Source organism: Ambystoma mexicanum, chromosome 1q (assembly GCF_040938575.1).
Source record: "Ambystoma mexicanum isolate Mex_15411 chromosome 1q, UKY_AmexF1_1, whole genome shotgun sequence".
NCBI classification, from domain to species: Eukaryota; Metazoa; Chordata; class Amphibia; order Caudata; family Ambystomatidae; genus Ambystoma; species Ambystoma mexicanum.
Window position 1 is genome coordinate 1,530,055,275 of NC_090922.1, and position 70,801 is coordinate 1,530,126,075.

A 70,801-nucleotide genomic window follows, 5' to 3' on the forward strand; every position below is an offset into this window, starting at 1 on the left:
TTCTAATATTTCTTGTTTCGTAGGTGTCAGTTCTTTTGGTCATAGAGGGGTCTGTATCGCTGCTGGTTATTGTGAAGTTAATGATAAGGTGGTCAGACCAATCAAGAGGTAGAATGGAATCAATGGATGATTGTGAGTTGAGGGTGAGGATCCTGTCGAGTGTTCTGCCTTTATTGTGGGTGGGGCATTTACTAATTGTGTGAAATTCATATCTTTGAGAGCTGCATAGAAGGCTGCAGCTTTGTGATCATGGTGATTATTTATGTCACCGAGTATGATACATTTGATGTTCGGCTTGATGTGAGGGGTGAGTAGGAGGCGGATGTCTAGATCAGGGTGAGTATTTTTATTGGGTGATCTGTATACGAACAAAAAGTTGGGTGTGTTTTTAGGGTTGGAGGTGAATTTGGCTATGAGGAATTCTTATCCATCTGTTTCTTCAAGGGGGCATGCCCTAATTTGCAGGATTGATTTGGCTATTATAGCAACTCCGCCTACTTGTGCACTAGATCTATCAGTCCTGAGAATGTTGAACCCAGGTGGTATGGTGAGGGATAGCAGTGGGCCTGATGCTGGGTGTAGCCAGGTTTCTGTAACAACTAGGATATCTAGTTGTTGGTCAATAATGAGATCATGGATCTCAATGGCATGGGATCCAAGTGAGCGTGTGTTGATGAGCGCACCTTTAAGATTAGGTGTGAGATCTGATGGGGGCATAGAGACTGTAGTTGAGGTTTGTGGGGCTTCGGTGTCTCTGGTTTGTTTAGCTATGGTTTTGGGGGTTGGCTTGAGTTGACGGGTCATGGGCATAAAATTAATTTTATGTTGTTTGGGAATGGTTGGCAATGTGCTGGTACCTGGATGGAAATATTTGGTGCGTGACCTTAGTCTGCTGCGTTTGATGTTTCCCTGAATAGGGATTCTGATGCTGGGAGTCGCTATAGTTGGAGTATGCTTGGAGGGCGTCAGGAGAGTCCCGAGGGTAGGCTCTGGGTTGGTATTAGCTGCATGGTGGTAGTTAGTTCCTGTTCCTGGAGGGAAGGAAATGGTGAGGTAGTCGGTAGGAAGGGACCGGGAATAGGGCGATGTGAGTGGCAACCAATTCTGAAGAGACCTTTGTCCTGCGAGATGAAAGCACCTCCTGTGCAGGGTACAGCATTATGTATTACACAAAAATGGTACATGATGGCTAGTAGGGGGCCTAACCTGGTTTGCTATTAGCGAAGGAGGAAGTTATAGGTTCTGTGTGAGGGCACTGTGATAATACGCAGTTGTACTTGGTGAGATGAGGTTGAGGGAAGGTCTAAACAATGCACACGATATATATTGGTAGTAGAAAAATACTAAAAGTAATCATTTGGTGTATACAAACTCGAACCATATTGGGATTGCAAGATTACAATATCAAATACGTTAGCCTACTAGCATGCATATCAGAAGTAAATTGACATAGAACAAATTGGGCAGAACATGTTTCTAGTAGACAGTATGGCAATAGGAATCCGGCCTTGGTCAATGTTCGTTGCAGGCCTTTGATTGCATTGTTCGATACAGAGTGCGCAGCCTATATTTCTAGGCAATGGGAGCAATATTGCGAGGTAACAACTGTGATACTACGTGCATTCTTTGAACAGCAGACCTTGTGCTGTGTAGCCAAAGGGCAACACCTATAATTGCCTAGATTGGCACGTGGGGATGTGTGCTTTAACTGTTATCCAGAACTGTATTCACTGCGTTATGCATTATGTCCTGCAAGGTATGGGTCACTGTGGTAGATGTTGGGCCGGTATAGTTCGTGCTGGTTGGCGTGCTGCAGAGTGCTGGGCAGATCAGTGTGCGTTAAAAAACTAGTGCATGCAGCTCCTCGTAAATCGACCCACTCAATATGTCGATGTCGCAGCTGTGGTGTTTAGGTGGCACGCTTCATACCGGATCGCGTTGTGCAGAGTCAGGATAATTGGTACAGGCAGAATGTCTCATGCCCAGCTAACAAATGTACGTGGATTAGAGGAATTATTTTCAAGGGTACTCACAGTTGTGTTGTAAAGTTAAATGGTCACGCCTTGCGTCCTGCCGCGGACAGACGCAGAGAGGCCCTTTAGAATGCACCCCTTCGGAGATGGGGCCGGCTTCCGCCTCTGGTCAAGGGTTTGTTGGTAAATAAGGTTAAAGAGCCGAAAGTCCAAGGTTGGGTGAGCATGCCAACCAATCGGTGGGTCTATGTGGTAACCTGCTGTACAATGTTGCATAGACCAATATGCTGCTATTTTGTCTGCTAAAATCAGTATTATACGTATTTAGAGGTAGTTCGAGGCATGCCTTACAGACAAGAGGTAACCACTGGTGTACTAACCCCTATGTATTCTATAAGTATATATGTTCCCCTAACCAATCCCTCCTGTCAAAAGGTTTTACAGTTTGCCACGTAGGATGACGTCATAGATGACGCAGATTGGGGTAGTAAACCTCTGTGTAATCAAGTTTGTGTGTGAGTGTGCAAGCATCAGTCCGATGTCTACCAGTTTGCCCTGCTTTATTAAATTGAGAATAATGTATGTTTTCTGTATCGGACTCAGAATGTTTAAGTGTAAAATAGATATGATTTGTGTTTGGTAAAAGTTTGTAACAAAACTATACACCAATAAATAAATAAAAAATAAAATAAAAAAGAATAATCTGGTACTTTGCCATATTCGTGGAGCCTGTCCCGTTATTTGGTCTGAGATCTTTATTGGTAATTCTATCTAGCACATGAGATGCTTCAAGGTGCTCAACTCCATGGGGCTCACAGATGCCACCTTCTAGTAGAATTCCTCCCTAGGGACTCACAGATGCCACCTTCTAGTAGAATTCCTCCCTAGGGACTCACAGATGCCACCTTCTAGTAGAATTCCTGCCTGGGTGCTCACAGGTCCCACCTTCTAGTGGCATTCCTCCATTGATGCTCATGGATACCACCTCCTACTGGAATTCCTCCCTGGGGGCTAACAGATCCCACCTTCTAGTGGAATTCCTCCCTAGGGACTCACAGATGCCACCTTCTAGTAGAATTCCTGCCTGGGGGCTCACAGATCCCACCTTCTAGTAGAATTCCTCCCTAGGGACTCACAGATGCCACTTTCTAGTAGAATTCCTCCCTAGGGACTCACAGATGCCACTTTCTAGTAGAATTCCTGCCTGGGGGCTCACAGATGCCACCTTCTAGTAGAATTCCACCATAGGGGCTCACATATCCCACCTTCTAGTGGAATTCCCCCCTGGGTGCTCACAGGTCCCACCTTCTAGTGGCATTCCTCCATTGATGCTCATGGATACCACCTCCTAGTGGAATTCCTCCCTGGGGGCTAACAGATCCCACCTTCTAGTGGAATTCCTCCATTGATGCTCAGAGATCCCACCTCCTAGTGGATTTCCTCCAATGATGCTTACAGATCCCATATCCCAGTGGAATTCCTCCCTGGGTGCTCACAGATCCCACCTCCTAGTGGAATTCCTCCAATGATGCTTACAGATCCCACCTCCTAGTGGAATTCCTCCCTGGGGGCTCACGGATCCCACCACCCAGTGGAATTCCTCCATTGGGACTCACAGATAACACCTTCTAGTGGAATTTCTCCATTGGTGCTCACAGATCCCACCTCCTACTGGAATTTCTCCATTGATGCTCACAGATCCCACGTTCTAGTGGATTTCCAACATGGATGCTCACAGATCCCACCTCCCAGTGGAATTCCTCCATTGATGCTCACAGATCCCACCTTCTAGTGGATTTCCTACATGGATGCTCACAGATCCCACCTTTTAGTGGAATTCCTCTATTGATCCTCACAGGTCCAGCCTTATAGTTGATTTCCTCCATGGGAGGTCACAGATCCAACCTTCCATTGGAATTCCTCCATGGACGGGGGTCACAGACCCCACCTTCTACTGGATTTTCTTCTAGGAGGGTCTGTCACAGGTCACCCCCTATATTGAATTTCCCTTTGTTGGGGTTCTGTCTGCCTGTGTCCTGGATGGTCACCCCATGCAGCCCTATGTATTCTAACATGCAAATGTTACTCACTTCCCCAAAACATTAGGTACTCACAGGTTTAGGTACAGCTTTTTATTTTTTCACCAGAGACATCCAAAAGCACAGAATTTACCACAGAGGCTGTGACGCCCCGCTTTCAGATGATGTCCTAGACCTTGTGCTGTGACGTCAGCTCCCTGTAACCTCCCCCTGCCCTCTCCATGTGCTGTGACGTCAGCTCCCTGTATGACGTCAGCTCCCTGTAATCTCCCCCTCTTCTTGAACCCTGCATTCTCCATCTGCTGTGACGTCAGGTTCCTGTAATCTCCGCCTGTACTTGAACCCTGAACTCTCCATGTGATGTGACGTCAGGTTTTCTCTGATTTCACTGTAGACACTCGGAGCAGGGGCTGATCAGCTTGGCTTCTTTCTTGAGGTTCTCCTCAGATTCAACTGTAGACACCCGGATCAGTGGTTGGTCAGCCTGCCTTCTTTCCTGAGGTTTCCTCAGATTCCACTATAGACACTCTCAGCAGGCACTGGTGAGCGTTCCTTCTTTCCTGAGGTTTCCTCAGATTCCAGTGCAGACACCCGAAGCAGGGGCTGGACCGCTTGCCGTCTTACCTGAGGTTTCCTCAGATTCCATTATAGGCACTATCAACAGGGGCTGGGGAGCCTGCCTTCTTTCAAAAGGTCCTCCTCAGATTCAACTCTGAACAACCGGAGCAGTGTCCGTGAGCGTGTTCCGCTGCAGACAGCACAAGGGTTGAGCCTTGTCGTGGAATCGCCATGTCTAGTGTCTCCCCAAAGAATCCACTTAGATGCTTTTCTCTGAGAAGCAGGAATTTGGGGTGCTGAGGGAGTAGGTGACTATCTCAAAGTGTTCCTCCTCTCTCTGCTGCCTGCTGAAGCCTGGTCTCATCTGAGATGGCGCCGCGCTTGGCTTGTCCGGGATGACGGTGCAAAGCATGGCCTTGGTCTGCTGAGGAGTTGCTGAGGGGCTGTTCTCAAACTCTGCTGGGTTGTCCAAGGGGAAGCGGAAGGGATGGCAGTTGGCTCCCTGGTCCTCCTGGTCCCAAGTCTGGGCCTTGGTGAAGTCTGTGAAGGACTTGGTCCTCGTGTGGCCCTGTGGCCGCACCTCATTGATCTCCTCCCGGGCGCGCAGGGATGCGTAGCTGGTGGTGAGGCTGTTGGCGAAGGATGGGGGGCTGTGCTGCCCACTGGCCCAGCCCACCCTGTGGGTGCGTCCCTCCTTCGCCATGCCCACCGTCCTCTTGACTCTCTCGCAGCCCTTCACCAGAAGGTTCTTCCGGCACAGGATGTACACCCAGGGGTCAAGGATGGGGTTAAACGATGCAAAGCGGATGGCAAGGAGGTCCTTCCGAATATCTGGGGGTTCCCCGGCCAAGATATGGATCGTCTCATGCAGCTGATTGACAAAGATCTGCACCTGTAAGAAAAGGAAACAAGGGATCACTTTCTGAGAGCACCAGTGGGTGAAGAGGCGGCTATTCAGACACGAACTAGACGACAGACTCATGTCAGGCCTTGCGCGGCGCAGCCCGGAGGGGGCACTGCTGGCGGTGAGAGAGAGTGAGAGAGATAGGGGGAGAGTGTAAGAGAGACAGAGAGATGCAGAGATAGCGAGACAGAAAGAAGAGAGAGAGAGCTAGAGAGAGAGATGTGCAGAGGTAGCGAGACAGAAATAAGAGAGTCAGAGAGATGCAGAGATAGCGAGACAGAAAGAAGAGAGAGATGAGACAGAAAGAGTGTGAGAGAGACAGAGAGATGCAGATAGAGTGAGGAAGAAAGAAGAGAGAGACATAGAGATGCAGAGATAGCAAGACAGAAAGAAGACAGAGACAGAGAAAGGCAGAGGTAGCTGGACAGAAAGAAGAGAGACAGAGAGATGCAGAGATAGCGAGACAGAAAGAAGAGAGAGATGAGACAGAGAGGGTGTGAGAGAGACAGATGCAGAGATTGCAAGACAGAAAGAAGAGAGAGAGACTGATGCAGAGATAGAGAGACAGAAAGTAGAGAGAGATGAGACAGAAAGAGTGTGAGAGAGACAGAGAGGTGCAGAGAGAGCGAGACAGAAAGAAGAGAGAAACAGAGAGATGCAGAGATAGTGAGACAGAAAGAAGACAGAGACAGAGAGAGGCTGAGGTAGTGAGACAGAAAGAAGAGAGACATGAGACAGAAAGAGTCTGTGAGAGGCCGAGAGATGCAGAGATTGCAAGACAGAAAGAAGAGAGAGACAGCGAGATGCAGAGATAGCGAGACAGAAAGAAGAGGAGAGACAGAGCGATGCAGCGGTAGCAAGACAGAAAGAAGAGAGACAGAGAGATGCAGAGATAGCAAGACAGAAAGAGAGAGATGAGACAAAAAGAGTCTGAGAGAGTCAGAGAGATGCAGAGATAGTGAGACATAGAGAAGAGTGAGATGAGACAGAAAGAGTCTGAGAGAGACAGAGAGATGCAGAGAGAGCGAGACAGAAAGAAGAGAGAGACAGAAGGATGCAGAGATAGCGAGACAGAAAGAAGAGAGACATATGAGACAGGAAGAGTGTGAGAGAGACAGCGATGCAGAGATAGCAAGACAGAAAGAAGTGAGAGACAGCGAGATGGAGAGATAGCAAGACAGAAAGAAGAGAGAGACAGATGCAAAGGTAGCAAGACAGAAAGAAGAGAGAGATCAGACAGAAAAAGTGTGAGAGAGACAGAGATATGCAGCGATAGCGAGACAGAAAGAAGAGAGATGAGACAGAAAGAGTGTGAGAGAGACAGAGCGATGCAGACATAGTGAGACAGAAAGAAGAGAGAAAGAGACAGATGCAGAGATAGCGATATAGAAAGAAGAGAGTCAGACAGAAAGAGTGTGAGACAGAAAGAAGAGAGACAGAGATGCAGAGATAGCAAGACAGAAAGAAGGGAGAGAGACAGGTGCAGAGATAGCGAGACAGATATTAGAGAGAGAGAGAGACAGAGAGATGCAGAGATAACGAGACAGAAAGAAGAGAGAGACAGAGAGATGCAGAGATAGCAAGACAGAAAGAAGAGAGAGAAATAAATGCAGCGATAGCGAGAAAGAAACAAGAGAGATGAGACAGAAAGAGTGTGAGAGAGAGATGCAGAGATAGCGAGATAGAAAGAAGAGAGAGACAGAAAGAGTGCGAGACAGAAAGGAGAGAGACAGAGGGATGCAGAGATGGCAAGACAGAAAGAAGAGAGACAGAGATGCAGAGATAGCAAGACAGAAGGAAGTGAGAGATGAGACAGAAAGACTGTGAGAGAGACAGAGAGATGCAGAGATAGCAATACAGAAAGAAGAGAGGGATGAGGCAGAAAGAGTATGAGAGAGACAGAGAGATGCAGCAATAGTGAGACAGAAAGAAGAGAGAGAGACAGAGAGAGGCAGATATAGCGAGACAGAAAGAAGAGAGAGACAGATGCAGAGATAGCGAGACAGAAAGAAGAGTGAGATCAGACAGAAAGAGTGTGAGAGAGAGATGCAGAGATAGTGAGACAGAATGAAGACAGAAAGAGTGTGAGAGAGAGAGAGGATTAAAGAGAGAGAGAAGGAGAGTGCGAGTCAGAAGGAGTGAAAAAGAGGCAGGTAGAGAGAGTGAGAGTGTGAGAGAGACAGAGATGCAGAGATAGCGAGATGGAAAGAAGAGAGAGATGAGACAGAAAGAGTGTGAGAGAGACAGAGGGATACAGAAATAGCAAGACAGAAAGAAGCGAGTAATGAGACAGAAAGAGTGTGAGAGAGACAGTGAGATGCAGATATAGCGATACAGAAAGAAGAGAGGGATGAGGCAGAAAGAGTATGAGAGAGACAGAGAAATGCAGCAATAGTGAGACAGAAAGAAGAGAGAGAGACAGAGAGAGTGTGAGAGAGACAGAGAGATGCAGAGATAGTGAGACAGAAAGAAGAGAGAGAGACAGAGAGAGGCAGATATAGCGAGACAGAAAGAAGAGAGAGACAGATGCAGAGATAGCGAGACAGAAAGAAGAGTGAGATCAGACAGAAAGAGTGTGAGAGAGAGATGCAGAGATAGTGAGACAGAAAGAGAGACACAAAGAGTGTGAGAGAGAGAGAGGATTAAAGAGAGAGAAGGAGAGTGCGAGTCAGAAAGAGTGAAAAAGAGGCAGGTAGAGAGAGTGAGAGTGTGAGAGAGACAGAGAGATGCAGAGATAGCGAGATGGAAAGAAGAGAGAGATGAGACAGAAAGAGTGTGAGAGAGACAGAGGGATACAGAAATAGCAAGACAGAAAGAAGCGAGTGATGAGACAGAAAGAGTGTGAGAGAGACAGCGAGATGCAGAGATAGCGAGACAGAAAGAAGAGAGAGAGACAGTAAGAGTGCGAGACAGAAAGCAGAGAGACATAGAGATGCAGAGATAGCAAGAGAGAAAGAAGAGAGAGAGACAGGTGCAGAGATAGCGAGACAGATAGAAGAGAGAGAGACAGATGCAGAGGTAGCGAGACAGATAGAAGAGAGATAGACAGATGCAGAGATAGTGAGACAGAAAGAAGAGAGAGATGAGACATAATGAGTGTGAGAGAGATGCAGAGATAGCGAGACAGAAAGAAGAGAGATGAGACAGAAAGAGTGTGAGAGACAGAGAGATGCAGAGATAGTGAGACAGAAAGAAGAGAGAGATGATGCAGAAAGAGTGTGAGAGAGACAGAGAGATAGAGAGATGGTGAGACAGAAAGGAGAGAGAGACCGAGAGATGCAGAGATAGCAAGACAGAAAGAAGAGAGACCGAGAGATGTAGAGATTGCGAGACAGAAAGGAGAGAGAGAAAGAGATGCAGAGATAGCAAGACAGAAAGAAGAGAGACCGAGAGATGAAGAGATTGCGAGACAGAAAGGAGAGAGACAAAGAGATGCAGAGATCATGAGACAGAAAGAGTGTGAGAGAGGCAGAGGGATGCAGAGATAGCAAGACAGAAGGAAGAGAGAGAGACAGATGCAGAGATGGCGAGACAGATAGAATAGTGAGATGAGACAGAAAGAGTGTGAGAGAGACAGAGAGATGCAGAGATACCGAGACAGAAAGAGAGACATAAAGAGTGTGAGAGAGAGAGAGGATGAAAGAGAGAGAGAGAATGAGTGAGCGAGTGAGAAATAGTGAAAAAGAGGCCGGTAGAGAGAGTGAGAATATGAGAGAGACAGAGAGATGCAGAGATAGCAAGAGGGAAAGAAGAGAGAGATGAGACAGAAAGAGTGTGAGCGAGACATAGAGATGCAGAGATAGTGAGACAGAAGGAAGAGACTGAGAGATGCAGAGATAGCGACACAGAAAGAAGAGAGACCGCGAGATGCAGAGATAGCGAGACAGAAAGAAGAGAGAGACAGAGAGATGCAGAGATAGCGAGACAGAAAGAAGGGACAGAGAGACAGAGAGATAGCGAGACAGAAAGACGAGAGAGACAGATGTAGATATAGCGAGACAGAAAGAAGAGAGATGAGAAAGAAAGAGTGTGAGACAGAAAGAAGAGAGAGAGAAAGATGCAGAGATCACGAGACAGAAAGAAGAGAGAGAGACAAAGAGTGTGTGAGAGAGAGAGGGGATGAAAGAGTGAGCGAGTGAGAAAGAGTGAAAAAGAGGCAGGTAGAGAAAGAACAAGGAGAGAGCGAGAGAGAGAGAAGGGGAGAGCAGGAGAGAGAAGGAGAGAGAAGGAGGGAGAGCAGGTGAACAAAACTGGGGAGAGAGCGACTGAGAGAGAGTGAGAAACAGGTAGGTGGAGAGAGCGAACGAGGAGAGAGATAGAGAGAACGAGTGAAAAGAGAAAAAATGAGGCAGGTAGAGTGAGAAAAAGAGTGAGCGAGTGAACGAGTGAGAAAGAGAGTGAAAAGAAACAGGTAGAGACAGCGAACGAGTGAGCAAGTGAAAAAGAGAGAGAACCAGTGAGCAAGTGTGAAAGAGAGTGAAAAGCAGACAGGTGGAGGGAGAGAACGAGTGAGTGGAAAGAGAGTGAAAAAGATGCAGGTAGAACCGAACACAGAGAGAGCGAGTGAGAAAGGTGGTGAAAATGGGGCAGATAGAGAGAGCGAACGGGGAGGGAGATGGCGAGACGAGTGAAAAGAGAGTTAAAAAGAGGCAACGGTGGAGAGAGACTGGGGAGGGAGAGAGAGAGAGTGTGAAAGCGACCGAACAAGAAAAAAAGAGATAGCGTGAGAAAGCGGGAGATAGACATACTCGGACAGAGAGAGTGTGTGTGAGAGAGATGCAGAAATAGAGGGAGAGAGGCAGGCCCATCTCCGACTTTCAGGAAAATCTTATCCTTTCATTGTCTGTCAACCTCAAAAGGTCCTCCCAAGTCCTGCTCCTGGGCGACCTTAACCTAGGGCTTAATGACCCTAAAGATTCCGATGCTAATACCGTCAACAAAGCCCTACTATCCAAGTAACTGCTAACACGCCCATCCCATGGTCTGACCATCATTATATTCAACTTAAGCTCCAATCTAAAAAAGGCTCTTTAAAGCCTACCATTCCATGCCCAGCTGCCTTCGCCAGGAGCTCTAGGCAGCTCACTGCAGAAAATATTGCACCTTTCCTAGCGGTTCCCGCAATCCAAGCCGCCTCAAAAAAGCTAAAAAAGCCAAACATTCAAATTCATGGTTCTCAAAGGACCTACTTGACCAACGAGCCAAAAAAAGGATAGCACTCTCTGCCTAGAAAGCCAGCCCTACTGAGGCCACCAGGAGTGCCTTTAAGGCCATCTCTAAAAACTACAAAACCAACATTATCCAAGCTAAAGCCACCTCGTTTAACTCCAGGATCAACGATGCAAAATCAGGATCCAAAGAAATATTCACTATCTTCCGTGAGCTTGAGAAGCCTTCCACTCCTCCTCCCACTCTCCTCAAGGACAAAAACTGGTGTAACAACATTCAGTCCGCTATGCTGGACAAATTGAATACCCTCCAAACCAAAATCTGAGGCCATCAAAAAGCCCTGAACCTTCTTATAGCAGACTTGCACGACAACTCGCCTGCCGGCCCCAACTCTAACCCATCCACCCCTTTTGATTTCAAAGAATGACAGAACTGGAAGTCATTGCTTTGCTCAAAACCATCAAACCTACGAACTGTAAGGCCTACGCCTAACTCATGAAAGACTCTGCACACCTCCTCGCCCCTTTCTTAACGGCCTTTATTAACTCTTCATTTAAAACTGGCCTTGTCCCTAAGGACCTCAAGGAAGCCTGGGTTTGTCCGCTCCTTAAAAAACCATCCCTGGGCCCAACGGTCCTAGGGAACTATAGGCCTATTACCACCGTCCCTTTCCTCCTAAAAATCGTGGACAAAGCAGCCTACCTGCAAGTTCAGAAATTTCTCGAAGACAACCGTCTTCTAGGCCTGCGGCAATCTGGCTTCGGCCCATGGCATGGCACTGAAATGGCCGTTCTTGACCCAAAGAATTAAATGTACGATCACAGAGACTCCGACAAACCTGCGCTCCTATTGCTCCTTGACCTATCAGCGGCTTTTGATCTGGTAAAGCATAACACCCTCTGCCGCCATCTTGCCACTGCCGCCAACTTCTCCCCCAAAGCCTGTACTTGGATCTCCTCCTTTCTCCAAGAAAGGGCTATGAAAGTCTTCTCTGACTCAGCCTCTGCCACCCCCAGCATCATCAAATGTGGATTCCCTCAATGCTCTTGCATTGCGCCCACCCTCTACAACCTCGTCACGAGGCCTCTATTCAGCATCCTGGACTCTCTTTGCATCTCGTACACCAACTATGCGGATGACACACAGGGGCTTATTCCACTCACCAGCAATTACAAAGAGGACATGATCACCCTTGCCACCATATACTCCACGATCCAGTCCTGAATGGCGGATAACTGGCTGTGCCTTAATAGTGAGAAAACTGAAATCATCTTAATAGGCTCCCCCACTACCCTGGGCAACCTGGATCAGCAGTACTTGTCCTTCACTATTGACAAGATTCCCATCAAGGTATCTAATAATGTCAAGACACGTGGGGTCTACCTAGACTCGGACCTGACCATGGACAGACAGGTTAACGCTGGGGTCTCCTCATCCACCTACTATTCCAAAGTGCTCGATGCAGCCAGGCCTTTCTTATCCCGTCAGAACTGTCGCACCATCGCTAGGGCGATACTTGGATCAAGGTTGGACTGCTGCAATACCCTCCTCGTGGGGACCTCGTGTAAGAACCTTGCTAAACTCCAACTGGTGCAAAACAACGCCCTCAGAGCAGCCTCGGGCACATCAAGGAAAGACCATATCTCCGAGGTATGGAGACAGGCCCACTGGCTCCCAGTCAAAGAACAAATCATCTTTAAGACTCTCTCGCTTACTCATAAATGCCTTCATGATCTGGCACCACCCTACCTTGCCCAAAGAATCCCTAAGCACACCTCCACAAGGCCCCTCAGAAAGGGCTATGCCAACACTATCATCACTCCTAAATCGCTGAAAGTTTGCGCTGGGGGGTCCAGCTTTCCCACACTGGCCGCTTCTCACTGGAATGCTCTTCCCTTTCACCTAAGGATGATCGAGTCCCATCAAGCCTACCGTAAAGCCATCAAAACTAAGCTCTTTGTGCTCTAGCACACTAAAATTGCACTGTGCTAATTTGCTTGTACCTGAACCACTAAAATTGCACTGTGAAACCTAGGCCTTTTCTCCCTCTTTAGGACTGTCAAAATGTAGGTATGTCTTCTCCCCTGTCTTAGAATGTCCTGTGCTTTTCTGTGCCTGCATCCTGTGTGCCGTCGTCTTGTCCCGTAGCTCTACTCACTTGCCTCTCACTGTCTTGTTCTGTCTACCCCTGGCACCCCTCCTCTCCCACCTACTTTATGGTGCTCTCTGTCTCCCCTATCTTTTCTAATTGCTTCTCTATTGACTATCCTGCTCTCCTCACTAAGTCTGATAGGAAGAAGTTTAAAAAGGACATCCTGGTCTCCAACCCAGGCCTCCCTATCACTGACACCTACACCAGTGCCTCCTCCAAGGAAACTCTCACCGACATCCTCTTTGTCGTTCCTTCACCAGATCTATGGACCCCTCATATGGTCTCTGTGCTCTCTCCTTTCTCCTCTTCTCCCATTCATGGTGGCACCCGTTCGGACGCCCTCCTGGCCTCCTTACTATCATCTAAGGTAATCATTAATGTCTACTCTAATGGGAACTTCTTGGTCCAAGGCACTCAGGCCAACCTCCATCTCTTTGATAGATGCTTTCCACGCCTCATCACTTCCTTTCTTCTCCTGCTGTCCCCTCTCCACTTTCCTTGGCTACCTTGCCTTCCCTCTCTGCCCCCTCTCGGGCTCTCTCTATACTTCCGCAGGGTGCACCTTTGATCTGTACCCCTCCCAGGAAGTCCTTCAAGCATGGCAACCTTCTCCACATTGCCACTCTTAACTCCCGCTCTGCTGTCAAACATTCCTCTGATATCTGCTGCCTTCTTGAAGAACTTGACCTCGATGTCCTCAGCCTCACCGAGACATGGTCCACGGCCAGCTCTGTCACCAGCTTTGACACGCTCCTACCAGATGGCTACAAGATCCTCTCCGCGCCCAGGCCCAACTGCTCTGGTGGGGGTGTAGCCCTTATCTTCCCTGAGTGGATTCCTGCCTCTGTCACTCCTACGCAGGCCTACTCCTCTTTTGAATGCCTCGTCTGCAGGCTCTCTCTCTCCCCTAGCCATTCCCTTACTGTGGCTACTATCTATCGACCACCTGGTCAGATTTCTTCCTTCCTCTCTGAGTGGGCGGACCTCTCCTCCTCACTCCTGGCCTCAGCCACTCATCTCCTCCTTCTTGGAGACTTCAACATCCACCTGGATGCCTCCTGTCCCCCCTCTGGACTCTTTCGCGACCTCTGCGACTCTCTCTCACTCTCCATTCTCCCCTCTGGCCAGACTCGTTCTGCAGGGCACACTCTCGATGTTCTGATCTCCTCAGACCTTCCCCTCTCTGTCCCTCTCTCCACTCCTCTCTCCTGGAGTGATCACTTTCTCCTCTCCTCCCACCTCACCCTCCCTACCCCGCAGGCCAAGCCACCTCCGTCATTGCCACCCACCTTCTCGGTCATCCGACCCATGAAGCGCATGTCAGCTGCGTCTTTCGCCGCCACCTTCTCACCCCCTCTTCCCCCTCTGGCTGACTCTCACCCTGACACAGCCCTCTCCACGCTCCACTCTTCTATATCTGATACTCTTGATATCCTTACCCCTGTCATGAGAATCCACCTGAAGCCCAAAGTCAAGTGTAACTCCTGGTATGACTCAGGCCTCGTCACCCTAAAACGCAAGTGTAGGGTGGCCGAGAGTAAATGGCGTGCTTCAAGCTCATCCTCTGACAAACTGACCTGCCGCCTGCTGCAAAGGCAATACCGGCTCTCCGTCCTCTCCAAGAAGAGAGCTTATATCCAAGCCCGGGTCTCTGCTGTATCTAACAACTCGGCCGAACTCTTTAAAATCTGCAAGGTACTGGCCAATCCTGCTGCAGTCTCCACCTCTCCTGTCCCTTCCCAGGCCCTCTGCACGGCACTGGCTTCTCACTTCATTTCTAAAACTCAGGACATCCTGTCCTCACTCTCCTCCTTTCCCCTCCCTCCTGCTTTTCCCTGCTCTTCCTCTGGCCCTTCTGCAACCACCCCTCCTCCCTCCTTCTCTACCTTTCCCCTTTTCTCTCCAGACGAGGTTTCTAGACAAGTCTGATCTATGAAAGTCTCGTCGAAACAGGTTCACCCCTGTTCCTCCAAAACTATCAAGGACTATATCGACTCCCTGGCTCCTGCCCTGGCGGATTTCTACAATCACTCCTTCGCCAATGGAGTCTTCCCTTCCCCACTGAAGCACTCCTTTGTGCACCCTCTTCTTAAGAAACCCTCTGCCGACCCCTCCTGCCCGGCTAACTATTGCCCAATCTCCATCACTCCCTTCCTGGGCAAGCTCCTGGAGAAACTAGCCATCTCCCAGCTCAATCTCCACACTGAATATGTTGGTTCTCTTCATGACCATCAGTCTAGCTTCAGAGCTGACAGAAGCACGGAAACTGCTCTCCTGAACATTCGTGAAGACCTGCTCACCAACCTTGACTCAAACACCCCTTGCGCTCTCATTTTGCTTGATCTCTCTTCTGCCTTTGACACTGTCAACCATGCCATCCTGCTCATCCATCTCCGTGATAACCTGGGTATCACTGGTCAGGCTCTGGCTTGGCTGACTTCTTTCCTCTCCAACCGACTCTCCCAGGTCCAACTGGGATCTTTTCTGTCTGACATCTTTTTCTCTACCTGTGGTGTCCCCCAGGGCTCTAACCTCTCTCCCTGGCTGTTCAACCAATACCCGCCACTCCTTGCCGACCGCATCGCTGCTCTCTGTCCCAACTTTCAGTTCTATGCGGATGATACCCAGCTCATTTTCAGGCTACCCTCGGCCTCCTCCTCTCCTTCCCTCATCTCTGACTGTCTGTCTGCTATCCAGGAATGGTGTGCTGCCAACGACCTCTGCCTTAATGCCAGTAAGACTGAAATTCTACTCATCGGTGTGATGCTGGAAATGCATCGGAGGGACAGGGCCTCCGTATCCTTGTCCTTTTTCTGTTCTTATCGTGTGTTCTGTCGTGTTTTCCGCGCAGAAGTCCACGCGGGACTCCTGGCGGTGCAGCTCTCTCTTTTGGTTTGGTGAACAGACCCATGGGATACCCTTATGGCACCCATGGGTAGGGGTACAACCCTAAAACCCCTAGTGTATGTTTTTGGGCACCCGTGGGTGGCCCACAGAGCAGGGTATGGGCTGGTGGCAGCTACATGCTGAATTTGACAGGTGCGCTGGGTATCCGCCATTTTGGGGTACCCCGGCCCTGCCATTGGAATCAGTTGATTCCTGATAGGAAACAAGATGGCCCCGGTGGCCTCTTGCTTTCTATCCCCTGATACCTTGTTTTCCCAAAGTCCTGGGAAGCCCTGACTCTGTCCCTTCCCCCTGACTGGCTGTTGGGTGGAAGTTCCATATATGGTGTTGTTGTGAAGGCCCAGCTAGACTTGCTGGAGCCTTCCCGCTGACTGTATGTTGTGGGTACCTCCTGTGGGTGGGACCTGGGTGAATGGGGAGTGTGACCAATATGCACTCCGTGTTGTGGCTGTCTGGTTTCTGCCATGAGAGACAAAGACTGAGACAGCCCTGCCCGAAACTGGACTGAATGCAGTGTGTAGAGTTGAATGGCTGAGTACTTGTCTCAATCCACATTCCTTGTTGTGAGTGTCTGAGCGGGAGAAGAGTGGCCTGAATGCCCTGCGTGCCTGATTGGCTGACCGACTGCATGAATGCCCTTCTGTACGATTGGCTGCTGAGTGTGTGCCAGCAGTGTGGATGAGAGACCGAATAGTATATCTGGGGACCTCTCACCACTGGAAATTGTTCAGAAGCTGAAGTCCACTACGACGAGTAACTGGAACAACTGACGCTTGACCTTGAGGCCCTGCTGGAAGAGAAGGATTGCCGTGGCTCTCCTCACGATCTAAAGGCTGCTGTGTCTCCAAGGACTGACCCAGAGAGGACCTGGTAAGGCGCCCTCTTCCCGAGCTACGAGGGACCATCGTGCACAGCTGACCTTTGCCAACGCTCCCTGGTAGACAGACCTACGACAGGCTGCCGACCCGATACGGGGACTGCTGAGGAATCCCAAAGCGAAGCGCCCGGACTGTTGTCCGCCACTGTCGACGACCGCCGTCGCCGACCGGAGCCGCCGTGCTCCCGTTTGCCAAAGAACTTTAACTTGATCAACGGACGCTCTCGTCTGCATCACCGTGCCGCCTCCTGTGGGAGAAGGCCTGACCGTCGACGCGCCGAGGAGTATCCACCGGTGGGTTTCCCGCCACCCAAAGACCGCAGCGACGCCGACGACTCGACGCCCTTGCTGGGCCACAGTTCTTCTTCATCTCTTTGCGGTCCAGAACTATCGTCACCGAGGTGCCCCGCACGCCTCTTCCTTGCAGGACGCCAACGCTCTGTCGTCGACGAGCACCGCTCGGATCAAAGCCTGCTGCCTCATCGACGTCGTTCTACCCGGTTCACGGTCGGACGTTCGGCGCCCCGTGTCTCCCGCTTGAAAGGGGCGACACTCAAGAAGGGCCGCCGATTCCCCGACACCGAACCCCGAGTCCGCGACGCCTCTCGACGATCCGTGGCTCCTGCCTTAAAGGGAGTCACTCCAGAAGGATCGGTCGACGCCTCGCCGACGAACTCTACTCCACCAGGTACATTGGGGGGGTAAAACATTGTAGGAGAGAACGAGACTCTTGAACAATATATGGACTGGGCTTGTTTTATATATCGTTATTTTACAGGTTGCCCAGGTGGGGGGATCTCCACTCAGAGCTGTGTCCAGTAGCCAGGACCAGTCGTCTGCCTATTGTTTCATCCGTCTGCTTCCTCTCTTCTCTCTATTGCTGGTTTCATTGCTATTGATCCGTGTGGCATTTTTACAGCCTTGTTGATGCACTCTAATCGAATATTAGTGGTACCACTTTAGAATTGTAGATATTTACCATTGTTGATTTTCCGAAGCACAAAGTGCATTATTGTGATAAGTGTACATAACCTTTGAATATTAATTATATAAAGACTGTGTTTTCAGTAATACAGTGTGTGGACATTCCTTTGTGGGGGGCTTGGGGATACACTGTACTTAAGAACCAGCCTGCATCACCTCCTGAGAAGCTAGGCCTTGATTGCTCGTCCATTGCTACCATAATAGAGAATCTTGGCTGGGGTCCTCTGTGCCTCTCCTCTACCATATAGAGAGCAGAAGTACAGGCACCCCCTACCGGTCTTTACAATCGGCACCCCCACTCCCTCCTTCCCTGCAGCTCTCTGGCTGGCCTCTCTTGCCCTCCTCCTACTCCCAATCGCAAGGCTAAAAACCTTGGGGTCATCTTCGACTCCACACTCTCCTATCACATCTCTGACGTCTCTAAGAAATCACACTACCAGCTGCACCTCCTAAGAGGTATTCTTCCTTTCCTCTCCTTCCCCCAGAAGCTCACTGTCTCCAGAGCCCTGGTCCTCTCAAAGCTGGACTACTGTAACAGCCTCTATCTAAATCTTCCTGCCTCAACTCTCCGCCCTCTGCAACACATCCAGAACAGGACTGCGAGACTTGTCCTTGGCCTGAAGCCCAGGTATCGTATCTCTCCAGGACTGAAATCTCTGCACTGGCTCCCAGTGGCTGCGAGAATTAAATTCAAAACCCTCTGCATTGTACACAAGGCCTTCTGCGGTCTGGGGCCGCAATACCTTCAACTCTCTCTTCCTAAATATCTTCCTTCTCGAGCTCTTCGCTCATCCGCCTCCAACTCCCTCAGGGTCAGTCGCTTCTCCAAGCAACGAGTTGGTGGCAGATCACTCTCTTCGGCAGGGGCCTCTCTCTGGAACAGCCTTCCTTCCTCCCTGACACTTGAGGAGAACCATCTCAGGTTACGGAAGCACCTCAAAACCTTCCTCTTTGCTTCTGCTTTCTCTCCCCCTCTCCCCTGCTGAACTCCCTACTGTGACTGCACTGGTTGCCTGGCCTCCCCTTCTGATCTCTGGCCCAGGCCCCTTCAATTGCCCACCTGCACTGCCCCCTGGCAACCCCTACACCGGGGGACTGTTTTCTGTACCCTTTCAGTCCCCCTACCAGCACTTACGCCTGTACTTCCTTGCACTTGCCACCAAATGGCCATTATTTATCTTATTTATTCCAATTCGCATGTACTGCACTTTCCCCTCTCCCTTCCCCCGCGCACTTTTCCTTTCCCCCCTTCCCATGCACTTGCGCGATCTGAATGACACCTGGCCTAGTAGGATCGTTGTCTGTCTTCCCCTTGTTCCCCGCTCCCTGCCTCGTCGCGCCTTGAAACACTAGTGTATAGGCGTGTTATAAATGCCATATCATATCATATCAGCTGTACTCCACTGCGCTGCTTTAGTATTCCTGGTGTGTTACTGATTGCGTCCACTTGATAATGTCTGCAAGTCACCTACCTTCATGTTCTAAGGCACTGATTTCTATGCACATGTACCTAAGAGACCAACTCGGTCAACTGTAACCTACTTAATTACACGTTCATGCAAGTTTTCATGTAACAGCGCCTCGATGCCCCAGGGCTGTAAGTGCGCTACACAACTGCAAATAAAGAAACAATGGGAGCGAGTGAGAGGAGGTAGAAAGAGACAGAGTGTGGGGGTAGGAGAGAGATAAACCGAGAGAGAGGGAGAGCAGGTGCGTGTGGGACAAGGAGAGCGAAAGAAATCGGGAGAGAGAGAAGAGACTGAAACACTTGTGTATAGGCGCGTTATAAATGCCACATCATGTCACATCACATCATATCACATCACATCATATCACATCATATCACATCACATCACATCATATCACATCACATCACATCATATCACATCACATCACATCACATCACATCACATCATATCACATCATATCACATCATATCACATCATATCACATCACATCATATCACATCACATCACATCATATCACATCACATCACATCACATCACATCACATCACATCATATCACATCATATCACATCATATCACATCATATCACATCATATCACATCACATCATATCACATCATATCACATCACATCACATCATATCACATCACATCACATCACATCATATCACATCATATCACATCATATCACATCATATCACATCACATCATATCACATCATATCACATCACATCACATCACATCACATCACATCACATCACATCATATCACATCACATCACATCACATCACATCATATCACATCATATCACATCACATCACATCATATCACATCACATCACATCACATCATATCACATCACATCACATCACATCACATCACATCACATCATATCACATCATATCACATCATATCACATCATATCACATCACATCATATCACATCATATCACATCACATCACATCATATCACATCACATCACATCACATCACATCATATCACATCATATCACATCATATCACATCATATCACATCATATCACATCACATCATATCACATCACATCACATCATATCACATCACATCACATCACATCATATCACATCACATCACATCATATCACATCACATCATATCACATCATATCACATCATATCACATCATATCACATCACATCACATCATATCACATCACATCACATCACATCATATCACATCACATCACATCACATCACATCACATCACATCATATCACATCATATCACATCATATCACATCATATCACATCACATCATATCACATCATATCACATCACATCACATCATATCACATCACATCACATCACATCACATCATATCACATCATATCACATCATATCACATCATATCACATCACATCATATCACATCACATCACATCATATCACATCACATCACATCACATCATATCACATCACATCACATCATATCACATCACATCATATCACATCATATCACATCATATCACATCATATCATATCACATCACATCATATCACATCACATCACATCATATCACATCACATCACATCACATCATATCACATCACATCACATCATATCACATCACATCACATCACATCATATCACATCATATCACATCACATCATATCACATCATATCACATCACATCATATCACATCACATCACATCACATCACATCACATCACATCACATCACATCACATCATATCACATCACATCACATCACATCATATCACATCACATCACATCATATCACATCACATCACATCACATCACATCACATCACATCATATCACATCATATCACATCACATCATATCACATCACATCATATCACATCATATCACATCACATCACATCATATCACATCACATCACATCACATCACATCATATCACATCATATCACATCATATCACATCATATCACATCATATCACATCACATCATATCACATCACATCACATCATATCACATCACATCATATCACATCATATCACATCACATCACATCATATCACATCACATCATATCACATCATATCACATCACATCACATCATATCACATCACATCATATCATAGTGCTCCTCATTTCTCATTCTGCTATCGCATTTGCCCCCCCAGAATTCTCTGGTACTCGCCCCAGGCTGCCCCTTATTGAGGGGATGGGAGGGGGGGGGGCTAATAATCAGCAACACAGGGCTTGCGGCCGCTGCACACAGCAATTATTCCTGCAGGAAAGTGCTGCGAAGCCATTTATAAAAGCTGACATTCTTATTATATTTTAATGGCCCTTTCCACCTGTCTCTTTCTTCTTTGAGACACACATGATCTCTGACCTTTGAGCATCCCAGTACGAGTTAATTTGCCATTTGTGAATGCCAAGGCGGCCGCGTGTCAGCGAATCCTCACCCTTTTATTCCCTGACCTTTTTTAAACATGCTCACATCGCTTTGTTACGCAGCACCTCTTCTAAGCACTGTAACGGCGCGAGGATGGAAGCCTGAACTGTCCCTGTCACGAACGACTGGGGCCGCTGTCCTACAAGCTGATCACAGATGCCTGAGGCTAGCACTTAACTCTCCGAGCTACCCTGGCCATCAGGTACTGTGAACCTGTGGCCAGCTCATCAGTTACTGTGCCAGACGTGGCATGCCTGCTGGCTACTGTACCAGACGTGGCATGCCTGCTGGCTACTGTGCCAGGCGTGGCAGCCCTGCTGGCTACTGTGCCAGACGTGGCATGCCTGCTGGCTACTGTGCCAGGCGTGACAGTCCTGCTGGCTACTGTGCCACACCTGGCAGGCCTGCTGGCTACTGTGCGCACACCTGGCAACCCTGCTGGCTACTGTGCCACACTTGGCAGGCCTGCTGGCTACTGTGCCAGACCTGACAGGACTGCTGGCTACTGTGCCAGACCTGGCAGCCCTGCTGGCTACTGTGCCACACCTGGCATGCCTGCTGGCTACTGTACCAGACGTGGCATGCCTGCCGGCTACTGTGTCACACCTGGCAGCCCTGCTGGCTACTGTACCAGACGTGGCATGCCTGCTGGCTACTGTGCCGTGACCTGGCAGGCATGCCGGCTACTGTGCCAGACATGGCATGCCTGCTGGCTACTGTGCCACACCTGGAAACCCTGCTGGCTACTGTGCAACACTTGGCATGCCTGCTGGCTACTGTGCCAGACGTGGCATGCCTGCTGGCTACTGTACCACACCTGGCAGCCATGCTGGCTACTGTGCCAGACGTGGCCTGCCCGCCGGCTACTGTGCCACACATGGCTTGCCCGCTGGCTACTGTGCCGTGACCTGGCATGCCTGCTGGCTACTGTGCCACACCTGCCAGGCCTGCTTGCTAATGTGCCGTGACCTGGCATGCCTGCTGGCTACTGTGCCACACCTGGCAGCCCTGTTGGCTACTGTGCCACACCTGGCGTGCCTGCTGGCTACTGTGCCAGACCTGGCAGGCCTGCTGGCTACTGTGCCACACCTGTCAGGCCTGCTGGCTACTGTGCCACACCTGGCAACCGTGCTGGCTACTGTGCCACACTTGGCATGCCTGCTGGCTACTATGCCAGACGTGGCATGCCTGCTGGCTACCGTGCCAGGAGTGACAGCCCTGCTGGCTACTGTGCCACACCTGGCAACCGTGCTGGCTACTGTGCCACACTTGGCATGCCTGCTGGCTACTGTGCCAGACGTGGCATGCCTGCTGGCTACTGTGCCAGGAGTGACAGCCCTGCTGGCTACTGTGCCACACCTGACAGGCCTGCTGGCTACTGTGCCACACCTGGCAACCCTGCTGGCTACTGTGCCACACTTGGCAGGCCTGCTGGCTAATGTGCCAGACGTGGCATGCCTGCTGGCTACTGCGCCAGACGTGGCTTGCCCGCTGGCTATTGTGCCAGGCGTGGCATGCCTGCTGGCTACTGTGCCATGAACTGACAGGCATGCCGGCTACTGTGCCAAACCTGACAGGCCTGCTGGCTACTGTGCTAGACATGGCAGCCCTGCTGGCTACTGTGCCACACCTGGCATGCCTGCTGACTACTGTACCAGACGTGGCATGCCTGCTGGCTACTGTGCCACACCTGGCAGCCCTGCCGGCTAATGTACCAGACGTGGCATGCCTGCTGGCTACTGTGCCGCACCTGGCAACCCTGCTGGCTACTGTGCCACACCTGGCATCCCTGCTGGCTACTCTGCCACACCTGGCATGCATGCTGGCTACTGTGCCACACCTGGCATCCCTGCTGGCTACTCTGCCACACCTAGCAGCCCTGCTGGCTACTGTGCAACACCTGGCAGCCCTGCTGGCTACTGTACCAGACCTGGCATGCCTGCTGGCTACTGTGCCGCACTTAGCATGCCTGCTGGCTACTCTGCCACACCTAGCAGCCCTGCTGGCTACTGTGCAACACCTGGCATGCCTGCTGGCTACTGTGCCGTGAACTGGCAGGCATGCCGGCTACTGTGCCAGACGTGGCATGCCTGCTGGCTACTGTGCCACACCTGGCAATCCTGCTGGATACTGTGCCACACTTGGCATGCCTGCTGGCTACTGCGCCAGACGTGGCATGCCTGCTGGCTACTGTACCACACCTGGTAGCCCAGCTGGCTACTGTGCCAGACGTGGCATGCCTGCTGGCTACTGTGCCACACCTGACTTGCCCGCTGGTTACTGTGCCGTGACCTGGCATGCCTGCTGGCTACTGTGCCACACCTGCCAGGCCTGCTGGCTACTGTGCCGTGACCTGGCATGCCTGCTGGCTACTGTGCCACACCTGGCAGCCCTGTTGGCTACTGTGCCACACCTGGCATGCCTGCTGGCTACTGTGACAGACATGGCATGCCTGCTGGCTACTGTGCCACACCTGGCAACCCTGCTGGCTACTGTGCCAAACTTGGCATGCCTGCTGGCTACTGTACCACACCTAGCAGCCCTGTTGGCTACTGTGCAACACCTGGCATGCCTGCTGGCTACTGTGCCGTGACCTGGCAGGCATGCCGGCTACTGTGCCAGACGTGGCATGCCTGCTGGCTACTGTACCACACCTGGCAACCCTGCTGGCTACTGTGCCACACTTGGCATGCCTGCTGGCTACTGTGCCAGACGTGGCATGCCTGTACCACACCAAGCAGCAATGCTGGCTACTGTGCCAGACGCGGCATGCCTCCTGGCTACTGTGCCACACCTGGCTTGCCTGCTGGCTACTGTTCCGTGACCTGGCATGCCTACTGGCTACTGTGCCACACCTGGCATGCCTGCTGGCTACTGTGCCACACCTGCCAGGCCTGCTGGCTACTGTGCCGTGCCCTGGCATGCCTGCTGGCTACTGTGCCACACCTGGCAGCCCTGTTGGCTACTGTGCCACACCTGGCATGCCTGCTGGATACTGTGCCAGATGTGGCATGCCTGCTGTCTACTGTGCCCGACCTGGCAGGTGTGCTGGATACTGTGCCAGACCTGGCATGCCTGCTGGCTACTGTGCCACACCTGGCAACCCTGCTGGCTACTGTGCCACACTTGGCATGCCTGATGGCTACTGTGCCAGACGTGGCATGCCCGCTGGCTACTGTGCCACACTTGGCATGCCTGCTGGCTACTGTGCAACACCTGGCATGCCTGCTGCTACTGGGCCAGATGTGGCATGCCTGCTGGCTACTGTGCCACACCTGGCTTGCCCGCTGGCTACTGTGACAGACCTGACAGGCCTGCTGGCTACTGTGCCAGACATGGCAGCCCTGCTGGCTACTGTGCCACACCTGGCATGCCTGCTAGCTACTGTACCAGACGTGGCATGGCTGCTGGCTACTGTGCCACACCTAACAGCCCTGCCGGCTCCTGTACCAGACGTGGCATGCCTGCTGGCTACTGTGCCACACCTGACAACCCTGCTGGCTACTGTGCCACACTTAGCATGCCTGCTGGCTACTCTGCCACACCTAGCAGCCCTGCTGGCTACTTTGCAACACCTGGCAACCCTGCTGACTACTGTGCCGTGAACTGGCAGGCATGCTGGCTACTGTGCCAGACGTGGCATGCCTGCTTGCTACTGTGCCACACCTGGCATGCCTGCTGGCTACTGTGCCATGAACTGGCAGGCATGCCGGCTACTGTGCCAGACATGGCATGCCTGCTGGCTACTGTGCCACACCTGGCACCCTTGCTGGCTACTGTGCCACACTTGGCATGCCTGCTGGCTACTGTGACAGACGTGGCATGCCTGCTGGCTATTGTACCACATCTGGCAGCCCTTCTGGCTACTGTGCCAGACGTGGCATGCCTGCTGGCTACTGTGCCACACCTGGCTTGCCCGCTGGCTACTGTGCCGTGACCTGGCATGCCTACTGGCTACTGTGCCACACCTGCCAGGCCTGCTGGCTACTGTGCGGTGACCTGGCATGCCTGCTGGCTACTGGGCCAGACGTGGCATGCCTGCTGGCTACTGTGCCACACCTGGCTTGCCCGCTGGCTACTGTGCCAGACCTGACAGGCCTGCTGGCTACTGTACCACACCTGGCAGCCCTGCCGGCTACTGTACCAGACGTGGCATGCCTGCTGGCTACTGTGCCACACTTGGCATGCCTGCTGGCTACTGTGCCACACCTAGCAGCCCTGCTGGCTACTGTGCAACACCTGGCATGCCTGCTGGCTACTGTGCCAGATGTGGCATGCCTGCTGGCTACTGTGCCACACCTGGCAACCCTGCTGGCTACTGTGCCACACTTGGCATGCCTGCTGGCTACTGTGCCAGACGTGGCATGCCTGCTGGCTACTGTGCCACACCTGGCAGCCATGCTGGCTACTGTGCCAGATGTGGCATGCCTGCTGGCTACTGTGCCACACCTGGCAGCCATGCTGGCTACTGTGCCACACCTGGCTTGCCCGCTGGCTACTGTGCCGTGACCTGGCATGCCTACTGGCTACTGTGCCACACCTGGCATGCCTGCTGGCCACTGTGCCACACCTGCCAGGCCTGCTGGCTACTGTGCCGTGACCTGGCATGCCTGCTGGCTACTGTGCCACACCTGGCAGCCCTGTTGGCTACTGTGCCACACCTGGCATGGCTGCTGGATACTGTGCCAGACATGGCATGCCTGCTGTCTACTGTTCCCGACCTGGCAGGTCTGCTGGATACTGTGCCAGACCTGGCATGCCGGCTGGCTACTGTGCCACACCTGCCAGGCCTGCTGGCTTCTGTGCCAGACCTAGCAGGCCTGCTGGCTACTGTGCCACACCTGCCAGGCCTGCTGGCTACTGTGCCACACCCGGCATGCCTGCTGGCTACTGTGCCAGACATGGCAGGCCTGCTGGCTACTGTGCCACACCTGCCAGGCCTGCTGGATACTGTGCCAGACGTGGCAGGCCTGCTGGCTACTGTGCCACACCCGGCAGGCCTGCTGGCTACTGTGCCACTCCTGGCAGCCCTGCTGGCTACTGTACCAGAAGTGGCATGGCAGCTGGCTACTGTACCAGAAGTGGCATGCCAGCTGGCTACTGTGCCACACCTGGCAGCCCTGCTGGCTACTGTGCCACACCTGGCATGCCTGCTGGCTACTGTGCCACACCTGGCAGCCCTGCTGGCTACTGTACCAGAAGTGGCATGTCAGCTGGCTACTGTGCCACACCTGGCAGCCCTGCTGGCTACTGTGCCACACCTGGCATGCCCGCTGGCTACTGTGCCACACCTGGCATGCCCGCTGTCTACTGTGCCACACCTGGCAACCCTGCTGGCTACTGTGCCACACGCATGTCTCCCCGCCAACACAATGAATGTAATGCTGTGCCCACACACTGCTGTGCCACAAAAGGCCTGACCGATGATTACACAGTATTCTTGAACAGAGGGCCTGTTCTCCCCGCTATGCCCATTGTTTGCTGTGCATGGAACCCCCTGTGCAGCTGCTACTCTGAGGCTAAAGACTTGCCCATCAGTTAATATCTCTGCGTGTAATGCCTCCCCATCAGTTCTGCACCCAGCAGACACAGCATCTTCTCTGTTGACTCAGCAGCACCCGCTCTGTGTGGAAGCCATAAAGTGGTGAAGCTAAGCCACTTTGCTGATATAATTTAGGGAGCCATCAAGCGTGGCAACCGCTGGGCAGTGACAGTCTATTAATCAATGTCATCTTTCTCCAAGTCCTTTCCCTCTGTGCTCTTCTCCTTTTCCTCTGTCCTCTTCTCCTGTTCCTCTGTCCTCTTCTCCTGTTCCCCTGTCCTCTTCTCCTTTTCCCCTGTCCTCTTCTCCTGTTCCCCTGTCCTCTTCTCCTTTTCCCCTGTCCTCTTCTCCTTTTCCCCTGTCCTCTTCTCCTGTTCCACTTTCCTCTTCTCATTTTCCTCTGTCCTCTTCTCCCTCCCGTTCTATAATGAATAAAGGATGGTTTGTGCTGATGTTTGAGTGTGAGTCTTACATTTGGGAGCACATTCACACTCAGTAGATATAAGCTCACTCCTCACTCCTCATACACCACTACCAAAACGTTCTTAATCATTGTGTTGGAGTTTCACACCTGAAAGCAGAGTGCTCAGTCTCATATCTTGCAGATAAATCTTCTTCATTGCTTGTGTCACCCCTCAGATTATCATCTCACTCTCCTAGTGTGAATATTACACATTGGGCCAGAGTCCTATCAGGCTTTCCAGTAAAAAATGCCATGGCAAAACACGTGCCCAGGCTGGTGGCACAAATATAGGCCAGTATGGCCACAGAAAAACACACATCACGTTATCTTTAAGCTTGATGCCAGTAAAACTGGCCATACTATCATAAGAAAATATGTACAGACAGGCTGCACCAATGTAGGCCAGTGCGGCCATGTATGCTGCCCTTTCCTTTATGCTGGTAAGGAATGCCAAGCCACAGCAAAAACTCCATAAAGACTGTCTGCACCAATGTAGGTCCCTATAGCAACGTAAGAACAATCATCCTGCTGGCTTTACCCTGGAAAGCAATAAAAAATACCATGCCACAGTAAGAAAGGTTTTTTCACGGCCATACTAACCTACATTGGTTTGCCCAGTCTGGACATCTTCAAAACATGTCAATCCAGGATATATTTATGTAGGTCAGTGATGGGCTGCACCAATGTAGGCCAGTATGGCCACATACGAACTAAATTAACATATGACCTCACCTATGTTGACTGTATAGGCATATGATAGCATTGTGGGGATAGTCGAGGCTTCTGTTTACATACAACAGCCACAACCTTAACTTTTGATTGTGCAACAAAAGGAATTGCATCGGTTCCCAACTTGTACCATCAGTGGTGCTGAGAGTCTTTTGCCCTTGGATGGATGCCTTAGAAAGTCACATCTGAAAGGTATATGAGGGCGGAAGCCCTCTATTGAGAATGAACCGGGTTTAAATAACATGGTCTATGGGACGTGTGCCACTCCGAGGGAGTACAGCCACATTTGAGCTCAATGCACCCTCAGAGAGGAGAAATACCCATGTGCATATCAGTCTGGTGCACACACTGGGCAGGTGGTGCAGTCTGACTGTGGACTCTCTTAAGTGCACGCATCCTGCTTCCGGACCCACGAGACCCCCCTCCGGCCCGGCTACTGCCCGGTGCTGGCTTCGCCCACACACTGGAGAGATTGTGCAATTCACTTTAAAGGGGAATTCGATTTCTAAAGGATTCTGTCTTTCAACGCATCATTAGAAACCTGGTTCCATCCACTTCAATACTGTGCACAGCCTTTTCAGTAGCTCGGGAATCCGGAGCCCAGGGGCCTTGGGTCAAAGTCTGTGCCTGACTGGTAAATTCATGGCATTAAATCCGACGTCACAGCGCTCTTTCCTATGGCCGCACACAGCTAGGCTAGAAGAGTTCTTTTTTATAATTGTAATTGGTTATTTATAACGCGCACGGACCCGGGGATCGAACCTGTGGCTTCCAGGGCGAGCACGTTGCCCCTGAGCTATCCTCCCCATAAGAAACATGAGACGGAACTTTGCCAAATTGAAGATTTGCAGCTTCTCTGCAACGAGTTCCTCTGTTTCTGCTCCTGCTTCACACACTTGCTTCTGAGTTGCCCCGTGTGCCCTCATCCCCAGAGAAACGACGGGGCAACAGCCCTGAGCTGCCCCCAGCGGCCCTCGCCTCTTTGCTCGGGGGAGTCAGGGCAGTTTCTAGGCAATGCAGTGCTCTAATACGCGCCCCCACCCCACTGCAGCCCCTCCCCTACATTAAAAAACCCATTGAAATACCTACAAAAGGAGGTTTTAGTAACTGGCAAGGAAAGTAATGCGAGGGGATTAGTAGAGACAGGAAAGCAGAGAACGAGAATGCTGCGTTTCTACTCCTGGTCATTATTTCACTCACATAGTCATGGTCTAAAGTGCATTTTCTTACATTTTGTTGCTGAAACTTTTTCCATTGTTGCTGCATAATCTATTTTTGCTGTCAATTAAGGGTGAAACTAGCGCCCGTCGCCCCTTCAGAAAGAAAAGGCAATGCATATGTTTTAAATCCCTTTAACCCCTTAAGTGCCAAGGACAAGTACGCTCGTCCTATTTGCGTAGACTAGCATAATAGCCTGGCAGTTATTGCAGAAACTCCGCTCAACAATTGACAACAGCACCCGGGAACAGACGCCCCGGCGCCCCACAGGTTTGTAGACTATGCATATTTAATTGTATGGTGAATGCGATCTCACAAAGACATTATGTTCTCTGTTCAAACAGCCTAACCTTTGGTCTCAGCAACCTATGCTTGTGTCACTGCTACACTATAGCCTTTGAAGCAATAGGACCAGAATCCCCTCTAGACGTGTAATGACACACTTTGGTTAAGTGTGAAGATGGGATTTGAACCTTGTTTGCAATGCAGGCCCTTGATCCCATGCCCTCCCACTTCTGGTTGGCAGTGGCATGTCGAAAGATTTCCCTGATTACATTTTAATCTACTTTATAAAGATGTCTTTAAAGTACACAAATCACATCGTACCACAACCTGACAAAGTATAAATTATTATTGAAACACGTTGAGCCAAAAACGTGTGATTATGGCTTTAGTTCCGCATCCTGGAGTGACTTGAAGACACTCAGGAAAGTAAAATGCAAAATGAGGTCACCTTTCTGTAGTCATTGAGGAGCCTTTTCCCTTCCTCTTACCTTCCTTCAGCAGGCCAATACCCTGGGGAGGGGCACAGTAAGCAATCTTCCAGAAAAGAACAAGAAAGTTAGGTGTTGTGAAAACGTGGCTGAATGCTCAAACCACAAGCAAGGCTGTCAGGACTATACTGCACGGATGATCCTTAGGAAGGGTGAAACCAGCTTTGTATTTGTCCTGACAGCCTTGCAAGTGTCTGTTTAGGGCTGATTAAGCTATCTATAAAGTCGCACTGCCCTCTTAGGCAAAGACAGTTTCCTGGAGAAAAGGGTTTGCATTTGGGATAATTTGCATACCCACAATGCCTTGCGGTTGTGGCTCAGAACTGGAGGCGAACTTCCAGCAACTGCTAGTAAGTGGTGTTGTGGAATGTGTGACTTGGCTCGAGTGTATTTTCCTATATATATATATATATATATATATATATATATATATATAGTGCCAGGCTCATTGCGCCTATTTTCTAGAAATCGGACAGACATATTTCTGTTTGGGACTAAGGGGTTCATGAGCCTTGAAATACGGTCAATTATCGCTGTTTTAATGCACTAAACGTGTATATTGCACCTTCCTGCCAACAGAGTCAGGTAGTTTTGCGAGAGAAGGGCCTCTGACGTGGCTGCCTCACATTTTCAAAGTGTAGAGTTTGGTCCAAAGCCACTACGACAGTAGGGTGGGATAATACTCTTCAGCCGCCATCACTGATCCGAGGGAAGGGCTCTAGATGCCACAAGACGTGGTGAGGGCCACGGAGAGAGGTTGGATGGTTGGATGGCCACCATCGTGCAGTAGCCACTTTCCGGGGGCTTCTAAGCGCTTTCTCAACGTGCTGCTTATGGAAGCACAGCAGAGCAGGCACAGCCCTGGCAGCCGCACACTAGCCTGCTTTTAATCACAGTAATACGTCCATCTATCATTTAAGCACTTACATTCCCATCGCCTCGGCAGGGAGTGCGGTGTAGGGTGGTATAATTAGGACTGCTCGGGAGAGGCGCGTGAAGTGCAGTGTATACAGGCAGCGTTGGTCAACGTGCCCGCTCTTGCCGGGTCCCAGATCCGGCATCAGATGTCTCCCCGGATCTCGGACTGGCCTGCCTCAGCCCTGACAGGGCTGACCGAGCTGCCAGCTTCGCCGAAAGAAGCCGGGGGCTCCGTGATCTAATCTGCGCTGTCCGCTCCCGTCGCTGGTTTCTAGGCACTCATTCTTTCTTCAGGCTGAAAGGGACCCCGCGGGAATCGATGGGCCGTGACTATCGCTGGTTCTCTGTGATCATTTCGCTTTCCGTAGGTCGCCTAACAAAAAGACTGATTTTTCCGACTGATTTTAGGCGGCTTGCAAAAAGCGTAAAAAAGACATTCACCGAGTGGTCTTTCAAATCGTTTTTTATAGTGTTTTTTTTAAAAAGGTCATTTGACCTAATACCCATCACTGGGCGGGGGCCTTCACTGTTAATAGCAGCCTTCTACATGCGGGGCACACTATTGTTTCCCAAATGCGCCTCTTACACCTTCATAGGGAATGAAAGTAATTTCCAAACTCAAAAATGCTGCTTAAACTTGACTTCACTAGTTCACTAGTATTCTTTGAAATGTGTTTCTTTTTTTGTCGGACTATGTAACTTTTGTGCCCCCACCTCTGTGTTTTATCACTGGTTATATTTATGAAGATGTTATATGCTTGTCAAACTGCTTAATCACAAATACAGGCTTCTGTTGTGCTGATCGCAGTTATTAGGAAATGAATCTGTGGGTTCCTGCGTGACACCTTTTCATTTTCACAACAGGGTAGAAATACCACCACCTGCGCCCTGAATATAAGTGAGCTACGAGCCCAACCCATGCTCTGGCCAAACACATTTTATAGCGTGAGTTTTGTAAAATCAATGGTAAAAAGTCAGGATTTAAAACACGTTTTTAATATATAACATCTCAGCAACAGTCCCTCAACCTGCTGAGCTACCCTGGTAACCTTCTACTGTAGTGCGTGTCTACAGATCCCTTAATGTACTAAACATCACTGCATCCTCAGCAGTATTTTGGGAGCACCACTGCCATGCAAGTGATTTAAAGTGGAATTGGTGTACAGTGTGGAGTTTGGAAAGAAGCAGCATGAAAGAAATTGCCCCATTTTAAAACTATTTTGAACATTTCCTTTGTGTGGAGTTCAACCGCGAGCCCCGTACCCTTGGGACTCCACCCCTCCTCCAAACTCCACCCACACACTACCCCTTGTGGGATCCCCCTTACATTGTTTCCATTTCCAGCCCTGCACTTAGCGGAAGGATGACGCTTAACAGAGTGAATGGCTTAAGCAGGGCGCAGGAAGAAGACATGTAATGAAGTGAATGGCTTCCAGGGTCAGCGACCTAGTCATTGTACCGGCAGGAGAGGGAATGAGGTGACTGGCTACACCGGGGCAACATGTTTCTCAGAGCAGATGGAGCGACTAAGGTGGTGTGAATGGCGTCAGAGGCGCAGCAGGCTACTCGTGATAAATTCAGGATGTGAGAAGGGGTGACTGGCTTTCAGAGGCCAATGGTTTATCAGTGTAGAGAGATGAACAGTGATGACATGAATGGCTTTCAGGGGCAGCATGGCACTCAGGATGTGAGAAGGGATGACTGGCTATAGAGGAGGAGAAGGTTCCTCGGAGCAGAGGGGGGAAGTCTGAGGGGCAGCATGGTTCTCGGGTGTGTGAAGGGGTGACTGGCTATAGAGGAGGAGAAGGTTCGTCGGAGCAGAGGGAGGAAGTGTGAGGGGCAGCATGGTTCTCGGGTGTGTGAAGGGGTGACTGGCTATAGAGGAGGAGAAGGTTCCTCGGAGCAGAGGGGGGAAGTCTGAGGGGCAGCATGGTTCTCAGATGTGTGAGGAGGTGACTGGCTATAGAGGAGGAGAAGGTTCCTCGGAGCAGAGGGAGGAAGTGTGAGGGGCAGCGTGGTTCTCGTGTGTATGAAGGGTGACTGGCTATAGAGGAGGAGAAGGTTCCACAGAGCAGAGGGAGGAAGTGTGAGGGGCAGCATGGTTCTCGGGTGTGTGAAGGGGTGACTGGCTATAGAGGAGGAGAAGGTTCCTCGGAGCAGAGGGGGGAAGTCTGAGGGGCAGCATGGTTCTCGGGTGTGTGAAGGGGTGACTGGCTATAGAGGAGGAGAAGGTTCCTCGGAGCAGAGGGAGGAAGTGTGAGGGGCAGCATGGTTCTCAGGTGTGTGAAATGCGACTGGCTATATAGGAGGAGAAGGTTCCTCAGAGCAGAGGGAGGAAGTGTGAGGGGCAGCGTGGTTCTCGTGTGTATGAAGGGTGACTGGCTATAGAGGAGGAGAAGGTTCCTCGGGGCAGAGGGAGGAAGTGTGAGAGGCAGCGTGGTTCTCGGGTGTGTGGATGGGTGCCAGGCTACAGAGAAGGTTCCTTGTAGCAGAGAGAGGAATTGTGAGGGGCAGCATGGTTCTCGGGTGTGTATGGGTGACTGGCTATAGAGGAGCAGAAGGTTCCTCGGAGTAGAGGGAGGAAGTGTGAGGGTCAGCATGGTTCTCGGGTTAGTGAAAGTTGACTGGCTATAGAGGAGGAGAAGGTTCCTCGGAGCAGAGGGAGGAAGTGTGAGGGTCAGCATGGTTCTCGGGTTAGTGAAAGGTGACTGGCTATAGAGGAGGAGAAGGTTCCTCGGAGCAGAGGGAGGAAGTGTGAGGGGCAGCATGGTTCTCGTGTGTGTCAAGGGTGACTGGCTATAGAGGAGGGGAAGGTTCCACAGAGCAGAGGGAGGAAGTGTGAGGGGCAGCATGGTTCTCGGGTGTGTGAAGGGGTGACTGGCTATAGAGGAGGAGAAGGTTCGTCGGAGCAGAGGGAGAAAGTGTGAGGGGCAGCATGGTTCTCCGATGTGTAGAGGGGTGACTGGCTATAGAGGAGGAGAAGGTTCCTTGGGGCAGAGGGAGGAAGTGTGAGGGGCAGCATGGTTCTCGGGTGTGTGAAAAGTGACTGGCTATAGACGAGGAGAAGGTTCCTCGGAGCAGAGGGAGGAAGTGTGAGGGGCAGCATGGTTCTCGGGTGTGTGAAAAGTGACTGGCTATAGAGGAGGAGAAGGTTCCTCGGAGCAGAGGGAGGAAGTGTGAGGGGCAGCGTGGTTCTCAGGTGTGTAGAGGGGTGCCAGGCTATAGAGCAGAAGGTTCCTCGGAGCAGAGGGAGGAAGTGTGAGGGTCAGCATGGTTCTCGGGTTAGTGAAAGGTGACTGGCTATAGAGGAGCAGAAGGTTCCTCGGAGTAGAGGGAGGAAGTGTGAGGGTCAGCATGGTTCTCGGGTTAGTGAAAGGTGACTGGCTATAGAGGAGGAGAAGGTTCCTCGGAGCAGAGGGAGGAAGTGTGAGGGGCAGCATGGTTCTCGTGTGTATGAAGGGTGACTGGCTATAGAGGAGGAGAAGGTTCCTCGGAGCAGAGGGAGGAAGTGTGTGGGGCAGCATGGTTCTCGGGTGTGTGAAGGGGTGACTGGCTATAGAGGAGGAGAAGGTTTGTCGGAGCAGAGGGAGGAAGTGTGAGGGGCAGCATGGTTCTCAGATGTGTAGAGGGGTGACTGGCTATAGAGGAGGAGAAGGTTCATCGGAGCAGAGGGAGGAAGTGTGAGGGGCAGCATGGTTCTCGGGTGTGTGAAAAGTGACTGGCTATAGAGGAGGAGAAGGTTCCTCAGAGCAGAGGGAGGAAGTGTGAGGGGCAGAGTGGTTCTTGGGTGTGTAGAGGGGTGCCAGGCTATAGAGCAGAAGGTTCCTCGGAGCAGAGGGAGGAAGTGTGAGGCGCAGCATGGTTCTCGGGTGTGTGGAAGGTGACTGGCTATACAGGAGGAGAAGGTACCTCGGAGCAGAGGGAGGAAGTGTGAGGGGCAGCATGGTTCTCGGTGTGTGGAGGGGTGACTGGCTATAGAGGAGGAGAAGGTTCCTCGGAGCAGAGGGAGGAAGCGTGAGGGGCAGCATGGTTCTCGTGTGTATGAAGGGTGACTGGCTATAGAGGAGGAGAAGGTTCCACAGAGCAGAGGGAGGAAGTGTGAGGGGCCGCGTGGTTCTCTGGTGTGTGAAGGGGTGACTGGCTATAGAGGAGGAGACGGTTTCTCGGAGTAAAGGGGGGAGTGTGAGGGGCAGCATGGTTCTCGGTGTGTGAAGAGATGACTGGCTATAGAGGAGGAGACGGTTTCTCGGAGTAGAGGGGGGAAGTGTGAGGGTCAGCATGGTTCTCGGGTTAGTGAAAGGTGACTGGCTATAGAGGAAGAGAAGGTTCCTCGGAGCAGAGGGAGGAAGTGTGAGGGGCAGCGTGGTTCTTGGGTGTGTAGAGGGGTGCCAGGCTATAGAGCAGAAGGTTCCTCGGAGCAGAGGGAGGAAGTGTGAGGGGCAGCATGGTTCTCGTGTGTGTCAAGGGTGACTGGCTATAGAGGAGGAGAAGGTTCCACAGAGCAGAGGGAGGAAGTGTGAGGGGCAGCATGGTTCTCGGGTGTGTAGGGTTGACTGGCTATAGAGGAGCAGAAGGTTCCTCGGAGTAGAGGGGGGAAGTGTGAGGGGCAGCATGGTTCTCAGATGTGTAGAGGGGTGACTGGCTATAGAGGAGGAGAAGGTTCCTCGGAGCAGAGGGAGGAAGTGTGTGGGGCAGCATGGTTCTCGGGTGTGTGAAGGGGTGACTGGCTATAGAGGAGGAGAAGGTTCGTCGGAGCAGAGGGAGGAAGTGTGAGGGGCAGCATGGTTCTCGGGTGTGTGAAGGGGTGACTGGCTATAGAGGAGGAGAAGGTTCGTCGGAGCAGAGGGAGGAAGTGTGAGGGGCAGCATGGTTCTCAGATGTGTAGAGGGGTGACTGGCTATAGAGGAGGAGAAGGTTCCTCGGAGCAGAGGGAGGAAGTGTGAGGGGCAGCATGGTTCTCGGGTGTGTGAAAAGTGACTGGCTATAGAGGAGGAGAAGGTTCCTCAGAGCAGAGGGAGGAAGTGTGAGGGGCAGCGTGGTTCTTGGGTGTGTAGAGGGGTGCCAGGCTATAGAGCAGAAGGTTCCTCGGAGCAGAGGGAGGAAGTGTGAGGGTCAGCATGGTTCTCGGGTTAGTGAAAGGTGACTGGCTATAGAGGAGGAGAAGGTTACTCAGAGCAGAGGGAGGGAGCATGAGGGGCAGCATGGTTCTCATGTGTATGAAGGGTGACTGGCTATAGAGGAGGAGAAGGTTCCTTGGAGCAGAGGGAGGAAGCGTGAGGGGCAGCATGGTTCTCGGGTTATTGAAAGGTGACTGGCTATAGAGGAGGAGAAGGTTCCTCGGAGCAGAGGGAGGAAGTGTGAGGGGCAGCATGGTTCTCGTGTGTATGAAGGGTGACTGGCTATAGAGGAGGAGAAGGTTCCTCGGAGCAGAGGGAGGAAGTGTGAGGGGCAGCATGGTTCTCATGTGTATGAAGGGTGACTGGCTATAGAGGAGCAGAAGGTTCCTTGGAGTAGAGGGAGGAAGTGTGAGGGTCAGCATGGTTCTCGGGTTAGTGAAAGGTGACTGGCTATAGAGGAGGAGAAGGTTCCTCGGAGCAGAGGGAGGAAGTGTGAGGGGCAGCATGGTTCTCGTGTGTATGAAGGGTGACTGGCTATAGAGGAGGAGAAGGTTCCTCGGAGCAGAGGGAGGAAGTGTGAGGCGCAGCATGGTTCTCGGGTGTGTGAAGGGGGACTGGCTATAGAGGAGAAGGTTCCTCGGGGCAGAGGGAGGATGTGTGATGGGGCGCGGGACTGGCTAGGACGCAGGCCACTCACCACCAGCGGGATGGAGCAGATCAGGAAGACGGCGGTCATCAGGATCAGGAGCCAGAACATCTGGATCTCGGCGGCCGAGGCGGGCGAGGGCAGGCGCGGGAAGCGGCGGCTGGCCCTGGGGGCCCCGGGGCCCGCCACCTCGGCGCGCGCCAGCCGGGCCCGCTGGCTCATGCGCACCAGGGAGGCGCAGACGGCCAGGTTGCAGAGCAGGGTGATGGCGATGAGCAGCAGCAGGACGCCCCCGTAGAGGTAGGAGTAGGCGGCCGCCAGCGGGTCGGTGGCCCGCCAGTCCAGGAAGCACCAGGTGCCCGGGAAGTGGCGCACGTGCCTGCCCAGGCCGAAGCTGGGCATGGCGCAGAGCAGCAGGCTGCCCAGGTAGGCGCCCAGCAGCGCCGCCCTGGCCAGGCCGCGGCCCGCGTGGCGGGAGTAGAAGTAGGCATGGCTGATGGCCAGGTAGCGCTCCAGGGCCATGGCGCACAGGATGCAGGTGCCCGCCGCGCCGAAGAAGAGCAGGCAGAAGGAGAAGAAGTGGCAGAGCGCGGCGCCGCCCGGCCAGCGGCGCCCCAGGTAGGTGGCGATGACCACCGGGCTGGTGCAGCAGGTGCCCAGCAGGTCCGTCAGGGCCAGGCCGCAGATCAGCGTGTAGAAGCTGCTCTCCCGCTGCTCCCGCTTGGAGGTGCGCAGCACCGCGATGGCGATCAGGTTGCCCACCACCCCCACCGAGAACATGGTGGCCGAGGTGGCCACCTGGCTGGAGCGCAGGCTCAGCGCGGGCACCGACGTGTTACTGGCCTCCGACGGGGAGGGCAGCTCCCAGGCGCTGGCGTTCAGGAGCTGGGAGCCCTGGAGCATCCTGGGGGCGGAGGGGGAGGGTGGGGGAGGGCGCTGCCCTAGCCTCAGGCCTCAGGCAGGCGGGCAGCTCTCCGCTCCACGGGCGCCCGAGCTCTGAGGGCAAGTAGCGCTTAGAAGCACTGAAGAGGTGTTAGGGGAAGTCCTGGGCAAAGGACACACCCGCAGCATCCCCACTCCACGGGGAGGGGCTCTGCTAAGGGTAGGCGGGGGAGTGGCCCCTCAGCAGAGTGCCCCAGCGCGATGCTAGCACTGCAGGGACGGGGAGAACAGAAGCGGGCACTTGAGTTAGCAGTGTCCCAGGTCCAGTCACACCGAACGAGGGGTGGAGGGTGGCTATTCAGCAGGTTATCAGTGTCCCAGGTCCAGTCACACTGCATGAGGGGTGGGTGAGCACTGCTCTGGGTGCAGAGGGTGACTCTTCAGCAGGTTAGCAGCGTCCCAGGTCCAGTCACACTGCACGAGGGGTGGGCGAGCACTGCTATGGGTGCAGAAGGTGGCTCTTCAGCAGGTTAGCAGTGTTCCAGGTCCAGTCACACTGCACGAGGGGTGGGCGAGCACTGCCATGCACGCAGGGGGTGGCTCCTCAGCAGGTTAGCAGTGTTCCAGGTCCAGTTACACTGCACGAGGGGTGGGCGAGCACTGCCATGCACGCAGGGGGTGGCTCCTCAGCAGGTTATCAGTGTCCCAGGTCCAGTCACACTGCACGAGCGTTGAGTGAGCACTGCTGTGGATGCAGAGGGTGTCTCTTCAGCAGGTTAGCAGCGTCCCAGCCAGATCCAGTCACACTGCACGAGGGGTGGGCGAGCACTGCTCTGGGTGCAGAGGGTTTCTCTTCAGCAGGTTAGCAGCGTCCCAGCCAGATCCAGTCACACTGCACGAGGGGTGGGCGAGCACTGCTCTGGGTGCAGAGGGTTTCTCTTCAGCAGGTTATCAGCGTCCCAGGTCCAGTCACACTGCACGAGGGGTGGGCGAGCACTGCTATGGGTGCAGAAGGTGGCTCTTCAGCAGGTTAGCAGTGTTCCAGGTCCAGTCACACTGCACGAGGGGTGGGCGAACACTGCCATGCACGCAGGGGGTGGCTCCTCAGCAGGTTATCAGCGTCCCAGGTCCAGTCACCCTGCACGAGGAGTGGAGGGTGAGCAGAGTAGGACACACTGCAAGGATGGGGCAGTTCACCGGTCCTGCATCCCCAGAGTCGTTGATGGCACTGCTGGGACAACTTCAGACAGGCGCCCCCACTCCCGCGCCGTGGACCCTGGACTAGGGTGGCAACAGACTCGTGGTGGCCTTTCAGTGTGGCTCGTGATAGCTTCCCCTGGTAGAGTTGCGGGCTGGCAGATGGCACTGGCCAGCCCTGTAGGACCAGGTCCGTGTGACGGTACAGGTGCAGTATCCCGAGAGCCGTGCCCCCGACCCTCTTCTAGAACAATGAGAGTCGCTGCTTGCAGCGATGCCCAGCCCCGGAGCTGATGGTACAAGCCCTGGAACTACTGATGCCCCCTGGCGGAGGTGCCCTCTTCTAAACTCTGTGCTCGTAGACTCGGCGTGTCTCCTAGCTCCTGCCCCTGTGCTGTGGGTCTGGATGGCAGTGCCCCCGTTCTTGTGCTGCGGGTACAGCTGGGGTGCTCTGGGGAGCAGTGCCCCCGCTCCTACTCATGTGCTGTGCGTCCAGCTGGGGGGAGGGGGGAGCTCTGGATGGCAGCGCCCCGCTCGTCTCCTGCAGCTCCTGCCCCTGTGCTGTGGGTACAGCGGGGGGCTCTAGGTGGCAGTGCCCCCGCGCCTGCCACTGTGCTGTGTGTCCAGTTGGGGTGCTCTGGGTGGCAGTGCCCCCGCTCCTGCAGCTCCTGCACCTGTTCTGTGGGTACAGCGGGGAGCTCTGGGTGGCAGTGCCCCCGCTCGTCTCCTGCAGCTCCTGCCCCTGTGCTGTGTGTCCGGCTAGGGCTCTGGGTGGCAGTGCCCCTGCAGCTCCTGAGCTGTGTGTCCAGCTGGGGGCTCTGGCTGGTAGTGCCCCCGCTCCTGCAGCTCCAGCACCTGTGCTGTGGGTCCAGCTGTGGGCTCTGGATGGCAGTGCCCCCGCTCCAGCAGCTCCTTCCCCCTGTGCTGTGGGTCCAGCTGTGGGCTCTGGATGGCAGTGCCCCCGCTCCTGCAGCTCCTTCCCCTGTGCTGTGGGTCCAGCTGTGGGCTCTGGGTGGCAGTGCCCCCGCTCGTCTCCTGCAGCTCCTGTCTCTGTGCTGTGTGTCCGGCTGTGTGGCAGTGCCCCTGCAGCTCCTGCCCCTGTGCTGTGTGTCCAGCTTGGGGCTCTGTGTGGCAGTGCCCCTGCAGCTCCTGCCCCTGTGCTGTGTGTCCAGCTGGGGGCTCTGGATGGCAGTGCCCCCGCTCCTGCAGCTCCTGCCCCTGTGCTGTGTGTCCGGCTTGGGGCTCTGGGTGGCAGTGCCCCTGCAGCTCCTGCCCCTGTGCTGTGTGTCCAGCTGGGGGCTCTGGCTGGCAGTGCCCCCGCTCCTGCAGCTCCAGCACCTGTGCTGTGGGTCCAGCTGTGGGCTCTGGATGGCAGTGCCCCCGCTCCTGCAGCTCCTTCCCCTGTGCTGTGGGTCCAGCTGTGGGCTCTGGGTGGCAGTGCCCCCGCTCGTCTCCTGCAGCTCCTGCCCCTGTGCTGTGTGTCCAGCTGGGGGCTCTGGATGGTGGTGCCCCCGCTCCTGCAGCTCCTGTCCCTGTGCTGTGTGTCCAGCTGGGGGCTCTGTGTGGCAGTGCCCCTGCAGCTCCTGCCACTGTGCTGTGTGTCCAGCTGGGGGCTCTGGATGGTGGTGCCCCCGCTCCTGCAGCTCCTGCCCCTGTGCTGTGTGTCCAGCTGGGGGCTCTGTGTGGCAGTGCCCCTGCAGCTCCTGCCCCTGTGCTGTGTGTCCAGCTGGGGGCTCTGGATGGCAGTGCCCCCGCTCCTGCAGCTCCTGCCCCTGTGCTGTGTGTCCGGCTTGGGGCTCTGGGTGGCAGTGCCCCTGCAGCTCCTGCCCCTGTGCTGTGTGTCCAGCTGGGGGCTCTGGATGGCAGTGCCCCCGCTCCTGCAGCTCCTGCACCTGTGCTGTGGGTACAGCGGGGAGCTCTGGGTGGCAGTGCCCCTGCTCGTCTCCTGCAGCTCCTGCCCCTGTGCTGTGTGTCCGGCTGGGGGCTCTGGGTGGCAGTGCCCCTGCAGCTCCTGCAGCTCCTGCCCCTGTGCTATGGGTACAGTGGGGAGCTTTGGGTGGCAGGGCCCCTGCTCATGCAGCTACTGGCCCTGTGCTGTGCGTCTAGCTGGGGGCTCTGGGTGGCAGTGCCCCCGCTCGTCTCCTGAAGCGCCTGCCCCCGTGCTGTGCGTCCAGCTGGGGGGCTCTGGATGGCAGCGCCTCCGCTCGTCTCCTGCAGCTCCTGCCCCTGTGCTGTGTGTCCGGCTGGGGGCTCTGGGTGGCTGTGCCCCCGCTCCTGCAGCTCCTGCCCCTGTGCTGTGGGTACAGTGGGGAGCTTTGGGTGGCAGGGCCCCTGCTCATGCAGCTAATGGCCCTGTGCTGTGCGTCTAGCTGGGGGCTCTGGGTGGCAGTGCCCCCGCTCGTCTCCTGAAGCGCCTGCCCCCGTGCTGTGCGTCCAGCTGGGGGGCTCTGGATGGCAGCGCCTCCGCTCGTCTCCTGCAGCTCCTGCCCCTGTGCTGTGGGTACAGCGGGGTCTCTGGATGGCGGTGCCGCCGCTCTTGTCCTGCAGCTCCTGCACCTGTGCTGTGGGTGCAGCTGGGGGCTCTGGATGGCAGTGCCCCCGCTCCTGCAGCTCCTTCCCCTGTGCTGTGGGCCCAGCTGTGGGCTCTGGATGGCAGTGCCCCCGCTCCTGCAGCTCCTTCCCCTGTGCTGTGGGTCCAGCTGTGGGCTCTGGATGGCAGTGCCCCCGCTCCTGCAGCTCCTGCACCTGTGCTGTGGGTCCAGCTGTGGTCTCTGGATGGCAGTGCCCCCGCTCCTGTCCTGCAGCTGCTCCAGCAGTGCCCCTGCTCTCCGCACCCTGCTGCACCCGCGCCTCTCCGCCGCTATGGGAAGCCCAGAAGACAGAAAGGAAGCGCCTCTTTTTTAAATGACCTCCATTAGAAATTAGTTCTGACATCAGATACAGTGTCACTCCTCTGAGTCGTTACCCGTGTTAGTGCCACTTACCTGTGTGAATCCTTAGCTGCAGTGTGTGCGTGTCGCTCCTCTGTGCCCTCCCAACGATGCCACTCCTCTGTGACTTCAGCGCCACTCCTCTGCGTCCTCGCTTACCGGCAGTGTCACTCCTCTGCGTCCTCGCTCAGCTGCAGGGTCACTCACATGTGCCTTCAGCTGCAGGGTCACTCATCTGCGTCTTCGCTCAGCTGCAGAGTCACTCACATGTGCCTCCAGCTGCAGGGTCACTCCTCTGTGTCCCCGCTCAGCTGCAGGGTCACTCCTCTGTGTCCTCGCTCAGCTGCAGGGTCACTCACATGTGCCTTCAGCTGCAGGGTCACTCCTCTGTGTCCTCGCTCAGCTGCAGTGTCACTCACACGAGCCTTCAGCTGCAGGGTCACTCCTCTGTGTCCTCGCTCAGCTGCAGGGTCACTCCTCTGTGTCCTCACTCATCTGCAGGGGCACTCCTCTGTGTCCTCGCTTAGCTGCAGGGGCACTCCTCTGAGTCCTCGCTCAGCTGAAGGGTCACTTACATGTGCCTTCAGCTGCAGGGCCACTCCTCTGTGTCCCCGCTCAGCTGCAGGGTCACTCCTCTGTGTCCTCGCTCAGCTGCAGGGTCACTCCTCTGTGTCCTCGCTCAGCTGCAGGGTCACTCACATGTGCCTTCAGCTGCAGGGTCACTCTTCTGTGTCCTCGTTCAGCTGCAGGGTCACTCCTCTGTGTCCTCACTCATTTGCAGGGGCACTCCTCTGCTTCCTCGCTCAGCTGCAGGGTCACTCATATGTGCCTTAAGCTGCAGGGTCACTCCTCTGCGTCCTCGCTCAGCTGAAGGGTCACTCACATGTGCCTTCAGCTGCAGGGCCACTCCTCTGTGTCCCCGCTCAGCTGCAGGGTCACTCCTCTGTGTCCTCGCTCAGCTGCAGTGTCACTCCTCTGTGTCCTCGCTCAGCTGCAGGGTCACTCACATGTGCCTTCAGCTGCAGGGTCACCCCTCTATGTCCTCGCTCAGCTGCAGGGCCACTCACATGTGCCTTCAGCTGCAGGGTCACTCCTCTGTGTCCTCGCTCAGCTGCAGGGTCACTCCACTGCATCTTCGCTCAGCTGCAGGGTCACTCCTCTGTGTTCAGGCTCAGCTGCAGGGTTACTCCTCTGTGTCCTCGCTCAGCTGCAGGGTCACTCCTCTGCATCCTCGCTCAGCTGCAGGTTCACTCCTCTGTGTCCCCGCTCAGCTGCAGGGTCACTCCTCTGTGTCCTCGCTCAGCTGCAGGGCCACTCCTCTGTGTTCCCGGTCAGCTGCAGGGTCACGCCTCTGTGTCCCCACTCAGCTGCAGGGTCATTCCTCTGTGTTCCCGCTAAGCTGCAGGGCCCTCCTTTGCGTCCTCGCTCAGCTGCAGTGTCACTTATATGTTCCTTCAGCTGCAGGGTCACTCCTCTGGGTCCTCGCTCAGCTGAAGGGTCACTCATATGTGCCTTCAGCTGCAGGGTCACTCCTCTGCGTCCTCGCTCAGCTGCATGGTCTCTCCTCTGCGTCCTCGCTCAGCTGCAGGGTCACTCACATGTGCCTTTAGCTGCAGGGTCACTCCTCTGTGGCCTCGCTCAGCTGCAGGGGCACTCCTCTGCATCCTCGCTCAGCTGCACGGTCGCTCAGCTGCAGGGCCCTCCTTTGCGTCCTCGCTCAGCTGCAGGGTCCCTCATATGTGCCTTCAGCTGCAGGGCCACTCCACTGCATCCTCGCTCAGCTGCAGGGTCACTGATATGTTGCTTCAGCTGCAGTGTCACTCCTCTGCGTCCTCGCTCAGCTGAAGGGTCACTCATATATGCCTTCAGCTGCAGTGTCACTCCTCTGCGTCCTTACTCAGCTGCAGGGTCACTCCTCTGTGTCCCCGCTCAGCTGCAGGGTCACTCCTCTGCTTCACCGATCAGCTGCAGGGCCACTCCTCTGCGTCTTCGCTCAGCTGCAGGGTCACTCCTCATCATCCTCCCTCAGCTGCAGGGTCACTCCTCTGTGCCTTCAGCTGCAGGACCACTCCTCTGCATCCTCGCTCAGCTGCAGGGTCACTCCTCTGTGCCTTCAGCTGCAGGGCCACTCCTCTGCATCCTCGCTCAGCTGCACGGCCACTCCTCTGCATCCTCTCTCAGCTGCAGGGCCACTCCTCTGTGTCCTCGCTCAGCTGCAGGGCCACTCCTCTGTATCCTCGCTCAGCTGCAGGGTCACTCACATGTGCCTTTAGCTGCAGGGTCACTCCTCTGCATCCTCGCTCAGCTGCAGGGTCACTCCTCTGTGTCCCCGCTCAGCTGCAGGGTCACTCATCTGCATCCTTGTTCAGCTGCAGTGTCACTCCTCTGTGTCCCCGCTGAGTTGCAGGGTCACTCAAATGTGTCATCAGCTGCAGGGTCTCTCCTCTGTGTCCCCGCTCAGCTGCAGGGTCACTCATCTGCATCTTTGTTCAGCTGCAGTGTCACTCCTCTGTCTCCCCACTCAGCTGCAGGGTCACTCATATGTGCCGTCAGCTGCAATGTCACTCCTCTGCGTCCTCGCTCAGCTTCTGGGTCACTCATCCATGCCTTCAGCAGCAGGGTCACTCCTCTGCGTCCTCGCTTACCTGCAGTGTCACTCCTCTGTGTCCTCGCTCAGCTGCAGGGTCAATGATATGTGCCTTCAACTGCAGTGTCACTCCTCAGCGTCCTCGCTCAGCTGCAGGGTCATTCATATGTGCCTTCAGCTACAGTGTCACTCCTCTGTGTCCCTGCTCAGCTGCAGGGTCACTCATATGTTCCTTCTGCTGCAGTGTCACTCCTCTGTGTCCTCGCTCAGCTGCAAGGTCACTCATATGTCCCTTCAACTGCAGGGTCACTCCTCTGTGTCCTCTCTCAGCTGCAGGGCCACTCTTTTGTGTCCACGCTCAGCTACAGGGTCACTCATATGTGCCTTCATCTGCAATGTCACTCCTCTGTGTCCCCGCTCAGCTGCAGGGCACTCCTTTGCGTCCTCACTCAGCTGTAGTGCCACTCCCCTGGGTCCCCGCTCAGCTGCAGTCACACCTCTGTGTCCCTGCTCAGCTGCAGGGTCACTCATATGTCCCTTCAGCTGCAGGGTCACTCCTCTGCGTCCTCGCTCAGCTGCAGTGTCACTCATATGTGTCTACAGCTGCAGTGTCACTCCTCTGTGTCCTCGCTCAGCTGCAGGGTCACTCATATGTGCCTTCAGCTGCAGGGTCACCCCTCTGCGTCCCCGCCCAGCTGCAGTGCCACTCCTCTGTGTCAGCGCTCAGCAGCAGGGCCCTCCTTTGCGTCCTCGCTCAGCTGCAGGGCCACTCATATGTGCCTTCAGCAGCAGGGACACTCCTCTGCGTCCTCACTCAGCTGCAGGGTCACTCCTCTGTGTCCCCGCTCAGCTGCAGGGTCACTCATCTGCATCCTTGTTCAGCTGCAGTGTCACTCCTCTGTGTCCCCGCTGAGTTGCAGGGTCACTCAAATGTGTCATCAGCTGCAGGGTCTCTCCTCTGTGTCCCTGCTCAGCTACAGGGTCACTCATCTGCATCTTTGTTCAGCTGCAGTGTTACTCCTCTGTGTCCCCACTCAGCTGCAGGGTCACTCATATGTGCCGTCAGCTGCAATGTCACTCCTCTGCGTCCTCGCTCAGCTTCTGGGTCACTCATCCATGCCTTCAGCAGCAGGGTCACTCCTCTGCGTCCTCGCTTACCTGCAGTGTCACTCCTCTGTGTCCTCGCTCAGCTGCAGGGTCAATGATATGTGCCTTCAACTGCAGTGTCACTCCTCAGCGTCCTCGCTCAGCTGCAGGGTCATTCATATGTGCCTTCAGCTACAGTGTCACTCCTCTGTGTCCCTGCTCAGCTGCAGGGTCACTCATATGTTCCTTCTGCTGCAGTGTCACTCCTCTGTGTCCTCACTCAGCTGCAAGGTCACTCATATGTCCCTTCAGCTGCAGGGTCACTCCTCTGTGTCCTCTCTCAGCTGCAGGGCCACTCTTTTGTGTCCACGCTCAGCTACAGGGTCACTCATATGTGCCTTCATCTGCAATGTCACTCCTCTGTGTCCCTGCTCAGCTGCAGGGCACTCCTTTGCGTCCTCACTCAGCTGTAGTGCCACTCCCCTGGGTCCCCGCTCAGCTGCAGTCACACCTCTGTGTCCCTGCTCAGCTGCAGGGTCACTCATATGTCCCTTCAGCTGCAGGGTCACTCCTCTGCGTCCTCGCTCAGCTGCAGTGTCACTCATATGTGTCTACAGCTGCAGTGTCACTCCTCTGTGTCCTCGCTCAGCTGCAGGGTCACTCATATGTGCCTTTAGCTGCAGGGTCACCCCTCTGCGTCCCCGCTCAGCTGCAGTGCCACTCCTCTGTGTCAGCGCTCAGCAGCAGGGCCCTCCTTTGCGTCCTCGCTCAGCTGCAGGGCCACTCATATGTGCCTTCAGCAGCAGGGACACTCCTCTGCGTCCTCACTCAGCTGCAGGGTCACTCCTCTGTGTCCCCGCTCAGCTGCAGGGTCACTCATATGTGTCTTCAGCTGCAGGTCCCTCCTCTGCATCCTCGCTCAGCTACAGGGTCACTCCTCTGTGTCCTCGCTCAGCTGCAGGGTCACTCATATGTGCCATCAGCTGCAGTGTCACTCCTCTGTGTCTTCGCTCAGCTGCAGGGTCACTCATATGTGTCCTCGCTCAGCTGCAGGTTCCCTCCTCTGCGTCCCCGCTCAGTTGCAGGGTCACTCATATGTGCCTTCAGCTGCAGTGTCACTCCTCTGTGTCCCCGCTCAGCTGCAGGGTCACTCCTTTGAGTCCTCGCCCAGCTGCAGGGTCACTCATATGTATCATGAGCTGCAGTGTCACTCCTCTGCGTCCTCGCTCAGCTGCAGGGTCACTCCTCTGTGTCCCCGCTCAGCTGCAGGGTCACTCCTTTGAGTCCTCGCTCAGCTGCAGGGTCACTCATCTGCGTCCTCGCTCAGCTGCAGCATCACTCATCTGCGTCTTCGCTCAGCTGCAGGGTCACTCATCTGCATCCTCGCTCAGCTGCAGAGTCATTCCTCTGCGTCCCCGCTCAGCTGCAGGGTCACTCATAAGCATCCTCGCTCAGCTGCATGGCCACTCCTCTGCGTCCTTGCTCAGCTGCAGTGTCACTCATATGTGCCTTCAGCTGCAGTGTCACTCCTCTGTGTCCTCGCTCAGCTGCATGTTCACTCCTGTGTGGCCCCACTCAGCTGCAGGGTCACTCCTCTGCGTCCTCGCTCAGCTGCAGGGTCACTCATCTGTGTCCTCGCTCAGCTGCAGGGTCACTCCTCTGCGTCTTCGCTCAGCTGCAGAGTCACTCATATGTGTCTTCAGCTGCAGGGTCACTCCTCTGTGTCCCCGCTCAGCTGCAGGGTCACTCATCTGCATCCTTGTTCAGCTGCAGTGTCACTCCTCTGTGTCCCTGCTCAGTTGCAGGGTCACTCAAATGTGTCTTCAGCTGCAGGGTCTCTCCTCTGTGTCCCCGCTCAGCTGCAGGGTCACTCATCTGCATCTTTGTTCAGCTGCAGTGTCACTCCTCTGTGTCCCCACTCAGCTGCAGGGTCACTCATATGTGCCGTCAGCTGCAATGTCACTCCTCTGCGTTCTCGCTCAGCTGCTGGGTCACTCATACGTGCCTTCAGCAGCAGGGTCACTCCTCTGTGTCCCTGCTCAGCTGCAGGGTCACTCGTATGTTCCTTCAGCTGGAGTGTCACTCCTCTGTGTCCTCGCTCAGCTGCAGGGCCACTCTTTTGTGTCCACGCTCAGCTACAGGGTCACTCATATGTGCCTTCATCTGCAATGTCACTCCTCTGTGTCCCCGCTCAGCTGCAGGGCACTCCTTTGCGTCCTCACTCAGCTGTAGTGCCACTCCCCTGGTTCCCCGCTCAGCTGCAGAGTCACGCCTCTGTGTCCCTGCTCAGCTGCAGGGTCACTCATACGTGCTTTCAGCAGCAGGGTCACTCCTCTGTGTCCCTGCTCAGCTGCAGGGTCACTCGTATGTCCCTTCAGCTGCAGGGTCACTCCTCTGTGTCCTCGCTCAGCTGCAGGGCCACTCTTTTGTGTCCACGCTCAGCTACAGGGTCACTCATATGTGCCTTCATCTGCAATGTCACTCCTCTGTGTCCCCACTCAGCTGCAGGGCACTCCTTTGCGTCCTCACTCAGCTGTAGTGCCACTCCCCTGGGTCCCCGCTCAGCTGCAGAGTCACGCCTCTGTGTCCCTGCTCAGCTGCAGGGTCACTCATATGTCCCTTCAGCTGCAGGGTCACTCCTCTGCGTCCTCGCTCAGCTGCAGTGTCACTCATATGTGTCTTCAGCTGCAGTGTCACTCCTCTGTATCCTCGCTCAGCTGCAGGGTCACTCATATGTGCCTTCAGCTGCAGGGTCACTCCTCTGCGTCCCCGCTCAGCTGCAGTGACACTCCTCTGTGTCCGCGCTCAGCAGCAGGGCCCTCCTTTGCGTCCTCGCTCAGCTGCAGGGCCACTCATATGTGCCTTCAGCTGCAGGGTCACTCCTCTGCGTCCTCACTCAGCTGCAGGGTCACTCCTCTGTGTCCCCGCTCAGCTGCACGGTCACTCATATGTACCTTCAGCTGAAGGGACAGTCACCTGTGTCCTCGCTCAGCTGCAGGGCCACTCCTCTGCATCCTCGCTCAGCTGCAGGGTCACTCACATGTGACTTCAGCTGCAGGGTCACGCCACTGCGACTTCGCTCAGCTGCAGGGTCACTCCTTTGTGTCCCTGCTCAGCTGCAGGGTCACTCCTCTGTGTCCCCGCTCAGGTGCAGGGTCACTCATATGTGCCTTCAGCTGCAGGGTCACTCCTCTGTGTCCTCGCTCAGCTGCAAGTCCACTCCTCCGCGTCCTCGCTCAGCTGCAGGGTCACTCCTTGTTAGGCAGAATCCTATGCAGTTCCCTTATGGAGCACTACAGAAGATTAGGACTACAGGTATGTGCATTAAGACACCTTTGGTATCAGTCTGTACCACACAGATTTAGTTGGTAGCTGTTGCTGAGCAGTCAGACTTATCTCAAGAGGGAGATGAGCAGTATTCAGGGTTTACACAATAGGTAGTACAGTACTATGGCACAAGGAAACACTGACCAACGCTTTTTATCAAAAAGAATATATATATTTTACACACTCTTAAGTTTAACACACAAATCACTATCATTAAAGCAAGTTAAAACAGTCAAGAAAAGTATACACAATTCCCTATTTAAATTGTAGGCAAGTTTGAGCAAGAATGAAAACTGAGCAAAACGGCACAGTGTAAACCAAGCAGAAATGGCAACAATTTCTTCAGAGGGAGGGAAAGGACAAGTCATACAGGGTTAGACTCCTAAACACACCAGCAACACTTCCCAATTGGATTGTGAACACAAGTTAGGCAAGGCAGTACTTTAGAATAAGCAATACTTTGGTGAAAACCGAGCAAAATGGCACATCAGCAATATTTAAAAAGGTAAGGAAAGTTGGCTATAAGAGTTTAGGTGCACCAACACATTTCTTGATGAAAAGCAATCTAGAGAAGGCAGTTCTAACAGATTTAGCCAGAGTCAATAGGCCTGTGCCAGAGTCAATGGTACAGGCAATGTGCCCAGGATGAAACTGTTCTAGTAGCTGCAATCAAGTCTTTGTTTAACAAAATGAAAAGGTGGTTGCAGAAGGTAAAAAGATAATGTTAGACGATAGGGGCGGTCAACCCAGAAGGTAAGTAAAGGATTTAAAACACCTTTGGCAGTACCCAACGAAACGGGAGGCCTGGCGGAACAATGTACTTTAAAAGTGGAAGAGGCTCCTGCAGTGGCGGTAGTTCCTGGCAGTTCCTGCAGTTCGGGAGATCCAGCAGAGGACGAGAGGCTCTCGTCATGGATGAAGGTTTGAGTTACTGCACTGCCTTGGGATGAATCCAGCCGCGTTGATGCCAAAACGGAATAAAAGGTACGCTCCTTTAAATCGCTGTCATGGTGGACGGGTGCCTTGCTATGCAGTCTCCGAGTGCTGGGCACTGACGATTCGACCAAGGCAGGTCCTGGAAGGAGATTGGTGAACTGGTTGGCCCCACCAGCTCAAGGGAAGAAAACTCTTGCAGGTGAAGATCTTCTCCAGTCGTTGGAGAAAAGTTGTGAGGATCTGCAGCAGGGCTTCACCGGTGGTTCAGTCTTTGCAGATGTCTTCAGCTTCTCTCCTCTTCGAGCTCCTTAGTTCCAGTGGCGACGCCTTGTCCTCCAGTCCTCAGAGCCCTGCTTTTATGCACAAAACCCCGGTTCATACAGGCTAGCTGTCACTCACACAGCGGGGTGGTTATCCTGGCGGAATAACCCCCCAGCCTATCAGGGCAGACTGCGACTTGGGTTGCCTAGGTAACCCTGTCCAGGTTGCCTATTCCCACTCCCACACATCCTGTCTACCCCAGACTCACTGGTGCCTAAAGGAGGGCTTCTGTCCAGAAGCCCGCCAAAAGGACGAACAAAGGACCCTCGACCTGGGTTAGAATTTCAGAGAAAGACACGAGAAAGAAATATTATTAAAGTTCTGGCAACAAAAAAAACACTGGAGTAAAGTTAATAATAAAATAAACCGGTGGTATGTTAGAGGCTGTCAGTAAAAGTTGTACCCTCGAACAATGGGAAAATCCCATATGAAAATATTTGCGGTTGAATATTTACAGTAGTAACCACTGCCACCAGCCAGAAACTTTGGAGAGAGCTACTAGACGGTACCCTCTCGAAAATGAACACCAGGGACAAACTATTAACCCTTTCCAGTACTTCCATAGTAAGATGGGTTGTACTGGTGTTGTTTGGGGACTTTACATGCCTTGGGAGACAGTAGTCAGTCCCAGGGTATGCAGTCTATGTTTGGGGATCACTATGACACCCCTGTGTTACTGCACTGAGGGTGCTGTGTAACACACATGTAAAAAGATGATACCTATAAGGGTGAGAAAAACCCCATAGACCATAAGCACAAAAATAGCCTAAGACATCCAAAAGCAACATGTCTAAGAGTGGGAAAAAGAGTCTCACTCTTATCAGGAGAAACAAATAAATCCCTCAAATCCAGCAACGCTGCTGGGGGACTCTATAGGAAAGGGAAATTAGCCTTGGAAGAGAATTCTCCCTAACACTCCTCTGTGTTCCCGCTCAGCTGTAGGGTCACTCCTCTGTGTCTTCTCTCAGCTTCAGGGCCACTCCTCTGCGTCTTTGCTCAGCTGCAGGGTCACTCATATGTGCCTTCAGCTGCAGGGCCACTCCTATGCATCCTTGCTCAGCTGCACGGACAATCATATGTGAATTCAGCTGCAGGGCCACTCCTCTGTGTCCTCGCTCAGCTGCAGGGTCACTCCTATGTGTCCTCACTCAGCTGCAGGGTCACACCTCTGTGTCCCTGCTCAGCTGCAGGGTCACTCATATGTGCCTTCAGCTGCAGGGTCACTCCTCTGTATCCTCGCTCAGCTGCAGGGTCACTCCTCTGTGTCCTCGCTCAGCTGCAGGGTCACTCCTCTGTGTCCCTGCTCAGCTGCAGGGTCACTCATATGTGCCTTCAGCTGCAGGGTCACTCCTCTGTGTCCTCGCTCAGCTGCAGGGTCACTCCTCTGCGTTCTTGCTCAGCTGCAGGGTCACTCATATGTGCCTTCAGCTGCAGGGTCACTCCTCTGTATCCTCGCTCAGCTGCAGGGTCACTCCTCTGTGTCCTCGCTCAGCTGCAGGGTCACTCCTCTGTGTCCCTGCTCAGCTGCAGGGTCACTCATATGTGCCTTCAGCTGCAGGGCCACTCCTCTGTGTCCTCGCTCAGGTGTATGGACAGTGGGTACATTTTTAGTCGGTAGTGAAAACTCTAAAGGATAAGCTTCTTCTAAATACCAGAGGCCTACAACAGTGCCTATTATAAAACCAAATATTATTAGAAAAATACAGCAATACGTTTTCGGGGCCCAGGCATTTTGTCCATCGTCCCGGTTAGTCACCCCCTTATTTACAAGTCCAATATGAGCAGCGGCGGTAGCAGGCATTGCAGTCTTCAAACGGAAACCCCAATGTTCGTTGCTGGCGACCCCCCGGTTGCGCGATTTCTGTGTCCTTCCAAAACCCTTGCCAACAGAATCCCCTTTCTCAAATTTGGGCAAAAGCAAGCCCTCGATGACTCTTTTCCTTCCTTGTATGCACAGCCGAACCGTGCCGTATGTATGTCTATTTTCTCGGGAGTGATATCTGGCTGTTCCTGGTACTGATTGATCCGGAAACAATGTGTCGTCACTTCCCGTTGGAAGCAACGTATCAGGAACAGATAAAGAGGCTGAATTTAAAACAGCCGTTTCCGGATGCAAAATTTGTGGAGAGTGTGGAAACAAAATGGCAGCTTCCCCAAGCCTCTCGGGCTTAGAGATATTCTCCGACACACTCTCAGTGCTGCTTACTGCTTTGGGATCATCAGTTGCAGTATCAGCGAGGGGTTCTGCATCTTCTGTAACGTGTGGCACAGGGTGAGGAAGTTTTTTGATGTGTGACGCGTGGATCCAATTCTTTCGGCCAGCTACCCGCACCGCTGTTTGGGTGACCAACAGGACCTTGAATGGCCCACGCCAGCGAGGCGCGAGGCAGGAGGTGCGCTCAAATGATTTAATGAGCACCCAGCTCCCCGGTCGTATGCCGTGGCCCGGGCCTTCGTACCACACAGGTAAGGCCTCTCGTACCTGGTGGTAAATCAAATACAGGTTTTTAGTCAATTGGCTGCAATAATCCGAAAGTAGTACATTTTCAATATTTCTCAAATTTTGACATTTTGGCAAATTCCAGATATTGGCAGGTCTCCCCATTACCACCTCAAATGGAGAGAGCCCAGTCTCAGTTTGAGGGGTTGTACGCATAGCTAGTAACACGATCGGTAAGGTCTCCGGCCATTTTAGTTTGGTGCCGGCACACGTCTTAGCGAGCTTGTTCTTGATGATACCGTTGTGTCTTTCTACTAGTCCGGCGCACCGTTTGTCAATTCGTAACGCTGTACATATCTGTAGGATTACAGCGGCGACAAAGTGTGGACCATTGTCCAACCAGATAACTATCGGCAATCTGAACCGGGGAAAGTACTCCTTTAACATAGTTTTCGCAGTGGTCATAGCTGTAGCATTTTTAACAGGGAAAGGCTCAACCCACTTACTAAAGGCACAAATGACTACCAATACATATTTTAAATTGTTGCATCGCTCCATTTCAATGAAATCAAAGTGAATTACTTCAAATGGGACAGAGGGTGGCCCAAAACTTCCCCTCGGGGTTGCTGTCCCCTTTCTCACATTATGTTGTAAGCAAATCATACAATTCTGGACGTAGTGCTGAGCAATTTTTGAAATTTTGTCGTTTACCCAAACTTTTTCTAACATTTTCGTCATCTGTTGGGCACACACATTCGTAGGACCGTGTGCCATTACAACCATCATCATCACGTAAGCATCGGCAAGTAACCATTTTCCATCCACCGTGTCCACCCAACACCCATCATCATCAAGTTTTCCCAAGCCCTCAGCCCACCTCTTAGCTTCTTCTACTGTGGCATCGGCTTGGTTATCCCGTACAGACCCCACACCCTCATCCATCACTTTAGCATTTTCAGTCTCCCTAGAAACATATATCTCCGTAAAGAGATCAGTGGCAGTTTGTCTAGCTATTTGATCATTGAAAGCATTCCCTTTTCCAATGTTATCTACAATCTTGCGATGTGCTGCTTTTTACAACTGCTAACTGAGTAGGGAGCGCAAGTGCTGAGAGTAGTTGCACTATTAGGGTGCCATGTTGGATCTTGGTGCCATGCGAGGTTAGGAATCCTCTTTCCGACCAACGTCTCCCAAAGTTGTGAACCACTCCGAAGGCATACTGACTATCAGTATATATATTTACTACAAGCCCTTCGGAAAGTTCACAAGCTCGGGTTAATGCTATAATCTCTGCGGCCTGAGCAGAATTATGCGTAATTCTCTTAGTTTCCACAACCGTGCTTAAGGTAGTGATTGCATAAGCGGCTGTGGATGTACCATCCAGAAGTTTAAAGCAGGAGCGTAACAAAACAGCTCTCCTTGCGGATTATCCAAAGGGGTATCTTTCAAATCGATCCTGTTCTTTGTTTCTTGTTCGGTCGTATCCAAACAATCATGTGAGTGTTCATCGACGCAAGTAATGGGTCACTACTCTGCGTCCCCGCTCAGCTGCAGGGTCACTCCTCTGTGTCCTCACTCAGCTGCAGGGTCACTCCTTTGTGTCCCTGCTCAGCTGCAGGGTCACTCATATGTGCCTTCAGCTGCAGGATCACTCCTCTGTGTCCTCGCTCAGCTGCAGGGTCACTCCTCTGCGTCCTCGCTCAGCTCCAGGGTCACTCCTCTGTCTCCCTGCTCAGCTGCAGGGTCACTCATATGTGCCTTCAGCTGCAGGGTCACTCCTCTGTGTCCTCGCTCAGCTGCAGGGTCACTCATATGTCCCTTCAGCTGCAGGGTCACTCTTCTGTGTCCTCGCTCAGCTGCAGGGCCACTGTTCTGTGTCCCCGCTCAGCTGCAGGGTCACTCCTCTGCATCCTCGCTCAGCTGCAGAGTCACTTATCTACGTCCTCGCTCAGCTGCAGGGTCACTCCTCTGCGTCTTTGTTCAGCTGCAGAGTCACTCATATGTGCCTTCAGCTGCAGGGTCACTCCTCTGTGTCCTCGCTCAGCTGCAGGGACACTCCTCTGTGTCCCCGCTTAGCTGCAGGGACACTCATATGTGCATTCAGTTTCAGGGTCACTTCTCTGCATCCTCGCTCAGCTGTAGGGTCACTCATATATGCCTTCAACTGCAGTGTCACTCCTCTGTGTCCTCGGTTAGCTGCAGGGTCCCTCATATGTGCCTTCAGCTGCAGGGTCACTCCTCTGTGTCCCCGCTCAGCTGCAGGGTCACTCCTCTGTGTCCCTGCTCACCTTCGGGGTCACTCATATGGGCCTTCAGCTGCAGGGTCACTCCTCTGCATCCTCGCTCAGCTGCAGAGTCACTCCATTGTGTCCCCGCTCAGCTGTTGGGTCACTCCTCTGCATCCTCGCTCAGCTGCAGGGTCACTCCTGTGTGTCCCCGCTCAGCTGCAAGGTCACTCCTCTGCATCCTCCCTCAGCTGCAGTGGCATTCCTCTGGGTCCCTGCTCAGCTGCAGGGTCATTCATGTGTGCCTTCAGCTGCAGTGTCACTCATTTGTGTCCCCACGCAGCTGCAGAGTTACTCCTCTGTGTCCCCGCTCAGCTGCAGGGTCACTCATATGTGGCTTCAGCTGCAGGGGCACTCATCTGCATCCTCGCTCAGCTGCAGGGTCAATCATCTGTGTCCTCGTTCAGCTGCGGGGTCACTCCTCTGCGTCTTCACTCAGCTGCAGAGTCACTCATATGTGCCTTCAGCTGCAGGGTCACTCTCCTGTGTCCTCGCTCAGCTGCAGGGTCATTCCTCTGCATCTTGGCTCAGCTGCAGGGTCACTCATATGTGCCTTCAGCTGCAGGGTCACTCCTCTGCATCCTCACTCAGCTGCAGGGTCACTCCTCTGCGTCTTCACTCAGCTGCAGGGTCACTCCTTTGTGTCTCCGCTCAGCTGCAGGGTCACGCCTCTGTGTCCCCACTCAGCTGCAGGGTCACTACTCTGCGTCCCCGCCCAGATGCAGGGAAACTACTCTGCGTCCCCGCTCAGACGCAGGGTCACTCATATGTGCCTTCAGCTGCAGTGTCACTCCTCTGCATCCTCGTTCAGCTGCAGGGTCACTCATATGTATCTTCAGCTGCAGGGTCACTCTTCTGCATCCTCGCTCAACTTCAGGGTCACTCATATGTGCCTTCAGCTACAGTGTCTCTCCTCTGTGTCCCTGCTCAGCTGCAGGGTCACTCATATGTGCCTTCAGCTGCAGTGTTACTCCTCTGTGTCCTCGCTCAGCTGCAGGGTCACTCATATGTCCCTTCAGCTTCAGGGTCACTCCTCTGTGTCCTCGCTCAGCTGCAGGGCCACTCTTTTGTGTCCACGCTCAGCTGCAGGGTCACTCATGTGCCTTCAGCTGCAGTGTCAATCCTCTGTGTCCCCGCTCAGCTCCAGGGCACTCCTTTGCGTACTCGCTCACCTGCAGTGCCACTCCCCTGGGTCCTCGTTCAGCTGCGGGGTCACTCATATGTACCTTCAGCTGCAGTGTCACTCCTCTGCGTCCTCGTTCATCTGCAGGGTCACTCATATGTGCTTTCAGCTGCAGGGTCACTCCTCTGTGTCCCCGCTCAGCTGCAGGGTCACTCCTCTGTGTCCCCGCTCACCTTCGGGGTCACTCATATGGGCCTTCAGCTGCAGGGTCATCCTCTGCATCCTCGCTCAGCTGCAGGGTCACTCCATTCTGTCCCCGCTCAGCTGCTGGGTCACTCCTCTGCATCCTCGCTCAGCTGCAGGGTCACTCCTGTGTGTCCCTGCTCAGCTGCAAGGTCACTCCTCTGCATCCTCCCTCAGCTGCAGTGCCACTCCTCTGGGTCCCTGCTCAGCTGCAGAGTTACTCCTCTGTGTCCCCGCTCAGCTGCAGGGTCACTCATATGTGGCTTCAGCTGCAGGGACACTCCTCTGCGTCCTCGCTCAGCTGCAGGGTCACTCATCTGCGTCCTCGCTCAGATGCAGGGTCACTACGCTGCGTCTTCGCTCAGCTGCAGAGTCACTCATATGTGCCTTCAGCTGCAGGGTCACTCCTCTGTGTCCTCACTCAGCTGCAGGGTCATTCCTCTGCATCTTGGCTCAGCTGCAGGGTCACTCATATGTGCCTTCAGCTGCAGGATCACTCCTCTGCATTCTCGCTCAGCTGCAGGGTCACTCCTCTGCGTCTTCGCTCAGCTGCAGGGTCAATTCTTTGTGTCCCCGCTCAGCTGCAGGGTCACGCCTCTGTGTCCCCGCTCAGCTGCAGGGTCACTACTCTGCGTCCCCGGCCAGCTTCAGGGTCACTCCTCTGCAAGCTCGCTCAGCTGCAGGGTCACTACTCTGCGTCCCCGCTCAGATGCAGGGTCACTCATATGTGCCTTCAGCTGCAGTGTCACTCCTCTGCATCCTCGTTCAGCTGCAGGGTCACCCATATGTCCGTTCAGCTGCAGGGTCACTCTTCAGCATCCTCGCTCAGCTGCAGGGTCACTCATATGTCCCTTAAGCTACAGTGTCTCTCCTCTGTGTCCCTGCTCAGCTGCAGGGTCACTCATATGTGCCTTCAGCTGCAGTGTCACTCCTCTGTGTCCTCGCTCAGCTGCAGGGTCACTCATATGTCCCTTCAGCTGCAGGGTCACTCCTCTGTGTCCTCGCTCAGCTGCAGGGCCACTCTTTTGTGTCCACGCTCAGCTGCAGGGTCACTCATATGTGCCTTCAGCTACAGTGTCACTCCTCTGTGTCCTCGTTCAGCTGCAGGGTCACTCATATGTCACTTCAGCTGCAGGGTCATTCCTCAGCGTCCTCGCTCAGCTGCAGGGTCACTCCTATGTGCCTTCAGCTACAGTGTCTCTCCTCTGTCCCTGCTCAGCTGCAGGGTCACTCATATGTGCCTTCAGCTGCAGAGTCACTCCTCTGTGTCCTCGCTCAGCTGCAGGGTCACTCCTCTGCGTCCTCGCTCAGCTGCAGGGCACTCCTTTGCGTCCTCGCTCAGCTGCAGTGCCACTCCCCTGGGTCCTCGTCCAGCTGCAGGGTCACTCATATGTGCCTTCAGCTGCAGGGTCACTCCTCTGCGTCTTCACTCAGCTGCAGGGTCACTCCTTTGTGTCCCCACTCAGCTGCAGGGTCACGCCTCTGTGTCCCCACTCAGCTGCAGGGTCACTACTCTGCATCCTCGCTCAGCTGCAGGGTCACTACTCTGTGTCCCCGCTCAGACGCAGGGTCACTCATATGTGCCTTCAGCTACAGTGTCTCTCCTCTGTGTCCCTGCTCAGCTGCAGGGTCACTCATATGTGCCTTCAGCTGCAGTGTCACTCCTCTGTGTCCTCGCTCAGCTGCAGGGTCACTCATATGTCCCTTCAGCTTCAGGGTCACTCCTCTGTGTCCTCGCTCAGCTGCAGGGCCACTCTTTTGTGTCCACGCTCAGCTGCAGGGTCACTCATGTGCCTTCAGCTGCAGTGTCAATCCTCTGTGTTCCCGCTCAGCTGCAGGGCACTCCTTTGCGTACTCGCTCAGCTGCAGTGCCACTCCCTTGGGTCCTCGGTCAGCTGCGGGGTCACTCATATGTGCCTTCAGCTGCAGTGTCACTCATCTGCGTCCTCGTTCATCTGCAGGGTCACTCATATGTGCCTTCAGCTGCAGTGTCACTCCTCTGTGTCCCCGCTCAGCTGCAGGGTCACTCCTCTGTGTCCCCGCTCACCTTCGGGGTCACTCATATGGGCCTTCAGCTGCAGGGTCATCCTCTGCATCCTCGCTCAGCTGCAGGGTCACTCCATTGTGTCCCCACTCAGCTGCTGGGTCACTCCTCTGCATCCTCGCTCAGCTGCAGGGTTACTCCTCTGTGTCCCCGCTCAGCTGCAGGGTCACTCATATGTGGCTTCAGCTGCAGGGACACTTATCTGCGTCCTCGCTCAGCTGCAGGGTCACTCATCTGCGTCCTCGCTCAGCTGCAGGGTCACTACTCTGCGTCCCCGTTCAGACGCAGGGTCACTCATATATGCCTTCAGCTGCAGTATCACTCCTCTGCATCCTCGTTCAGCTGCAGGGTCACTTATATGTCCCTTCAGCTGGAGGGTCACTCCTCAGTGTCCTCACTCAGCTGCAGGGTCACTCATATGTGCCTTCAGCTACAGTGTCTCTCCTCTGTGTCCCTGCTCAGCTGCAGGGTCATTCATATGTGCCTTCAGCTGCAGTGTCACTCCTCTGTGTCCTCGCTCAGCTGCAGGGTCACTCATATGTCCCTTCAGCTGCAGGGTCACTCCTCTGTGTCCTCGCTCAGCTGCAGGGCCACTCTTTTGTGTCCACGCTTAGCTGCAGGGTCACTCATATGTGCCTTCAGCTGCAGTGTCACTCCTCTGCGTCCTCGTTCAGCTGCAGTGTCACTCATATGTCCCTTCAGCTGCAGGGTCATTCCTCAGGGTCCTCGCTCAGCTGCAGGGTCACTCATATGTGCCTTCAGCTACAGTGTCTCTCCTCTGTGTCCCTGCTCAGCTGCAGGGTCACTCATATGTGCCTTCAGCTGCAGTGTCACTCCTCTGTGTCCTCGCTCAGCTGCAGGGTCACTCATATGTCCCTTTAGCTGCAGGGTCACTCCTCTGTGTCCTCGCTCAGCTGCAGGGTCACGCCTCTGTGTCCTCGCTCAGCTGCAAGGTCACTCATACGTCCCTTCAGCTGCAGGGTCACTCCTCTGTGTCCTCGCTCAGCTGCAGTGTCACTCATATTTGCCTCCAGCTACAGTGTCACTCCTCTGTGTCTCTGCTCAGCTGCAGGGTCACTCATATGTGCCTTCAGCTGCAGTGTCACTTCTCTGTGTCCTCGCTCAGCTGCAGGGTCACTCATACGTGCCTTCAGCTGCAGGGTCACTCCTCTGCATCCCTGCTCAGCTGCAGTGCCACTCCTCTGTGTCTGCGCTCAGCTGCAGGGCCCTCCTTTGTGTCCTCGCTCAGCTGCAGGGCCACTCATATGTGCCTTCAGCAGCAGGGCCACTCCTCTGCATCCTTGCTCAGCTGCAGGGTCACTCCTCTGTGTCCCCGCTCAGCTGCAGGGTCACTCATATGTGCCTTCAGCTGCAGGGCCACTCCTCTGTGTCCTCGCCTAGCTGCAGGGTCACTCATATGGGCCTTCAGCTGCAGGGTCACTCATATGCATCCTCGCTCAGCTGCAGGGTCAATCACATGTGCCTTCAGCTGCAGGGTCACTCCACTGCGACTTCGCTCAGCTGCAGGGTCACTCCTTTGTGTCCCTGCTCAGCTGCAGGGTCACTCCTCTGTGTCCTCGCTCAGCTGCAGGGTCACTCACATTGTTAGAACTGATATAATATTGTTTCGTCCTCATTGTATATGTTGGCCTATGCCCAGTCGTTTTGCGAGGAAATTCGTATTACAAGGTCGTGACCTCAAGTGAATGAAGCCTCCATTTTAGGTTAGAGCCGCCATTTTAGTTTATTGTACAAAGTCACCCTGTAGTCTAAAATGGCCGTCTCGTGTGCTCTTGTTCTTGCCTTAACCTCTTCAACCTCTGTAGGAGGGTTAATGTCCAACCTGCCTGCAGGCTACATGTTAGGGCCATGTAGACCTTGTCCTTTGTTGACCTTGGGATCAGGGGATTACTTGAATCAGAAATGTTAACATACAAGTATACAAGAACAATAGTGCTATCCAAATACGACATGCAAAACATTTGCTTGATCTGTATTAAAGCAATGTTTAAAGAGTGTAACTTTAAATTAGAGAATAATAATGTTTGTTAGTAAATGTATTTAAAAGTATACCGCATGCACGAGATATATAAATTAGGAAACTAACCTGGCGCAACCCTAGCCCAGTGTATAATTAACTTGTAAGAGGCTGGACATCATTATAACAAACTGTATAAATACGCTGATGTCCAGCTAGCAAATTCTGCTCACTGCTCACATTGAACCCTGCTGGTGGTCTCTGTGATGTATTGACAGCCACATAGCTATTTGTGTTCTTTGTTCGATACTGTTCAGTTTTGTAATAAAGATTCTGGGAATCTTTACAAGCCTGTGTCGGTGTATTTTCCTTTGCATGGTGTAAAAGCCTTAATATTGTATTTTTCTGATTCCACAACATGTGCCTTCAGCTGCAGGGTCACCCCTCTGTGTGCCCGCTCAGCTGCAGGGTCACTTATATGTGCCTTCAGCTGCAGGGTCACTCCTCTGTGTCCTCGCTCAGCTGCAGATCCACTCCTCCGCGTCCTCGCTCAGCTGCAGGGTCACTTCTTGTTAGGCAGAATCCTATGCAGTTCCCTTGGAGAGCACTACAGAAGATTAGGACTACAGGTATATGCAATAAAACACCTTTGGTATCAGTCTGTACCACACAGATTTAGTTGGTAGCTGTGGCTGAGCAGTCAGACTTATCTCAAGAGGGAGATGAGCAGTATTCAGGGTTTACACAATAGGTAGTACAGTACTATGGAGCAAGGAAACACTGACAAAAGCTTTGTATCAAAAAGAATATATATATTTATTTTACACACTCTTAAGTTTAACACACAAATCACTATCAGTAAAGCAAGTTAAAACAGTCAAGAAAAGTATACACAATTCCCTATTTAAATTGTAGGCAAGTTTGAGCAAGAGTGAAAACTGAGCAAAACGGCACAGTGTAAACCAAGCAGAAATGGCACTCTAACAATTCCTTCAGAGGGAGGGAAAGGACTAGTCATACAGGTTAGACTCCTAAACACACCAGCAACACTTCCCAATTGGATTGTGAACACAAGTTAGGCAAGGCAGTATTTTAGCATAAGCAATACCTAGGTGAAAACCAAGAAAAATGGCACTTCAGCAATATTTAAAAAGGGAAGGAAAGGTGGTTATAAGAGTTTAGGTGCACCCAACACATTTCTTGATGAAAAGCAATCAAGAGAAGGCAGTTGTAACAGATTTAGCCAGAGTCAATAGGCCTGTGCCAGAGTCAATGGTACAGGCAATGTGCCCAGGATGAAACTGTTCTAGTAGCTGCAGTCAAGTCTTTGTTTAACGAAATTAAAAGGCGGTTGCAGAATGTAAAAAGATAATGTTAGACGATAGGGGCGGTCAACCCAGAAGGTAAGTAAAGGATTTAAAACACCTTTAGCAGTACCCAACGAAATGGGAGGCCTGGTGGAACAATGTACTTTAAAAGTGGAAGAGGCTCCTGCAGTGGCGGTAGTTCCTGGCAGTTCCTGCAGTTCGGGAGATCCAGCAGAGGACGAGAGGCTCTCGTCATGGAGGAAGTTTTGAGTTACTGCACTGCCCAGGGATGAAGCCAGCCGTGTTGATGCCAAAACGGAATAAAAGGTACGCTCCTTTAAATAGCGGTCATGGTGGACGGGTGCCTTGCTATTCAGCCTCCGAGTGCTGGGCACTGACGATTCGACCAAGGCAGGTCCTGGAAGGCGATTGGCGAACTGGTTGGCCCCACCAGCTCAAGGGAAGAAGACTCTTGCAGGTGAAGATCTTCTCGAGTCGTTGGAGAAAAGTGCTGAGGATCTGCAGCAGGGCTTCACCGGTGGTTCAGTCTTTGCAGATGTCTTCAGCTTCTCTCCTCTTTGAGCTCCTTAGTTCCAGTGGCGACGCCTTGTCCTCCAGTCCTCAGAGCCCTGCTTTTATGCACAAAACCCCGGTTCATACAGGCTAGCTGTCACTCACACAGCGGGGTGGTTATCCTGGCGGAATAACCCCCCAGCCTATCAGGGCAGACTGCGACTTGGGTTGCCTAGGTAACCCTGTCCAGGTTGCCTATTCCCACTCCCACACATCCTGTCTACCCCAGACTCACTGGTGCCTAAAGGAGGGCTTCTGTCCAGAAGCCCGCCAAAAGGACGAACAAAGGACCCTCGACCTGGGTTAGAATTTCAGAGAAAGACACGAGAAAGAAATATTATTAAAGTTCTGGCAACAAAAAAAACACTGGAGTAAAGTTAATAATAAAATAAACCGGTGGTATGTTAGAGGCTGTCAGTAAAAGTTGTACCCTCGAACAATGGGAAAATCCCATATGAAAATATTTGCGGTTGAATATTTACAGTAGTAACCACTGCCACCAGCCAGAAACTTTGGAGAGAGCTACTAGACGGTACCCTCTCGAAAATGAACACCAGGGACAAACTATTAACCCTTTCCAGTACTTCCATAGTAAGATGGGTTGTACTGGTGTTGTTTGGGGACTTTACATGCCTTGGGAGACAGTAGTCAGTCTCAGGGTATGGAGTCTATGTTTGGGGATCACTATGACAAACCCTATAGACCATAAGCACAAAAATAGCCTAAGACATCCAAAAGCAACATGTCTAAGAGTGGGAAAAAGAGTCTCACTCTTATCAGGAGAAACAAATAAATCCCTCAAATCCAGCAACGCTGCTGGGGGACTCTATAGGAAAGGGAAATTAGCCTTGGAAGAGAATTCTCCCTAACACTCCTCTGTGTTCCCGCTCAGCTGTAGGGTCACTCCTCTGTGTCTTCTCTCAGCTTCAGGGCCACTCCTCTGCGTCTTTGCTCAGCTGCAGGGTCACTCATATGTGCCTTCAGCTGCAGGGCCACTCCTATGCATCCTTGCTCAGCTGCACGGACAATCATATGTGAATTCAGCTGCAGGGCCACTCCTCTGTGTCCTCGCTCAGCTGCAGGGTCACTCCTATGTGTCCTCACTCAGCTGCAGGGTCACACCTCTGTGTCCCTGCTCAGCTGCAGGGTCACTCATATGTGCCTTCAGCTGCAGGGTCACTCCTCTGTATCCTCGCTCAGCTGCAGGGTCACTCCTCTGTGTCCTCGCTCAGCTGCAGGGTCACTCCTCTGTGTCCCTGCTCAGCTGCAGGGTCACTCATATGTGCCTTCAGCTGCAGGGTCACTCCTCTGTGTCCTCGCTCAGCTGCAGGGTCACTCCTCTGCGTTCTTGCTCAGCTGCAGGGTCACTCATATGTGCCTTCAGCTGCAGGGTCACTCCTCTGTATCCTCGCTCAGCTGCAGGGTCACTCCTCTGTGTCCTCGCTCAGCTGCAGGGTCACTCCTCTGTGTCCCTGCTCAGCTGCAGGGTCACTCATATGTGCCTTCAGCTGCAGGGCCACTCCTCTGTGTCCTCGCTCAGGTGTATGGACAGTGGGTACATTTTTAGTCGGTAGTGAAAACTCTAAAGGATAAGCTTCTTCTAAATACCAGAGGCCTACAACAGTGCCTATTATAAAACCAAATATTATTAGAAAAATACAGCAATACGTTTTCGGGGCCCAGGCATTTTGTCCATCGTCCCGGTTAGTCACCCCCTTATTTACAAGTCCAATATGAGCAGCGGCGGTAGCAGGCATTGCAGTCTTCAAACGGAAACCCCAATGTTCGTTGCTGGCGACCCCCCGGTTGCGCGATTTCTGTGTCCTTCCAAAACCCTTGCCAACAGAATCCCCTTTCTCAAATTTGGGCAAAAGCAAGCCCTCGATGACTCTTTTCCTTCCTTGTATGCACAGCCGAACCGTGCCGTATGTATGTCTATTTTCTCGGGAGTGATATCTGGCTGTTCCTGGTACTGATTGATCCGGAAACAATGTGTCGTCACTTCCCGTTGGAAGCAACGTATCAGGAACAGATGAAGAGGCTGAATTTAAAACAGCCGTTTCCGGATGCAAAATTTGTGGAGAGTGTGGAAACAAAATGGCAGCTTCCCCAAGCCTCTCGGGCTTAGAGATATTCTCCGACACACTCTCAGTGCTGCTTACTGCTTTGGGATCATCAGTTGCAGTATCAGCGAGGGGTTCTGCATCTTCTGTAACGTGTGGCACAGGGTGAGGAAGTTTTTTGATGTGTGACGCGTGGATCCAATTCTTTCGGCCAGCTACCCGCACCGCTGTTTGGGTGACCAACAGGACCTTGAATGGCCCACGCCAGCGAGGCGCGAGGCAGGAGGTGCGCTCAAATGATTTAATGAGCACCCAGCTCCCCGGTCGTATGCCGTGGCCCGGGCCTTCGTACCACACAGGTAAGGCCTCTCGTACCTGGTGGTAAATCAAATACAGGTTTTTAGTCAATTGGCTGCAATAATCCGAAAGTAGTACATTTTCAATATTTCTCAAATTTTGACATTTTGGCAAATTCCAGATATTGGCAGGTCTCCCCATTACCACCTCAAATGGAGAGAGCCCAGTCTCAGTTTGAGGGGTTGTACGCATAGCTAGTAACACGATCGGTAAGGTCTCCGGCCATTTTAGTTTGGTGCCGGCACACGTCTTAGCGAGCTTGTTCTTGATGATACCGTTGTGTCTTTCTACTAGTCCGGCGCACCGTTTGTCAATTCGTAACGCTGTACATATCTGTAGGATTACAGCGGCGACAAAGTGTGGACCATTGTCCAACCAGATAACTATCGGCAATCTGAACCGGGGAAAGTACTCCTTTAACATAGTTTTCGCAGTGGTCATAGCTGTAGCATTTTTAACAGGGAAAGGCTCAACCCACTTACTAAAGGCACAAATGACTACCAATACATATTTTAAATTGTTGCATCGCTCCATTTCAATGAAATCAAAGTGAATTACTTCAAATGGGACAGAGGGTGGCCCAAAACTTCCCCTCGGGGTTGCTGTCCCCTTTCTCACATTATGTTGTAAGCAAATCATACAATTCTGGACGTAGTGCTGAGCAATTTTTGAAATTTTGTCGTTTACCCAAACTTTTTCTAACATTTTCGTCATCTGTTGGGCACACACATTCGTAGGACCGTGTGCCATTACAACCATCATCATCACGTAAGCATCGGCAAGTAACCATTTTCCATCCACCGTGTCCACCCAACACCCATCATCATCAAGTTTTCCCAAGCCCTCAGCCCACCTCTTAGCTTCTTCTACTGTGGCATCGGCTTGGTTATCCCGTACAGACCCCACACCCTCATCCATCACTTTAGCATTTTCAGTCTCCCTAGAAACATATATCTCCGTAAAGAGATCAGTGGCAGTTTGTCTAGCTATTTGATCATTGAAAGCATTCCCTTTTCCAATGTTATCTACAATCTTGCGATGTGCTGCTTTTTACAACTGCTAACTGAGTAGGGAGCGCAAGTGCTGAGAGTAGTTGCACTATTAGGGTGCCATGTTGGATCTTGGTGCCATGCGAGGTTAGGAATCCTCTTTCCGACCAACGTCTCCCAAAGTTGTGAACCACTCCGAAGGCATACTGACTATCAGTATATATATTTACTACAAGCCCTTCGGAAAGTTCACAAGCTCGGGTTAATGCTATAATCTCTGCGGCCTGAGCAGAATTATGCGTAATTCTCTTAGTTTCCACAACCGTGCTTAAGGTAGTGATTGCATAAGCGGCTGTGGATGTACCATCCAGAAGTTTAAAGCAGGAGCGTAACAAAACAGCTCTCCTTGCGGATTATCCAAAGGGGTATCTTTCAAATCGATCCTGTTCTTTGTTTCTTGTTCGGTCGTATCCAAACAATCATGTGAGTGTTCATCGACGCAAGTAATGGGTCACTACTCTGCGTCCCCGCTCAGCTGCAGGGTCACTCCTCTGTGTCCTCACTCAGCTGCAGGGTCACTCCTTTGTGTCCCTGCTCAGCTGCAGGGTCACTCATATGTGCCTTCAGCTGCAGGATCACTCCTCTGTGTCCTCGCTCAGCTGCAGGGTCACTCCTCTGCGTCCTCGCTCAGCTCCAGGGTCACTCCTCTGTCTCCCTGCTCAGCTGCAGGGTCACTCATATGTGCCTTCAGCTGCAGGGTCACTCCTCTGTGTCCTCGCTCAGCTGCAGGGTCACTCATATGTCCCTTCAGCTGCAGGGTCACTCTTCTGTGTCCTCGCTCAGCTGCAGGGCCACTGTTCTGTGTCCCCGCTCAGCTGCAGGGTCACTCCTCTGCATCCTCGCTCAGCTGCAGAGTCACTTATCTACGTCCTCGCTCAGCTGCAGGGTCACTCCTCTGCGTCTTTGTTCAGCTGCAGAGTCACTCATATGTGCCTTCAGCTGCAGGGTCACTCCTCTGTGTCCTCGCTCAGCTGCAGGGACACTCCTCTGTGTCCCCGCTTAGCTGCAGGGACACTCATATGTGCATTCAGTTTCAGGGTCACTTCTCTGCATCCTCGCTCAGCTGTAGGGTCACTCATATATGCCTTCAACTGCAGTGTCACTCCTCTGCGTCCTCGGTTAGCTGCAGGGTCCCTCATATGTGCCTTCAGCTGCAGGGTCACTCCTCTGTGTCCCCGCTCAGCTGCAGGGTCACTCCTCTGTGTCCCTGCTCACCTTCGGGGTCACTCATATGGGCCTTCAGCTGCAGGGTCACTCCTCTGCATCCTCGCTCAGCTGCAGAGTCACTCCATTGTGTCCCCGCTCAGCTGTTGGGTCACTCCTCTGCATCCTCGCTCAGCTGCAGGGTCACTCCTGTGTGTCCCCGCTCAGCTGCAAGGTCACTCCTCTGCATCCTCCCTCAGCTGCAGTGGCATTCCTCTGGGTCCCTGCTCAGCTGCAGGGTCATTCATGTGTGCCTTCAGCTGCAGTGTCACTCATTTGTGTCCCCACGCAGCTGCAGAGTTACTCCTCTGTGTCCCCGCTCAGCTGCAGGGTCACTCATATGTGGCTTCAGCTGCAGGGGCACTCATCTGCATCCTCGCTCAGCTGCAGGGTCAATCATCTGTGTCCTCGTTCAGCTGCGGGGTCACTCCTCTGCGTCTTCACTCAGCTGCAGAGTCACTCATATGTGCCTTCAGCTGCAGGGTCACTCTCCTGTGTCCTCGCTCAGCTGCAGGGTCATTCCTCTGCATCTTGGCTCAGCTGCAGGGTCACTCATATGTGCCTTCAGCTGCAGGGTCACTCCTCTGCATCCTCACTCAGCTGCAGGGTCACTCCTCTGCGTCTTCACTCAGCTGCAGGGTCACTCCTTTGTGTCTCCGCTCAGCTGCAGGGTCACGCCTCTGTGTCCCCACTCAGCTGCAGGGTCACTACTCTGCGTCCCCGCCCAGATGCAGGGAAACTACTCTGCGTCCCCGCTCAGACGCAGGGTCACTCATATGTGCCTTCAGCTGCAGTGTCACTCCTCTGCATCCTCGTTCAGCTGCAGGGTCACTCATATGTATCTTCAGCTGCAGGGTCACTCTTCTGCATCCTCGCTCAACTTCAGGGTCACTCATATGTGCCTTCAGCTACAGTGTCTCTCCTCTGTGTCCCTGCTCAGCTGCAGGGTCACTCATATGTGCCTTCAGCTGCAGTGTTACTCCCCTGTGTCCTCGCTCAGCTGCAGGGTCACTCATATGTCCCTTCAGCTTCAGGGTCACTCCTCTGTGTCCTCGCTCAGCTGCAGGGCCACTCTTTTGTGTCCACGCTCAGCTGCAGGGTCACTCATGTGCCTTCAGCTGCAGTGTCAATCCTCTGTGTCCCCGCTCAGCTCCAGGGCACTCCTTTGCGTACTCGCTCACCTGCAGTGCCACTCCCCTGGGTCCTCGTTCAGCTGCGGGGTCACTCATATGTACCTTCAGCTGCAGTGTCACTCCTCTGGGTCCTCGTTCATCTGCAGGGTCACTCATATGTGCTTTCAGCTGCAGGGTCACTCCTCTGTGTCCCCGCTCAGCTGCAGGGTCACTCCTCTGTGTCCCCGCTCACCTTCGGGGTCACTCATATGGGCCTTCAGCTGCAGGGTCATCCTCTGCATCCTCGCTCAGCTGCAGGGTCACTCCATTGTGTCCCCGCTCAGCTGCTGGGTCACTCCTCTGCATCCTCGCTCAGCTGCAGGGTCACTCCTGTGTGTCCCTGCTCAGCTGCAAGGTCACTCCTCTGCATCCTCCCTCAGCTGCAGTGCCACTCCTCTGGGTCCCTGCTCAGCTGCAGAGTTACTCCTCTGTGTCCCCGCTCAGCTGCAGGGTCACTCATATGTGGCTTCAGCTGCAGGGACACTCCTCTGCGTCCTCGCTCAGCTGCAGGGTCACTCATCTGCGTCCTCGCTCAGATGCAGGGTCACTACGCTGCGTCTTCGCTCAGCTGCAGAGTCACTCATATGTGCCTTCAGCTGCAGGGTCACTCCTCTGTGTCCTCACTCAGCTGCAGGGTCATTCCTCTGCATCTTGGCTCAGCTGCAGGGTCACTCATATGTGCCTTCAGCTGCAGGATCACTCCTCTGCATTCTCGCTCAGCTGCAGGGTCACTCCTCTGCGTCTTCGCTCAGCTGCAGGGTCAATTCTTTGTGTCCCCGCTCAGCTGCAGGGTCACGCCTCTGTGTCCCCGCTCAGCTGCAGGGTCACTCCTCTGCAAGCTCGCTCAGCTGCAGGGTCACTACTCTGCGTCCCCGCTCAGATGCAGGGTCACTCATATGTGCCTTCAGCTGCAGTGTCACTCCTCTGCATCCTCGTTCAGCTGCAGGGTCACCCATATGTCCGTTCAGCTGCAGGGTCACTCTTCAGCATCCTCGCTCAGCTGCAGGGTCACTCATATGTCCCTTCAGCTACAGTGTCTCTCCTCTGTGTCCCTGCTCAGCTGCAGGGTCACTCATATGTGCCTTCAGCTGCAGTGTCACTCCTCTGTGTCCTCGCTCAGCTGCAGGGTCACTCATATGTCCCTTCAGCTGCAGGGTCACTCCTCTGTGTCCTCGCTCAGCTGCAGGGCCACTCTTTTGTGTCCACGCTCAGCTGCAGGGTCACTCATATGTGCCTTCAGCTACAGTGTCACTCCTCTGTGTCCTCGTTCAGCTGCAGGGTCACTCATATGTCACTTCAGCTGCAGGGTCATTCCTCAGCGTCCTCGCTCAGCTGCAGGGTCACTCCTATGTGCCTTCAGCTACAGTGTCTCTCCTCTGTCCCTGCTCAGCTGCAGGGTCACTCATATGTGCCTTCAGCTGCAGAGTCACTCCTCTGTGTCCTCGCTCAGCTGCAGGGTCACTCCTCTGCGTCCTCGCTCAGCTGCAGGGCACTCCTTTGCATCCTCGCTCAGCTGCAGTGCCACTCCCCTGGGTCCTCGTCCAGCTGCAGGGTCACTCCTCTGCGTCTTCACTCAGCTGCAGGGTCACTCCTTTGTGTCCCCACTCAGCTGCAGGGTCACGCCTCTGTGTCCCCACTCAGCTGCAGGGTCACTACTCTGCATCCTCGCTCAGCTGCAGGCTCACTACTCTGTGTCCCCGCTCAGACGCAGGGTCACTCATATGTGCCTTCAGCTACAGTGTCTCTCCTCTGTGTCCCTGCTCAGCTGCAGGGTCACTCATATGTGCCTTCAGCTGCAGTGTCACTCCTCTGTGTCCTCGCTCAGCTGCAGGGTCACTCATATGTCCCTTCAGCTTCAGGGTCACTCCTCTGTGTCCTCGCTCAGCTGCAGGGCCACTCTTTTGTGTCCACGCTCAGCTGCAGGGTCACTCATGTGCCTTCAGCTGCAGTGTCAATCCTCTGTGTTCCCGCTCAGCTGCAGGGCACTCCTTTGCGTACTCGCTCAGCTGCAGTGCCACTCCCTTGGGTCCTCGGTCAGCTGTGGGGTCACTCATATGTGCCTTCAGCTGCAGTGTCACTCATCTGCGTCCTCGTTCATCTGCAGGGTCACTCATATGTGCCTTCAGCTGCAGTGTCACTCCTCTGTGTCCCCGCTCAGCTGCAGGGTCACTCCTCTGTGTCCCCGCTCACCTTCGGGGTCACTCATATGGGCCTTCAGCTGCAGGGTCATCCTCTGCATCCTCGCTCAGCTGCAGGGTCACTCCATTGTGTCCCCACTCAGCTGCTGGGTCACTCCTCTGCATCCTCGCTCAGCTGCAGGGTTACTCCTCTGTGTCCCCGCTCAGCTGCAGGGTCACTCATATGTGGCTTCAGCTGCAGGGACACTTATCTGCGTCCTCGCTCAGCTGCAGGGTCACTCATCTGCGTCCTCGCTCAGCTGCAGGGTCACTACTCTGCGTCCCCGTTCAGACGCAGGGTCACTCATATATGCCTTCAGCTGCAGTATCACTCCTCTGCATCCTTGTTCAGCTGCAGGGTCACTTATATGTCCCTTCAGCTGGAGGGTCACTCCTCAGTGTCCTCACTCAGCTGCAGGGTCACTCATATGTGCCTTCAGCTACAGTGTCTCTCCTCTGTGTCCCTGCTCAGCTGCAGGGTCATTCATATGTGCCTTCAGCTGCAGTGTCACTCCTCTGTGTCCTCGCTCAGCTGCAGGGTCACTCATATGTCCCTTCAGCTGCAGGGTCACTCCTCTGTGTCCTCGCTCAGCTGCAGGGCCACTCTTTTGTGTCCACGCTTAGCTGCAGGGTCACTCATATGTGCCTTCAGCTGCAGTGTCACTCCTCTGCGT

General features: G+C 53.4%; 1 protein-coding gene across 1 annotated transcript; it reads right to left on the minus strand.

Annotated features, from left to right (window-relative positions):
- Nucleotides 1-4,104: 4,104 nt before the first annotated feature.
- LOC138551023 (prostaglandin E2 receptor EP4 subtype-like) lies at nucleotides 4,105-39,236 on the minus strand. The gene is made up of 2 exons (XM_069642456.1): nucleotides 36,899-39,236; nucleotides 4,105-5,462 (listed from the first exon to the last, which is right to left on the minus strand). The coding sequence occupies exons 1-2, from the start codon at nucleotides 37,748-37,750 to the stop codon at nucleotides 4,830-4,832; spliced, it is 1,485 nt and encodes a 494-aa protein (XP_069498557.1). The 5' UTR covers nucleotides 37,751-39,236; the 3' UTR covers nucleotides 4,105-4,829.
- Between the last annotated feature and the right edge of the window lie 31,565 nt (nucleotides 39,237-70,801).

Coding starts and splice junctions, on each gene's coding strand:
- LOC138551023 (XM_069642456.1), bottom strand. CDS start 37,750: ATGCTCCAGGGCTCCCAGCTCCTGAACGCCAGCGCCTGGGAGCTGCCC. Junction 5,463..36,898: donor TCTGCTCCATCCCGCTGGTG/GTGAGTGGCCTG, acceptor CTTTTCTTACAG/GTGCAGATCTTTGTCAATCA.